We start from the raw sequence: 60,742 nt of genomic DNA, 5'->3' as shown, positions 1-60,742 counted from the left end.
GCCTCATAGCTTGAGGCCAAGTGAAACCAGCCCCCTAGTTGCTGCTGCTAAGTCACTTCAGTCGTGTCCGACTGTGTGTGACCCTGTAGATGGCAGCCCACCAGGGTCCCCCGTCCCTGGGATTCTCCAGGCAAGAACACTGGAGTGGGTTGCCATTTCCTTCTCCAACGCATGAAAGTGAAAAGTGAAAGGGAAGTCTCTCAGTCGTGTCCGACTCTTCGCGACCCCATGACTGCAGCCCACCAGGCTCCTCCGTCCATGTGATTTTCCAGGCAAGAGTACTGGAGTGGGGTGCCATCGCCTTCTCAGAGCCCCCTGGTAACTTCACACAAAACTAAATTTGCCCCTCTTCCCAATGGTGGTCCAACAATTTGAAGAAAAATCTGGTCCCACAATTCTACCAGACTAGAGTCTACTCCAGAGACCCAGGTTCAAGGCTCTGCTTTCAGTTTAAGCCAATTCCTTTATATCTTTCAAAAGTAGAAGGCTGGAACTGGGTCTAACCTCCCTCCCACCCCTCCACAACCCCAGGGCACAGACCCTTCTGCACCATCTTGTCCCTTGTCCAGACACTAGATTCTTCTCCTCTAGCTTCTTAAGGATGGCATTTGCTTTCTTGGCTGCCATATCACATGGCCAGTGCGTATTACATTTGTTGTCAACTCACCCCGGGGGCTATATCTCACTTCTGCTATCACAAGACTGTTTCCTACTTCATTAGCTGGTAAATGTCATCGAGTTTTGATTCAGGAGGGGGGTGCTAATTTCACTCTCTTCTATGGAGACCTCTTTGCCTGCTAATTCTGTCCTAAATATTTCTACATTCCTGCTTGCTACCTAACTGCCTTGCTCTGGTTCCCATGCTGTTTTCACAAGTGCCAAAGAGCTTCCTAACCTGGCCCCTTGCCTCTAGCCTTGCGCCCTCCTAGCTGGCCCCTCAAAGCTCCTCTCCTCATCCATTTTACACCAGAAGTCAGAGTTGTCCTTCAACACAAATATAATCACACCACCACACTCTAACTTCAAAGCCCATCCCAGCTTCAAATCCTTTTTTACTTCCTTTCTGCTCTCCTTTGCTTTCAGGATAAGATCCAAAACCCATGGCAAAGCATATATAAAATCCTCGGGGATCTGGCCTCAGCCTCATTTCCAGTGGTTCCACCTCCACCACAGAGCACTGTACGCTTCAGGTCAAAAACTCCCTGTTGTTTTTCAAATGATCCATGGTCGCCAACACTTCTATGCCTTTGGTACAAAGTCTAGAATAACCTGCTTCCCACCCTCCTAATCCTGACCTGCAACACTCTGATGTCTTTTTTTTAATTGAAGTTGACTTACAATATTGTGTTACTTTCTTTTCCATTATACGTTATTATAATATATTGAATATAGTTCCCTGTGCTATACAGTAAGTCCTTGTTTATTTTATATATAGGAGTATATATCTATTCATCTCGAGCTCCTAATTCATCCCTCCCTCCTTTACCCTTTGGTAACCATAAGTTTGTTTTCTATGTCTATCTTTTTCTGTCTTATAAATAATTTCATTTGTATTATTTCTTTAGATTTCACATATAAGTTATATCATATAATATTTGTCTGACTTACTTCACTTAATATAATAATCTCTAGGTCCATCCATGTTATTGCAATTGGCGTTATTTCATTCTTTTTTATGGCCAAGTAATAATATTCCATTATGTGTGTGTATGTGTATATATGTGTGTACACACCACATCTTTTTAATCCATTCATCTGTTGATGGACATTTAGGTTGCTTTCATGTTTTGGCTATTGTAAATAGCACTGCAATGAACATTGGGATTCATGTTATTTTTTTAAATTATGGTGTCTGAAGAAAAGCTATATGTTATAAAAATGAATCAGTTGGAATCACACAACAACTTCAGTATTAAAGGGGCCTTTTAAGCTAATGAAATCAAACCCCACCCTAGATGCTAGAATGACTGTGTGAACAGTTTTTCAGGTTCTTTACAAAGTTCTTAGCTCCCTGGCCTCTGAAAACAGGTTTTGTTCTTACTCCTAAAATATATGGCTTTGCCTGGCTAAGTGCTTTGAGGGGCACCCAGAATGCTTCTCTGTCCATGTTTTCCCTCTAGGCTTAGATGTGTCCTTGGGATCCTCTCTTTCAAAATGCAGATCCCTTTTGGAAGATCCAATGCTAACATTTATTAGTTATTAACCCTTAGCATAAGGTAAAGCAGCATAGCTTAATTTAAAAAATTAAGCAAACTCCAGGAGATAGTGAAGGACAGGGAGCCTGGCATGCTGCAGTCCATGGGGTCGCAAAGAGTCAGACAGGACTTAGCGACTGAACAAGAACAACCAAAATGAACAGGAGTTTTCAAAGCATTTTCATTTAGTCATATTTGATCCTCATAGTAACCTCAGTAAATATCCTGATTTCCATTTCACAGGGGAGGAAGCTAAGATTCATTTTGGTTAAATCACTCCTCAATGTATTTGAACTCCAGCTCCACTATGAACTTTCAGCAAGTAACCATGCCACTCTAGCCTCAGTTTCCCAATCAATAAATTCAAATAATTTGCTTTTCAAGGTTTCTTTCAGCTCTGTCTCTAATCCCTTATCTCTTGCTGGCTGAGATCAAGGAACTGGGGGCCTGGGCATTTTCACAGTGGCAGGAAATAATTTTGGCACTAGAGGTACGTTTTGGAAAGGACAAGCTCTGGTGGAATGCCAAAGCAGGCAGCATGAGAGCAGTGAATACTAGAAGCAAGACAATCTGAGAAAGGAAAGACAAGGGGCCCTGAACTCCAAACTCACCCACTTGCTAAGCTATAATACAACCACTGGGATTCCAATTGTGAATTCAACATTCCAACTTGTTTCCTTTCATGATTAAAGAATCTTCTCTGCAAACTTTAATTAAAGTCGGCTTTGGCAAACAATTTTATCATATTCAGACAATAATTACTGCAATAAATTACATAAAGAAATCTATTGTGTCCACTGCTTATTCCACACAGCAAAAGGGCCGATAAGAAATTGCAGCCGAAGGAAGTCATTTGGAAGGAAAACCAACAGGCAAATAGATGCATTCTAATAATTTATGCAAGTCCACTGATGACACCCTCCCCCTCCCCCACTCCATCATTCACTGACGACTAGAGGGGCACCGAGAAGCAGCCAATCTAAGGGCTATGCATTTGCTTAATCTTACCACCAAAATACAGGCTTTACGCCTAATATAAAAGGAATTTAAGATACCAGGTGAAAGTGGTGATCTTTAAACTGGCTGTGCAAGAAACTGAAAGCTAATTCTTAAGATGATACGCCTACTTCATAGTTTGTTCTTTTTGGAGTGATTAAAAACCTGTTTAATTACAGTAGAATTAGTTTGGGCTTCCAGACACCTAATCACTTTTCCAGTAAATAGCTCTGAAGTCAGAATAAATAACACTAACCTACTTCCCTGAGTGCTTACAATTAATTAATTGATTTTAAAGGGTTTCAGAAGTTTCATAAAACAGTGGCCTAGGAATTAGGAGACCTAAATTTAGTGCAGGCTCTGCCCTTAATAGCTGTGTGGCCTAGGTGGTTGACTTTACTTCTCTGGGGCTTAGCTTCTCCACCTGTAAAATAAAGGGGAATTGGGCTAGACAGTCTCCGTACTTTGGGTCTAACATTATAATAATACTCTAGGACTCACCATCATTATAGCCTTTTCTCTTAGTAGCTTAAGACCACAATAATCTACTTTTGGTTTTCCAGTTTTCCTAAAATTGGATTCCTGAAAAAATTTCCAAAATGTCTGCCGGTTTCCCAGACACAGTCACTTAGGCATACTGACCCCAACCAAACTTTCCAAGTATGAATAGAGAAAAATATAATAAAGATCCAGAAAGAAGAAAAAAATAGAATCTAGACTTTCACACTCATGAACAAGTAAATGGAAGCCATTTCTTAGTAACTGCAGACCCACACTTTTTTCTTCCCAACTATTTTCCATGCTTTTCTTTTCCACAGATTTTATTACTCTTTCTTTTCCCTAATGTAAATCTGGGGCCCTCATTACCAGCTTTAAAAACACTCACTATGACTATTTATAAGAGGACTTGAGATGTTTAAAGGGAAAATAACATTATATGGAGCGGAAGAAAAGCAGAATACAAAATTTTATGTACAATATAATCTCAACTGGGCTAGAAAATGGTCCATATGCTGAAGACTGGATGGCCATACACCAAAAGGTTAATAGGCTGGTCTTTAGCTGGCATAATCCAGGGTTAGATTTTCCCCTTCACATTAGCTTTTTTTTTTTTTTTAACCCTCAATTAGCGTGTATTGTGTTTGTTAAAGATAATATAGAATATATGTATGTGTATATATAGCATGTCTTTAGCAAAAGGAGGAAGAGTGACTCCTTTTTATAGACATCATAGAGGCATAGAGTAGTGGTTAAAATGGTGGGATTCAACCTCTCTGAGACTCCATTTCCCCCTCTATAAAATGGCAATAATACTAATAAAGGACCTACTTCATAGAGTTATTTTCCAGATTAAATAAGCTACTCCATGTAAGTGCTTAGAGCAATGCCTGGCACCATTATTTGCCATTATTTAAAATGTTAAACCTGGAGAAGGAAATGGCAACCCACTCCAGTACTATTGCCTGGAAAATCCCATGGACAGAGGAGCATGGTAGGCTACAGTCTATGGGGTCACAAAGAGTCGGACACGACTGAGCGACTTCACTTTCACTTTCAAAATGTTAAATGTGACTATGCTCCAGTAAAAAATGCTAAACATTTACTATAAATATAATGTGTGCAAGTGGTGAAAAAAAAAAAAAACGTACAGAAGACTTTAAAAAGTAAAGTGAAAAAGTAGAAATAGTTTTCCCTCTTTAACCCTCAGCCTCACTCACTGTCAACAGCTTCTTATGTAGACTTCCAGAATTTTTAAGGGCAGGCACACACAGAATCATAGCATTCATGTTATTTTCACCTTGTTTTTTAACTTTTTCAGTCACACACACACACATATGGGCAGGCACACACAGAATCATAGCATTCATGTTATTTTCACCTTGTTTTTTAACTTAATGATCTTTTTTGGAGATCTTTCCATAGCAGAACATCTAGATTTACTCCTTTTTTATTGTGGTTAAAAGACACATAGGGCTTCCCCAGTGGCTCAGAGGTAAAGAATCTACCTGCAATGCAGAGATGCAGGAGACCCAGGTTTGATCCCGGGGTCAGCAATATCCCCTGAAGGAGGGTATTGCAACCCACTCCAGTATTCTTGCCTGAAAAATTCCAATGGACAGGGCAGCCTGGTGGGCTACAATCCATAGGGTCACAAAGAGTCAGACACGACTGAAGCAACTGAGCACACAGCACACACAAAAGACACAACATAAAATGTATCATCTCAACCATTTTTAAGTGTATAGTTCAATAGTGTTAAGTAGGTCAACACTGTTTGTGAAACAGATCTCAAGAGCTTTTTCATCTTGCAAATCTGAACTTTTATATCCATTCAACAACTCTTCTTTCTCCTTCCTCCAGCCCCTGGTAACAGCCATTCTACTTTCTGTTTGTATGAATTTAGATAGCTCATAGACGTGGGATCATACAGTACTTTTTGTGACTGGCTAATTTCCCTCAGCAAAATGCCCTCAAGCTGCATCCATTGTGTAGTATGTGACAAGATTTCCTTCTTTTTTAAGGCTGAATAATATTCACTGTATGTATATGCCACATTTTGCTTATCCATTTATGTGTCAGTGGGCATGTGGGTTGCTTCCAGCTCCTGGTTATTGTGAATAGTGCTGTTATTAACGTGGATGTACAAACATCTCTTTGAGAACTCATTTTCACTTCTTTTGGATACATATCTGGCAGTGGGGTTACTGGATCACATGATAATTCTATTTTTAATTTTCTTGAGGAACCTCTATCTTATTTTCCCCAGCAGCTGAGCCACTCTGTACATTCTCAACAACACTGTACAAGGGTTCCAGTTTCTCTACATGTTCACCAATAGTTGTTATTTCCTGTTTTTTTAAAATAATAGTTCTTCTAATGTACGTAAGGTGATTTCCTCCTTATTTCTAACAGTTACATAGTGCTTTGTAATGTGGAAAAATCTCTATCAATGGACAGTTTGACCCTGGTCTTCAGGTATTTCAAATAATGCTGCAGTGAACACCCATATATCTTTATATACATGTGGAGTACTTGTAGCAAAGGAATTGCCAGGATAAAGTGTATGTGCTATTTTTTTGGGGGGGGGGTGCTGCAGATTTCAGAAGTTTCAACTGGTATCTTTCAGTGAATATATTAATGCTTTTGATTTAAAATAGTAAAAAAAAAATTTATGTGCTTTTTGGGTAACTTTTTATTATAAAATAATTTCAGACTTACCAAAAAAGTTGCAGGAACATCCATGTTCCTTTCATCCAGCTTCCTCTATTGTTAATAGTCAATTAATTTATCATTTCCTTTCAATATATATGCATATTTCTCTTTTTTCTAAACCACTTGGGAGTAAATTTTAGCCATGATGTTCCTTTAACCCTAAATATTTGAGCATGTATCTCTCAGAACAAAACAAATATTTCTCTTATATAAGTACAGTGCAACTATTAAAATCAGAAAATTAATATTGATAAAATAGTATTATCTAGCCTACAGAAAATATTCCTAGTTCTCCTATTGTACAAATAGTATTTCTGTATCAAAAAAGAACTGGCAGGAGTGGGGCAGTTCCAGGATATAATTCAGGATCAGACATTGCATTTGTCATTTCCACCTGGCCTCCAAAAGTTCCCAAGACTGTTTTTGCCTTTCATGACCATGACAGTCTTTTCATTATTTATTATTATTATTTGGAAGCAATCACAAACTTACAGAAAAGTTGGAAATACAATATAGAATGTCCTGAATTTTTCCTCCTGAACCATTTGAGTACTCTCACCAGCCTATGCCTGATCATCCCTGAATAATATTGTGTATATTTTTTTAACCAACAAAGATATTTTCCTATCTAGCTATGATACCACCACCATCATCAGGAAATTCACATTAATAGATTACTAACATCGAATCCTCAGGTCCCATTCAAGTTTCATCAGTTGTCCCCAATGGATCTATTATGGCAAAAGGATCCAGTTCAGACCTGTATGGTGCTTTTAGTTGTCATGTCTCCTCCATCTCCTTCATTGTGGAAGAGTTCCTTGGTCTTTCATTGACTTTTAAGACCTCGGCACTTCTTAAAATTTTATTTTTAATTGGAGGATAACTGCTTTACAATATTGTGTTGGCTTCTGCCATACAACAACATCAATTAGCCATAAGTATACATTTACTCCCTCCCTCTTGAACCTCGCTTCCACTCCCCCGATCCTGCCCTTCTAGGTCGTCACAGAGCACCAGGTTGAGCTGTTATACAGCAACTTCCCACTAGCTAGCTGTTTTACGTATAAGACTTAGGAATTTTTTAAAACTCTGAGCGGGTTGTTTTGAAGAATGTCCCTCAATTTGGGTTTGCCTGATGTTTGCTCATGATTAGATTCAGGTTACACATCTTTGTGAGGCCTATGACAGAAGTGACACTGTACACTTCATTCTGTCAGGTGGAACGTGATTTCAGTGCATCCTGTTACTGGTGATGTTCGTTCTGATCGCTTGACTAAAGTGATATGTGCCAGGCTTCTTCACTGTGAAATTATTCTTTGCAATTAATTTTTTGTGGAGAAGTCCTTTGAGACTGTGCAAATCTTCCATTTCTCATCAAACTTTCAATTTATTCATCTGTTAATTTATATCAGTGTAGACTTATGTCTTCCTATTTTATTCAGTGGGTTATAATCCATTACGATCATTGCTTACTTTGACGCCCAAGTTATCCTTGATCTGACCACTGCGGACCCCTTCAAGAAGGCTTTTGTGTCCCTTCGATGTGTCCTCATCATTCTTTGTGCACTTCCTTATTTTCTGGTACAAGATAGTCCAGGTTCATCTTATACTTTCATTTATCCAGTCCTGAAACCAGCCATTGTTCTGAGACGTGGTTCTCTTTCGTGGAAAATAGTATTTGGAAGCCAAATCTGGGCACTAGGTATAGATAATGCCATTGTTGTGTTGCTGCTCCCTGACTCTCTAGAAGCTTCTTTTACACACTTTTATTCACATGCTTACACACACACAATACTCACAGATTTTATATCTCTATCTCTATCTATCTGGCCATGAGTTCACTCTGCTATATTCGAACCAACACCATAAAATTCATTCTAGCTTTCTCCCTTCCCATATTTGTAACAATTTATGATAATGAGGAAACTTTCTATTATTCTGAACACATTTTCTCATTTTATCAATCACCCTTATGCAATTGGAGAAGGAAATGGCAACCCACTCCAGTGTTCTTGCCTGGAGAATCCCAGGGACGGGGGAGCCTGGTGGGCTGCCGTCTACGGGGTCGCACAGAGTTGGACACGACTGAAGTGACTTAGCGGTATGCAATTGAACTGGGAGGTTTCTTTTTCATTTTTAATAATAACTACCATTTATTGACTGCTTATCATGTGCCAAGCACTGTCATATTGCTTGACAGCCAAAATTTTATTTACTTCTCACAAGTATACCTTGTGAGACAAGCATGATATCCCCATTTTAGAGAGGAAACTGAGGCATAGAAAGGGTAATTTGCTCAAGGTACAATAGCTAATTAAAATTAAGCCTGCCTGATTCAAACAAAGATCTAGATGACCTCCTAAGCACCATGCTATGCTAAGTCGCTTCAGTGGTGTCTGACTTTTTGCGACCCTACAGATTGTAGCCCACCAGACCTCTGCCCATGGGGATTCTCCAGGAAATAATATTGGAGTGGGTTGCCTGGAATCCTCCAGGGGATCTTCCCGACCCAGGGACGGAACCTGAGTCTCTCATGTTTCCTGCATTGGCAGACAGGTTCTTTACCACTAGTGCCACCTGGGCAGCCCCCTAAACACTATACTATTCTCTTTTTTTTTTTTTTTTTTTGCCTTTTTTTTTCACTGTGGTAACAACACTTAACATGAGATCTGTCCTCTCAACATATTTTTAAGGTTACAGTAGACTATTGGTCTAACAGTCATACTATTCAGGTATGACCTACATCAAATCCCTTACAATTATACAGTGGAAGTAACAAATGGATTCATGGGAGTAGATCTGATAGAGTGGCTGAAGAACTATGGACAGAGGTTCATGACATTGTACAGGAGGCAGTGATCAAGACCATCCACAAGAAAAAGAAATGCAAAAAGGCAAAATAGTTGTCTAAGGAGGCCTTACAAATAGCTGAGAAAAGTGAAAGGCAAAGGAGAAAAGGAAAGATATACCCATCTGAATGCAGAGTTCCAAAGAATAGCAAGGAAAGATAAGAAAACCTTTCTCAGTGATCAATGCAAACAAATAGAGGAAAACAACAGAACGGGAATGACTAGGGATCTCTTAAAGAAAATTAGAGATACAAAGGAACATTTCATACAAAGATGGGCACAATAAAGGACAGAAACTATATGGACCTAACTGAAGCAGAAGACATTAAGAAGAAGTGGCAAGAATACACAGAAGAACTATACAAAAAAGATCTTAATCTCAGATAGCCATGATTGTATGATCATTCATCTAGAGCCAGACATCCTGGAGTGTGAAGTCAAGTGGGCCTTAGGAAGCATCACTACAAACAGCTAGTGGAGGTGATGAAATTCCAGTTGAGCTATTTCAAATCCTAAAAGATGATGCTGTGAAAGTGCTGCACTCAATAAACCAGAAAATTTGGAAAACTCATCAGTGGCCACAGGACTGGAAAAGGTCAGTTTCCATTCCAATCCCAAAGAAAGGCAATGCCAAAGAATGTTCACACCACCACACAATTGCATTCATCTCACATGTTCACAAAGTAATGCTCAAAATTCTCCAAGGGAGGCTTTAAAAGTATGTGAACCGAGACCTTCCAGATGTTCAAGCTGGATTTAGAAAAGGCAGAGGAACCAAAGATCATATTGCCAACATCCACTGGATCATAAAGCAAGAGAGTTCCAGAAAAACATCTACTTTTCCTTTATTGACTATGGCAAAGCCTTTGACTGTGTGGATCACAACAAACTGTGGAAAATTCTTAAAGAGATGGGAATACCAGACTACCTTACTGGCCTCCTGAGAAATCTGTATACAGGTCAAGAAGCAACAGTTAGACCGGACATGAATCAACGGACTGGTTCCAAATTGGGAAAGGAGTACGTCAAGACTGTATGTTGTCACCCTGCTTATTTAACTTATATGCAGAGTACATCATGTGACATGCCAGACTGGATGAAGTACAAGCTGGAATCAAGATTGCTGGGGGAAATATCAATAACCTCAGATATGCAGATGACACCACCCTTATGGCAGAAAGCGAAGAGGAACTAAAGAGCCTCTTGAGGAAAGTGAAAGAGGAGAGTGAAAAACCTGGCCTAAATTCAACATTCAAAAAACTAAGATCATGGCATCCAACCTCATCACTTCATAGCAAATAGATGGTAAAAGAATGGAAACAGTGAGAAACTTTATCTTGGGGGCTCCGAAAACACTGCAGATGGTGACTGCAGCCATGAAATTAAAAGATGCTTGCTCCTTGGAAGAAAGGCTATGACAGACCTAGACAGCATATTAAAAAGCAGAGACATTACTTTGCCAACAAACGCCCATCTTGTCAAAGCCATGGTTTTTCCAGTAGTCATGTATGAATGTGAGAGTTAGGCTATAAAGAAAGCTGAATGCTGAATAATTGCTGCTTTTGAACTGTGGTGTTGGAAAAGACTCTTGAGAGTCCCCTGGACTGCAAGGAGGTCCAACTAGTCAATCCTAAAGGAAATCAGTCCTGAATATTGATTGGGAGGACTGATACTGAAGCTGAAGCTCCAATACTTTGGCCATGGGAAGAGCTGACTCACTGGAAAAGATCCTGATGCTGGGAAAGATTGAAGGCAGGAGGAAAAGGGGATGACAGAGGATGAGGTGGTTGGATGGCATCACCAACCTGATGGTCATGAGTTTGAGCAAGTTATGGGAGTTGGTGACGGACAGAGAAGCCTGACATGCTGCAGTCCATGATGTCTCAAAGAGTCAGACACAACTGAATTACTGAACTGAACTGACAGTAGACTATAAGCACAAAGTTGTACAGCAGATCCCTAGAACTTACTCATCTTACATTAGTGTATGTGCCATGTGTGCTCAGTTGCTTCAGTTGCATCTGACTCTTTGTAATCCCATGGAATGTAGCCCCAGGCTTCTCTGTCCATAGATTTTCCAGGCAAGAATATCGGAGTAGGTTGCCATGCCCTCCTCCAGGGGATCTTCCCAACCCAGTCATCGAACCTGTGTCTCCCACATCTCCTGTATTGCAGAAGGATTCTTTACCCACTGAGCCACCTGGGAAGCTCACTTATCTTACATAACAAAAACTATATATTCTTTAAAAGCCCCTCCACATTCCGTACTCCCCCAAACCCCTGACTACCACCATTTTACTGTCTTTTTCCACGAAGCTACTTTAGATACTCATCTAAGTAGAAACATGTGGTATTTGTCCTTCTGTGACTGGCTTATTTCACTTACCATAATGTTCTCAGGATTTATTCATGCTGTTGCATATGGCAGGTTTCATTATATTTTAAGGCTGAATAATATTCCATTGTATATGTGTGTATATGCATATGTGTGCAACATTTTCTTTATCCCTTCCTCTATCAATCAATACTTATGCCGTTTCTATACCTTGAAAGTGAGTTAGTCATTCAGTCATGTCCGACTCCTTGTGACCCCATGGACTCTAGCAGGCCAGGTTCCTCTGTCCATGGGATTTCCCAGGTGAGAATACTGGAGTGAGTTGCCAGTTCCTTCTCCAAGGTATCTTCCCAATCCAGGGATTGAACCCAGGTCTCCTGCATTGCAGGCAGTGTCTTTACCATTTGTTCTATATCTTGGCTATTATAAATAATGCTGCAGTGAACATGGGAAAATAGACACCTCTTTGAGATGTCAATTTCAATTCTTTTGGATACAAAGCCAGAAGGGGCACTGCAGAATCATATGGCCCTTCTATTGATTTTTTTTTTTTTGAGGGAACTCCATATTGTTTTCCATAATGACTGCACATTCCCATCAAAAGAGCACAAGGATTCCAATTTCTCTACGTTCTGGCCAACACTTCTTATCTGTTGTCTTTTTGATAATAGCCATCCTAACAGAGGTGAGGTAATTTTGATTTGCAGTTCCATCATGATTAGTTGGGCTTCTCAGGTAGCTCAGCAGGGGAGTTACAGCAATGCAGGAGACCCCAGTTCCATTCCTGGGTGGAGAAGATCCCCTGGAGGAGGGCATGGCAACCCACTCCAGTATTCTTGCCTGGAGAATCCCCATGGACAGAGGAGCCTGGAGTCACAAAGAGTTGGACATGACTGAGCGATCAAGCACAGCACAGCATATGATTAGTTATGTTGAATAGTTTTTCATATATTTGTATATATTCTTTAAAAACATGAAAAGGCAGAAAACAGACTTTATTCCAAAACAGACTTTTAAAAGATGCTGTTAAAGAAAAGGACACGTTATGTTACTAATGCATATGTTTTTCACGATTTCTAAGTTTTCCTTCTCCAAGGCGAGCACTCCAGCCAAGCTTTCACGGGTTGTGTTCAAAGTCCTTGGCCCATAAAAATCTGGCCTCACTCTTCTTCCCGAGGGGGCCTCTCAAGTCTTCTGAGCCAGGCAGTAAGAAGGGCTACAAGGCAGGTGACTGCTGTGGGTCCACAGGGTCCTAGGCTGGCGCCCACTGGCATTTCCAGGAAGGACCCCCCCATGCAGGGCTGTCCGCTGTGTGCCAGCAGCACGCAGAGATGACCGAGTGAATAAGATCTCTGAAGACCAGACGTGACACCAGAAGCCATCGTGTGTCCCCTGGAAGGAGCCAAGATAAGCCGATCATCCTCGACCTGCCAGGGCCACTCAGCCCTGGGTTTGGTGGATAATGGCAGCATCTGTACAGCGTGCCTCACCCTGGGCTGGGTTGGGGTGGGGGCAGGGACCAACTCTGGCACTTCTGGTCACCCAGCTCCAGGCTGCACAGAGCATGGCCCAGGGCATGGAGGACCCTGACACTCTCAGGCCCCATTCAGAGCCCCGCGGCTGCCCTTGCTGAGCAGGCCAAATGGTCCTGAGGCCAGGGCCAGGCTCCAAAGGATCAAGGAGGAGGTTCAGATGAGGGACTTGACCAGAGTCACCATGTGATCCACACCACATGCCATGCCCACGGGCTCCCCAGGAATAGTCACCCTCCATGGGAAGTACTGGTCTTCCACCCGGGCACCCTTGGATGTTCTTGCCTCACACAAACAGCTCTCCTCTGTTGGTCAGGGCAGCAAAATGGCTGAGTCCACAGCGAATGCAGGAAACCTGGACTCCTGGGTTGAACTCCGTCAGGCCAAAGAGAGTGGGTGGAATCATTTCTGAAAGACCAGTTTCCAGGAGGTTTGGTCCCTTCCCAAGAATTCCGTAGCCCCAGACAAAAACGTGTCCTTCTCTGTTTAATACAGCACAGCCTGTCCCCCGCCCGCCCCCCCCACAGCCTGCTTCACCCACGCCACTCCTGAGAAGGGCAAGCACCAGGGGGACGTTCACCTGTCTGGAGTCAGTGACAGAGGCAAGCTACAGGTACTCAGAGTTCCCCCACCTGAAGAAGCCCCCACTGGCCAACACGACCAGGCAGCAGTCCCCATAGGTATCCACCTGGATGACGTTCACTTCAGCAAGATCTCCGCCCAGCTTGGTGGGCATGCTGGTGATGTCATAGTGACCCAGACCTGTTTGCACACCTGTGACCAGGCCACAAGAATACACTTATCCTTTATCCGTCAGGAACAGACTATGGTCCTGACCACAGGCGACCTGGACTATCTGTCCATCGAAGTCCTGCATCCTATGGACTTTGTGACTTTCACTATAATTTCGTTTTCCACCACCTTTCTTCCACACTACCTGTAAGAATTATTCCCCATGCTGAAGACTCCTTCACCATCTGTCAGGACAAGCAAGTGGGCTCTACCACAGGAGACCTGCAGCACCTGCATCTCCTGAGGTCTGTCCAGCAGCAGTGGCACAGGTGAGGGCTCCAAAACACTCTTATCCCCTCATTTTATCTTCCCGGCTCCTGTGAAATCTGAGCTGAGAATCTTTGTTGAGCCTCATACCCCAAACTTTCATTAATATCCTTGGTTTTAGAGGACAGTGAATCCATAACCACAGGCAGCAGATGAAATCTTTTGGCCCAGCTCCAGGCGGTTGGGGCACGGCCTGGATCCTGCAGCATGGGGCTGGGGTCCATAGCTGGGCAGCACGAAGGTGGGCACGCCTAGCACCCCGGAGAAGCTGAAACCCCGCACGAAGATTCGGTCAGCGTGAGTCACACGCTCGCCCACGTAGTAGAACACGGGCGCATCGGCCTTGGCTTCCGCCGCCTCGCATCGGCTCCACGAGCGCCCAGCAGCTGTCCATTGTCCGCGCGCCGGCCCCAGCCCTTTCAGCCGGCAGCCCAGCCGAGCCCCCGCTGCCAGCGCTGCCAGCGCCACTCTGTTTCACGCCTTAACAGCCTGTATATATTCCTTGAAGAAATGTCTATTTAAGTCCTTTGTCTGCTTTATACTTTGATTATTTGATTTTTTTTTTTTTTTTTTTTTTTTTGCTGTTGAGTTGTAGAAGTTTCTCATATATTTGGTATATTAACCCCTTACCAGATATATGGTTTGCAAATATTTTCTCCCATTCCATAGGTTGTCTTTTGACTCTTTAATGCAGTGAAGCTTTTTAGTTTGATGCAGTCTCATTTGTCTGTTTTTGCTTTTGTTCCTTATGCTTTCGACGTCATATCCATGAAATGACTGCCAAGACCCATGTTATGAAACTTTTCCCCTATGTCTTTTTTTTTAACTGCTGTTTCTGGTCTTACACTTAAATCTTTAATCCATTTTTAGTTGATTTTGTGTATGCTGTAACACAAGGGTCCAATTTCATTCTTTTGCATGTCTAGTTTTCCCAACACCATTTGGGTTTTTATTTTGTTGTTTTCAATGTTTTAATTTTTATTTTTTACTGCTTTGTCTTATTTTTTGATGTTTATAAGATTTTTTTTAATTTTTTTCCCTTAAGTTATTACAAAATATTAGCTATATTCCCTGTGTCCTAACACTGTTTGCCAAAGAGACCATCCTTTCCTCATTGTGTACTCTTGTTGACTATAAGTATGTTGATATATTGTTGGACTCTCAATTATGTTCCCCTGGTGTATGTCTATTTTTATGCCAGTACCATACTGTTTTAATTACTGTCACTTTGTAATGTGTTTTGAAATCAAGACATATGATGCCTCCAGCTTTTTCCTTCTTTCTCAAGATTGCTTTGGCTATTCAAGATCCCTTGTGGTTCCATATGAATTTTAGGATTGTTTTACTATTTCTGTAAAAAAGTGCCATTGGGGTGTTAGTAGGGATTGCATTGAATCTATAGATCACTTTGGATAGAATGGATATTTTTCTCTAAGATGGCCCTCAAGAATCCCTTCCCAGTGGTATTCATTCACTTGTGTATCACTTCCCCTTAAATGTGAGCTCAATCTAGTTAATCACTTCTAATGATAGAATATGGCAAAAATTATGAGATGTCACTTCTAAGATTAGGTTACAAGAAAACTCTGACTTCTCTCTAATTTTCTCTCTCCTTCTTTCTCTCTCTCTCTCTCTTCCTCTCAGGGAACCTAAATGCCTATAAAGAGGCCCATATGGCAAGGAGCTGAGGGAGGCTTCTAACCAACAAGCATGGAGGAACTGAGGCCCTCAGTCAACAGCCCATGAGGAACTAAATCCTGGTAACAATAACATGAATGTACCTGGAATCAGATTCTTCCTCAGTTGAAACTTCAAATGGGAGCTTTGTGAGCCTCTGAGTCAGAAGCACTCAGCTAGGCTGTGCCCAGATTCCTGACACACAAAACTGATATGATAAATGTTTGTTGGCAGTTCCCTGACAATCCAGTAGTTAAGACTTCATGCTTCCACTGCAGGGGGCACAGGTTTGAACCCTGGTAGGGAAACAAAGATTCCCATATCCCTCACAGCCAAAACTAAATAACTTAAAAAATTAAAATTAAAAAATAAATGTTTGTTGTTCTAAATCACTGAGTTTGGGAGTAAATTGTTATGCAGAAATAGGTAACCAGCACAGTAACCAATTTCCATTGTCACTCTCCTGACACTATGTCTGCTTCCCTTGCTTGGAGCCTCTCATTCTCCATTACCAGCTGCTCCCCTACATAGATTTCCTCTTCATCCCTCTCAGGTTCTGACTCCTCACATCAGGCTGCCCCTCCCTGACAATACCTGCATCCACTTGTTTAGACTCAGATCCACCCTCTGCAGGGACACGTCCTCATTCTGTTGGATCTCCAAGACCCCAGTCTGCACCCCACAACACTCCCCACCATGGATGTCCACCTTGCTCCATCTCACCTAATGGCTTTAGGACTGGATTTTTCAGGAAGGTTAGGCAAAAGGACAGTTGTTGTTTAGTCGCTTAGTCCTATCTGACTCTTTGTGACCCCATAGACTGCAGCATGACAGGTTTGCCCTTCTTTGGGATTGGAATGAAAACTGAGCTTTTCCAGTGTGTGCGTTTTGATTTTTAACATATATATATATTGTCAAGTTATCTTCCAAAAATCTTACATCAATTTATACTCTAGTCTCTCTCCTTCACCCTGTCCTTTCCTCATCTCATAGAATGCTCATTGGTTTTTTCTTTCTCGTACTGTTTCTAGGTCTCATCCCAATGAAATGTCAAATGGTTCAATTCTTAAAACCCTTGCTGGGTTTCTCTGAACTGGTATGTCTAAATAGAGAGCTTGTTATTGTTGCTTTGTTAAGTCCCTAAGTCATTATGACTCTTTTAGGATCCCATGGACTATAGCCCACCAGGCTCCTCTGTCCATGGGATTTCCCAGGCAAGAATACTGGAGTGGGTTGCCATTTTCTTCTCCAGGGGATCTTCCTGACCCAGGGACTGAACCTGCATCTCCTGCATTGGCAGGTGGATTCCTTAACACCAGGGAAGCACCCAAATAGAGAGTATTTTCCCCTTAAAATGCAAACCCTCTTTCATGCTTACTGACAGTGATGGGCTTCAATCTTTGGTCAGTGAGCTATGATGCAGAAAACTGTAAAGGAGGAAAGAGAAAGTACGTGTTTATGAAGAACAGCAGTATGCTATCCAACAGTTGGTGACAAGAACATACATTTAAATTGTAGATCTACAGGAACTTTTTCAAAAAGGGTACCCTTTGTTAAGTCCTGAATTAGGACATACCAAGTCAAGAAGGAGCCGTGTCTTCCTCAGCCCTTCTTTTAGCGTTTAGGTTGAAATTTGTGCACATATATACATTTCCTCTACCAGGAGCTCTGGTTATTCTGGTTTTATGACTCTGTCTCTTAAACAAATTCATTTAATTAATATGTATTATTAATATAATTATTATCAATAAATAATGATACATTGTATAATATATAGTGTTATATATATTACACATATACTTTATATATAATATAATACCTAATTATATATAATATAATACCTAATTATATATAATATAATACCTAATTATATATAATATAATACATAATTATGATATAATACATATGGTATGTGATATATATGTAAAATATTATAATATATATGTGATATATAGTATATAACCTACTATGCTATACTACATATGTAACTTAAAACATGATATATATTATATAATGACATTAAATACATAATTATTAATATATCACAAAATATAATATATAACATATGTTAAAATTATATTGTATAACATATAATATACATAATTATGTTAATATAAATAACATAAAATATAAAAGTTATAATCTATAATAATCTATATTATATATTTTAATTACATTATAGTGTAAGTGGATAAGACTCTTGAGTCCCTTGGACTGCAAGAAGATCCAACCAGTCCATCCTAAAGAAAATCAGTCCTAAATATTGTTTGGAAGGACTGATGCTGTAACTGAAGCGCCATTACTTTGGTCACCTAATGTGAAGAACTGACTCCTTGGGAAAGACCCTGATGCTGGGAAAAATTGAAGGCATGAGGAGAAGGGGAAGACAGGATGAGATGGTTGGATGGCATCACTGACTCGATGGACATGAGTTTGAGCATGCTCCGGGTGTTGGTGATGGACAGAGAAGCCTGGCGTGCTACAGTTCATGGGGTGGCAAAGAGTCAGACACGACTGAGTGATGAACTGATTGAGTGTTCATGGGATTCTCAAGGCAAGTATTCTGAAGTGGTTTTCCATTCCCTTCTCCAGTGGAGCATGTTTTGTCAGAACTCTCCACTATGACCCATCCGTCTTGGGTGGCCCTACACGGCATGGCTCAATAGTTTCACTGAGTTAGACAAAGCTGTGGTCCCTGTCCAAGAGACTCTTAAAGAGTCTTCTCCAGCACCACAGTCCGAAAGCGTGAGTTCTTCCACACTTAGCCAGGTGACACTAGTGGTAAAGAACCTGCCTGCTAAGGCAGGAGATGCCTGAGACAAGGGTTGGATCCCTGAGTCAGGAGAATTCCCTGGAGGAGGGTATGGCAATCCACTCCAGTATTCTTGCCTGGAGAATCCTATGGACAGAGGAGGCTGGTAGGCTACAGTCCATAGCATTGCAGAGTCAGACACGACTGAAGTGACTTAGTACGCATTCATGCACAGTATTCTTTATGGTCCAAACTCACATCTGTACATGACTCCTGGAAAAACCATAGCTTTTACTATATGGACCTTTGTCAACAAAGTGATGTCTCTGCTTTTTAATACACTGTCTAGGTTTGTCACAGTTTTTCTTCCAAGGATCAAGCATCTTTTAATTTCATGGCTGCAGTCACCATCTGCAGTGATTTTGGAGCCCAAGAATAAAGTTTGTCACTGTTTCCATTTTTTTCCCATCTATTTGCCATGAATTGATGGGACCAGATGTCATGATCTTCGTTTTTTGAACGTTGAGTTTTAGGCCAGATTTTTCACTCTCTTCTTTCACCTTCATCAAGAGGCTCTTTAGTTCCTCTTTCCTTTCTGCCATAAGGGTGCTGTCATCTGCATATCTGAGGTTATTGATATTTCTCCCAGCAATATTTATTCCAGCCTGGCATTTTGCATAATGTACTCTGCATATAAGTTAAATAAGCAAGGTGAGACTATACAGCCTTGATGTACTCCTTTCCCAACTTTTAACCATTGTTCCATGTCTGGTTCTAACTGTTGCTTATAATATAATATAAGTAAGTATTCATATATAATTAATTATAAACAAAATATTATATATTACATTACATCTTATATATTATATTGTATATTATCATATTGATTTCATATATTATATCATATATAATTAATTATACTATATAATAATACATGATATATTCATATATAATTATAATAATTGTATATTATATATTACATTGTATACATTAAATAATATATTGTGCTTAGTTATAATATATATTATATTTAAAGTATAACACATAATTATAAATATTATTATATAGTATATATTATATAATAAATATAATAAAGCACTTATGAAATGCTGTTAATTCATCCCATCCTTACAACAGCATTATGGGCTTGAAATTTCTGCCCCTACTTAACTCATGGGGAAGAACTGAACCTCCCACCATGTGACTTACCCAAGGACATACAGCTAGTTAGTGGCAAAACTGGGAGTGGAACTCAACTCTTCTGACTCCAGACCCTGAGATCTTTCTACACCATTGTACTAGCTCTCTGAGTTCTTCTCCTTCAAAGAAGTGTTCCTGAAGACTGAGCTCTGCTTCCAAAGTGGATCCTGAATTGGTAAGAACCTCTGCCCAGCCTGGCAGACTCAATCTGGCCTGCTTTTCAGTTGTTTGGAAGTGATCTGTCCTGGGATTTACCTGCAGCTTTTTATGGCATCACTACAATACAGTTTTTTTAATGTCTTGGGTACACTAAGATTATTACTGAAAAATACAAATTAAACAGAAAGCAAAGAGAGAAAAATCCAAAATGTTCATCAGTAACACCATGTTGGGGATTGGTTTTGCTGTTCAGTGGTGAACTTTAAGAAAATAAACCAGATGTCATTGAAATAAATTAAATGTCCTTCATAGGGGACTGGTTAAATAAACTGCATAAATAAACTGCAGTACAAAGAAGTACTATACAGATGTTAAGAAAAGAATAAGACAAATAAATATAAGGAGTGATTTCCAAGCTATATTGTTAAATTAAAACAGATAAAGAGGGAAAAAACTGTGTCAATAGTACCCTATCATTTGTGATATATTTATATATGTATAGGATAATAGAATATCTCCAGAGTGATACACAAAAATTGGAAATGATGAATGTTCCTGGGAAAGACAAATGAGTGACAAGGATGGGATGGAGACTTCCTTTTCACTATCTCTTTATACCATTTGTTTATACCATCTGAATTTTTACCATATACCTGTATTACCTGTTAAAAATATTTTTAGTTATACAGTGCTTTACATTTTTAAAATATTTTAAATATATGACTTTATTTAATATACATGCAATTCAGGTAGTAAATCTTGTGCCTTTCTCATGGAGAACTTAAAACTGGTTTCTGCTCAACCTACTTTCCAGCTTCCCCTCTCTCCAGTCCCTGCACACTCTAGACACACCTTAGAGAAGACTGATCTACACTTCCCCTCTCTCCTGCCATCAGGGCCTCCAACTCCACTCTCACTCTCTTCTAATTAATGTAACTAGGTTCTGTGTTCCATAATTACAGGGTTTGTCAGTGAAATCAATAGTTGCCTCCCTTGCGACAATGACATTTTAGCTCCCTCAGTCTCCCCAGAGCCCAGCAGCTTCTCTGTGCCAACAAAACTCCCAAGACTATTAACATGTTCCTTGGCTCTCACTCATGTTCATGCATGCAAGTAAATGAGCAGATTCTCAAATCACATGATCTCATACACCCTATCCATGATTATTGTTGTTATTTAGTCACTAAGTTGTGCCCAATTCTTTTGCAACCCCATGGACTGTAGCACTCCAAGCTCCTCTGCCCGTGGGATTTCCCAGGCAAGAACAGTGGAGTGGGTTGCCATTTCCTTCTCCAGGGGATCTTCCCAACCCAGGGATCAAACCCATGTCTCCTGCTTGGCAGGCAGATTCTTTACTGCTAAGCCACCTGGGAAGACCCTATCCATGATTATTTGGAGATAAAATTACAATCAAATATGTATTTTTAAGACTTTATCAAGGTATAGTTTCAGTTCAGTTCCATTCAGTCACTAAATCATGTCCAACTCTTTGCGACCCCATTACCGCAGCATGCCAGGGTTCCCTGTCCATCATCAACTCCCAGAGCTTGCTCAAACTCATGTCCATCAAGTCGGTGATGCCATCCAACCATCTCATTCTCTATCGTCCCCTTCTCCTCCTGCCTTCAATCTTTCCCAGCCTCAGGGTTTTTTCCAATGAGTCAGTTCTTTGTATCAGGCAGCCAAAGTATTGTTTACATATTACAAGGTATTGTTTACATAATACAAAATCCAGCATTGTATGCCTATGATTAAGTGTTTTTTAGTAAATGTGATTTACTCAATCACATTTAGTTAATGTGATTTATGTGATTTTTAGTAAATACAAATATGTATTGTTTACATATTGCAAGGTATAGTTTACATTTTACAAACCCAGCATTGTATGCCTATGGTTACATGATTTTTAGTAAATGTAAAGAGTTATATTTTTTAATAATGTTTTTCATGTATTCTTTTGATGATGACTTGAAGAACCTAACATAAGATATCCTACATCATATTAGGTTTCTGATATGACTCAATTTCTTTCTTCTTTTTTTAAAAATTTTTTATTTTTTGGCCACTTCACGTGGCCTGTGGGATCCTGGTTCCCTGCTCAAGGATCGAATCCATGTCCCCTGCATTGTAAGCATGGAGTCTTAACTACTGGACTGCCAGAGAAGTCCCTCAATTTCTTTCTTCTGACTTCAACTCCCAAATTTGTTTCCTGCTCTACTCCTTAATGAAAGAGATCTAATCCTATTGTTCCTTAAAACCAGAGCATGTCAGAGTTGGTAGGACCCTTAGAAATCAACTAGAGATGGGAAAGTTTGCCTAAAGTCATATAACAGGTAAATAGCAGAATCAGAGCTAAAATCCAGGATTCTTGCCCTTAGCCCCCATAACTTCAAACTATGGGACAGAGCCTCTTCTCTTAAGTGCTGGTAGTGTCCTGGAAATCAATACACTAACTACCATCAATCAATTTGTCCAGCTAAATCTAAAGATCTGATGATGGAGGAAGGGCTTGGGTTGAGGATGGGCCTAGAAAACAGGTAGGAAATATAAGCTCTTTCCTTCACAATTCTTCTGGGTGAATTTACCACTTCATGGGAAATAGATGGGGAAACAGTGGAAACAGTGTCAGACTTTATTTTTCTTGGGCTCCAAAACCACTACAGATGGTGACTGCAGCCATGAAATTAAAAGACGCTTGCTCCTTGGAAGGAAAGTTACGACCAACCTAGATAGCATATTCAAAAGCAGAGACATTACTTTGCTAACAAAGGTCCGTCTAGTCAAGGCTATGGTTTTTCCTGTGGTCATGTATGGATGTGAGAGTTGGACTGTGAAGAAGGCTGAGCACCAAAGAATTGGTGCTTTTGAACTGTGGTGTTGGAGAAGACTCTTGAGAGTCCCTTGGACTGCAAGGAGATCCAACCAGTCCATTCTGAAAGAGATCAGCCCTGGGATTTCTTTGGAAGGAATGATTCTAAAGCTGAAACTCCAGTACTTTGGCCACCTCATGCGAAGAGTTGACTCATTGGAAAAGACCCTGATGCTGGGAGGGATTCGGGGCAGGAGAAGGGGACGACAGAGGATGAGATGGCTGGATGGCATCACTGACTCGATGGACGTGAGTCTGAGTGAACTCCAGGAGTTGGTGATGGACAGGGAGGCCTGGCATGCTGCGATTCACGGGGTCGCAAAGAGTCAGACACGACTGAGCGACTGATCTGATCACAATTCTTCTGGGTGAATTTCTTTCTTCTAATTTAGCGTGATTAACCAAGATAGTTTCTTTTCTGTCCAGAGAAGGACCTTATAATCACTAGTCAAGAGTATCTATTATTATTATTGCATTTTCTCCAGTATACGTTAACAAGATGTGAAGGTGGTATGAAACAGTAGTAAATGAAACCAACAAAGTCACTGCTTCCTGCTTTTGTCAAAATTACGCTAAAATTAGCCTCTATTCCCCATGGATTTGAGCCAGAGAAAGCAATTTCGCTTCTCATTTTGTTTTTCTAGCAATCAGTTTGTAACAATTAAGCTATTGGTAATAAAGCAAGAAGTATACTTTATATATTTTTATGACCAAAACACATTGTTTTCTAATTTCAATGATAGTGGCAATTGTTGTCACCATAGTAGGAGGGACCTTGCCAACAACAGTTCTGAGGTACTGAATATGGCATTCTGAACTTCAGAAGAAAACTCCAAAGTGTTCAGATTGACATGGAATCACTGTCAACTGTTTTTTTCTAATTTTTATTAGAAGTCATGCTTTCCCCCCATAATTCCCATCTAAGAAAAAGCAGATTTTTATGTATAAAGATGTTCATCAGAATTTTTATGAGTGAAATCTTAGAAATAATTAGAAGTCATTAAATAAGATATGATAATTTCATAAAAGAGAATTTTATGCATCCATTAAAGTCACATTTTCAAATATTTTGTTCATTTTTTTAAATGTTTTCCCAGGTGTGTCTTAGAGATGACTATAAGATTTTTTAAATATTTACTTATTTGGCTGCACCAGGTTTTAGCTGTGGCATGTAGAATCTAGTTTGCTGACCAGGGATCAAACCTGGGCCCTCTGCACTGGGACTGCAGAGTCCCAGCCACTGGACCACCAATGAAGTTCATAAAAGAGAATGTTATGCAGCCATTAAAGTTACATTTTCAAATATTTTGTTCAGTTTTAGTTTCTTTACTGAGATATAATTTATATACCATAAAATTCACCGGTTTAAAGTGTTTATATTCAAAGCTTTTTAGTGTATTTACAAAACTGTGGAATGATCACTGTAACCTAATTTTAAAATATTTTTCATCCCCCCAAAGAGAAATTTGTACCTATTAGCAGTCACTCTCCATATCTCCAACCTATAAATTTATAAGAAAATACATGACTGCCCTGGTGGCACAGTGGATAGGAATTTGCCTGCCAATGCAAGGGACATGAGTTTGATCCCTGGTCCAGGAAAAATCCACATGCTGTGGGCAACTAAAGCCCCTGTGCCACAATTACTGAGCCTGCACTCTAGAGACCCCAAGCCACAACTAATGAGCCCCTGTGCCCCAACTACCGAAGCGGGCGCACTTAGAGCCCATGCTCCACAACAAGAGAAGCTGCTGCAATGAGAAGCCCACGCACCCCAACAAAGAGCAGCCCCTGCTCACTGCATCAAGAAAAAGCCTGCACACAACAGGGAAGACCTAGGGCAAGCCAAAATAAACAAACAGCTGTTTTTTCAAAAAGAAAAATATAAATAACTCAAAAGACGACTGGACAAAGGAAAGCAACCACAGAATAGGGGATACAAATGAATAATATACACATGAAAAGATGTTCAACTTGGTAGGTAATAAAGGAAATAAAGGAAATCAACACAAGAAACACTTTCCCCCTAATCAGATGGGCGGAAATGAAAAGACTGATAACATCTGGTACTAGTAAGGGTGTGGGGAAAGAGGTATCCTCAGACACTGCTGGCCGGAGTCTGAGTTGTTAACAACTGTTTTTGGAAAATAATCTGAATCCTTTTATTCACTATTTTTAAAGCACATATCACTGGGGTCAGCAACTCCACTTTGGAAATCTATCCTATAGTGATTAAAGGAGTATAAAGAACCAGTATGTAAGGGTGTATGTACAAGACTGGTTTCTACAAGGACTGCAAATTGCAGAGCAGTGTGTATAGTACGATCCTACCTTTGTGCTGGGCACTGCTCTTGGCATAAGCAATACATGCCTACTTTCAGGCCTCCTAGCAACCCTATGATGGCAAACAATAGTCTCACTCTCCATGGGGAAGCTGGGGCTTGGAGAAGTGAAGCAACTTGCTTTGGGTCTTATACCAAATGGCAGAGCCAGGACTCATACCTAGGTCCACCTGACCCCCAACCAAGATATCTGCCAAGAATGATAACTTCCTGGTTATCATTACCCTCCTTTATTGGGGGGTGGTGGTGGTTAATCTTCGGGGACATCAGTTTTTAAGATGCAATGTGAACTCCTGTCTCAGTGAAAAGGGTGGAAGTTTGTGATGCGAGAATTGGGTGAGAGAATAGTAAGTGGGGGATTGGATTGTGGGGAACATATAAAATTCACTAATTTATCCATCCAACAAATACTTATTAGCCTTTACTATATGACAGGGACTGTTTAAAGCATGCGGAGGGGATTCATCAATGATCAAACAGAGAAAAATCTCAGCCCTTGAAAACTTACCTTTGGTGGGGATGAGGCAGACAATTAACAAATTATACCTTCTGTAACAAAATATACTCAATATATAATTATATTATAAAATATAAATATATATAAAGATAGGGATACTATGGAAATGGTGAATAGAGCTATGGAAGAAAATAAAGCAGGGAAAAGGGGTGGGGAGATGGGGGTGTTGGAAGGGATACTGTGATTATAGAAATGGTGGCCAGAAAAGGACTCATTGAGAAGGAAATATTTAAGCAAAGAGCTGAAGGATATGAGACAAGAGCCATGCAGATACATGGTGGGGAGGCAGGGGGGAGGCAGAAGAGCATTGTAGTAGGGAGAGCAAGGGACCAGGTAGTAAAAGTCTACCTAATATGTCCAATGAGGAGAGAGGAGGCCCAGGGGCTGGGACTGAGGGATGGAGGGGGAGAGAAGTGGATAACGAGGTCAGAGAGGGATCTGGCAGCCAGACTGTACGTGCAGAAGCTTCGGGGTCATGACTTTACCTTGTCCTCAGAAGGAGATGAGGAACCATCGGAGCTATAAGAAGAAGACTGACAAGATGTGATGACCTTTTTTTTTTTTTTTTTTTTTTACTTTTAAGAGGGCCACTGTGGCAGCTGTGTTAGAAAATTTTTTAAAAACGGAGGCAAGCATGGAAAAAGGAAGACCAAATGGAAGACTAATGCAACGATCAAGGAGAAAGGTGATGGTGGTTTTGATCCAGGTGGTAGAGGGGAGATACAAGAAGTGGTTAGATTCTGAATATATGTTGTGGGTAGAGTCAACAGGGTTTGCTGATTATTTAGATGTCTGATACGAGAGGAAAAGTCTTTGCATGAGAAGCTGGTAAATTGGACTTGCTATTTACTGAGATGGACTTCCCTGGTGGCCGAGCAGTAAAGAACCTGCCTGCCAATGCAGAAGATGCAGGTTTGATCCTTGGGTCAGGAAGATCCACCGAGAAGGAAATGGCAACCCATTGGAGAGGCAACCCACTCCAGTATTCTTGCCTGGAGAATCCCATGGACAGAGGAGCCTGGTGGATTACAGTCCATGGGGTTGCAAAAGAGTCAGATACAACTTAGCAAATAAACAACAACTATTTACTGAGATGGGAAGGGACTGTGGGAGGACCAGTCTGGTGCAGGGAGTAGGGGTGGGGAGGGGGCATACAGGCCAAGGATTTGATTGACTGGTATGAACTCACAAGGACAGGCCACTTAAGAAGACTCACCAGCTTCACTCCTTAAACCCTGTTGTGAATGAAACCCAGAAAGCTTAGGACTAGCTTACATTCAGGGATACCCTGACAGTGAGGACTGGGGCCATCCTTTTCATCCTGAGGTGAAACTGAAAGTGTTAGTTGCTCATTTGTGTCCAACTCTTTGTGACCCCGTGGACTGTAGCCCACGAGGCTCCTCTGTCCATGGGATTCTCCAGGGGAGAATACTAGAGTGGGTTGTCAGGCCTTCCTCCAGGGCATCTTCTCAACCCAGGGATTGAATCCAGGTCTCCTGCATTGCAGGTGGATTCTTTACCGTCTGAGCCACCAGGGAAGCATCCTGAGGTGCATCTGACTAAAAGCAAAAGAGGAAAAACAACTAAGTAAAAAACTAAAAATTTCTTATATATCTGTACAGCGAATATAAATGGAAAGCCCAGCACCAGGCATTATGGAAGATGCCACAAGGAAAGGTGTCTGTAGATGGCAGAGAGCAATGGCCTCTCCCAAGTAGAGATGGGAAATCATGGTAGGCAGAATACTACCATATCTTAACACAGTGGCTTGCTTTCCAGACAAGATATAAAGGTTGTGAGCCTTCACCAATTTTTCCAGGGGAAAGAGAGCTCATTTCCTTTCCCTGGCAGTTGGCCCTTCTCAAATTGGGAAGAATTCTCCTTCTTCACTCAATGTCATTTTACAGCCTCCTCTGGAGACTTCCTACAATTCCCGCTCTCAGATTTTCCATTTATGTTGATGCTTGCATCACATGCAAAACCCTTTTAGAAATCCCAATGTATTATAGGGCTTCCCAGGTGGCGCTAGTGGTTAAGAACCCACCTGCCAATACAAGAGACAGGAGACCCAGGTTTGATCCCTGACTCAGGAAGACCCCTGAAGAAGGGAATGGCAACCCGCTGCAGTATTCTTGCCTGGAGGATCCCACGGACAGAGGAGCCTCTCGTGCTGCAGTGGGACGTGCTAGAGTGGGACAAGACAGTGACTGAGCACACACGCACAACATATTATATGATTTCAAAGCATTAGTACCGCCTGCCTGTTAAGCAGAGAGAGCTGAAGGACAGGAGGAAAAAAGCAGTGGGGAAAACGTGCCAAGGAATCCCCTACATAACCCTCCAGAAAATTTGCTAAATATCTGACCGGTGCTCACAGTTTCATTGGTGTGATCCTTGGCACACAGAAGAGAAAGGACTCAAGGCCTGGGAGGACACGTGGAAGCGCCGGAGCCTCTCCAGTGATCGCGGAAGGGCCACCCACTCCCCTTATGAGGAGCGGAGCAGGACCAAGGGTGGTGGGCAGCCTGCGGACCGAGGCTCCGACCGCACCCCTGAGCGTAGCCACAAGGAAAACCATTCCAGTGAAGGGACCAAGGAGTCCAGCAGCAACTCCCTCAGCAACAGCCGACACGGCGGAGGAGTGGAGCCACCACCACCACCACGAGGCTCCCGACTCTTCCCAGGGGAAGAAGACCCGAGAGAGCGAGCGCAATCATCGGACCACTGAGGCCGAGCCCAAGCCTCTGGAAGAGCAAAAACACGAGACCAAAAAGCTCAAGAATCTTTCAGAGTATGCCCAGACGCTGCAGCTGGGTTGGAACGGGCTTCTGGTGTTGAAAAACAGCTGCTTCCTGACATCTATGCACATCCTAGAGGGGGACCAGGGGGTGATCAGCAGTCTCCTCAAAGACCATACTTCCGGGAGTAAGCTGACCCAGCTGAAGATTGCCCAGCGCCTTCGCCTGGACCAGCCCAAGCTCGATGAGGTCACACGACGCATCAAGCAGGGGAGCCCCAATGGCTACGCAGTGCTCCTGGTCACCCAGGCGACCCCCAGTGGGCCTGGCTCTGAGGGGATGCCTACGGTGGAGCCTGGCCTACAGAGGCGGCTTCTCAGGAACCTGGTCTCCTACTTGAAACAGAAGCAGGCTGCAGGGGTGATCAGCCTGCCAGTGGGTGGATCCAAGGGCAGAGACAGCACAGGCATGCTCTACGCCTTCCCGCCCTGTGACTTCTCACAGCAGTACCTCCAGTCAGCGCTGAGGACATTGGGCAAGCTAGAGGAGGAGCACATGGTGATAGTTATAGTGAGAGACACAGCTTAGCCCGAGCCTGGCTTTTCCAGCCTGTTTGTCATTAAAGCAGTTATTTTAAAATCTGACCACCGCTGCCCTGCCCCTCCAGCCCATACTACACCCTTGATTTGAATTCTCTGCTGGGTTACTCCATTTCATTTGGTAGGGGACCAAAGTCCTATCTCCCCACCAAAAACTAAGTTCTTAGGTTTGGGTTTTTTGGTTTTTTTTTTTTTTTTTACCGTGATGAGAAGGGACTTCTGTCATGTCGGCTTCTAGTGTATGAAATACTGTCTGCTGTGTTCTGTATTTTTTTATTTTTTGACTAACTGTATGGAAAATTGTCAGTAAAGCCTTTGTCAGAGGATGGATTTAAAAAAAAAAAAAAAGAAGAGAAAGGACAGAAGAACCCCCACCAGGCATTATGGAAGATGCCACAAGGAAAGGTGTCTGTAGATGGCAGAGAGCAATGGGCATACAGGCCAAGGATTTGATTGACTGGTATGAACTTACAAGGACAGGCCACTTAAGAAGACTCACTAGCTTCACTCCTTAAACCCTGTTGTGAAAAAAAAAAAAAAACCCTGTTGTGAATGAAACCCAGACAGCTTAGGACTAGCTTACATTCAGGGATACCCTGACAGTGAGGACTGAGTCCATCCTTTTCATCCTGAGGTGAAACTGAGGCTCAGCAGATAGCGCCTTTGGGACATGCTGAGGAGTAGCCTCTCCAGAGTCCCTCAATTGTGCCCCTGCCACCGGCCTGTTCACGGGAGGTTCGAGGAAACAAGAAACGAGAGATTGTAAAGGTCCCTCCAGCCATAGGAGCGAGGACCTCTTACCTTAACCGGAGGTCTTCTGGAATCTGAGACTAGGCCGCGTGGGCTTTCTGCTGAGTTCGTTTTTCGCTGTCCCGGTTTCCAGCACGATGGGCCTTTCCCTGTGCTGGGTTTCTTCACCTTCTGTTTCTAGCGCCGGAGCTTCGCTGAGTTGGGCTCCTGCTGTGCTTGGCCTCTTCCGCGCGGAGGTTGTTTCAGCCAGGTTAAACCCGAGTCATGGCACCATAGATGTCACGCGAGTGTATGTTCCTCGGTTCTTAGTCTCCTCACAACAAAGATTTGGAGTGACGGACGTTAAAGCCCTCAGCGCGTCACAGCTCTCAGGTCTTTGTCAGGACAAAATACAGCCTAACATCTAGCCAATCACATCAAAGTACAGGCTAGGAGTCATCCAATCAGGGCAAAGTACAGACTAGGAGTCAACGTATCAGGGCCAAATAAGAAGTCAGCCAATCATGGAAAACTATAGGCTAACTATCAGCCACTTAGAGCAAAGTACAGGCTAGGAGTCAGCCTATCAGGGCAAACAACTTGTTAGGAGTCAGCCAATCCGAGCAAGCTATAATTTAGGAGTCAGCCAATCCAGGCAAACTACTGCTTAGTATGCAGCCAATCAGGGCAAAGTATAGGGTCGTAGTTAGCCAATCAGGGTAAACTACCTTCTAGGAGTCAGCCAATCAGGACCAAGTACAGGCTAACAGTCAGCCAATCACATCAACATACAGTCTAGGAGTTAGCCAATGATGGCAAAGTATGGGCTAGTTGTCAGCCAATCAGGACAATGTACAGGCTACGAATCTGCCAATTTGGACCAAGTACAGGCTAGGAGGCAGCCAATCACATCAACGTTCAGTCTAGGAGTTAGCCAATCTGGGCAAAGTACAGGCTGCTGCTGCTGCTAAGTCGCTTCAGTCATGTCCAACTCTGTGTGACCCCAGAGACGGCAGCCCACCAGGCTCCCCCGTCCCTGGCATTCTCCAGGCAAGAACACTGGAGTGGGTTGCCATTTCCTTCTCCAATGCATGAAAGTGAAAAGTGAATGTGAAGTCGCTCAGTCGTGTCCGACTCCTAGCGACTCCATGAACTGCAGCCTACCAGGCTCCTCTGTCCATGGGATTTTCCAGGCAAGAGTACTGGAGTGGGGTGCCATTGCCTTTGTCAGCTAATCAAGGCAGTGTAGTGCCTGCTGTTGTTGTTCAGTTGCTAAGTCCTCTCAGACCCTTTGCAACACTATAGCAGCTACTTGGGCCTGAAGATTTCCTGAGAGTTTTTACATGATAAATTCAACTGTTTATTAAATATAGGGTGATTGAAATAAACCTAAGGGTTGAAGAGGAAAATGGCCCTGCCAACACCTTGATTTTTTATTTCTAGGCTCCAAAACTGAGACCGTAAGTTTCTTTTGTTTTTAAGCAATGCAGTTTTTAGTATTATGTTTTGGCCACCCTGAGAAAGTGGTACAATGTCTATTGATCATCTTTTTTCAGTCTGTTTGAAATCTTCCTGGTTCTTGGTCTGATGAGTGATTTTTTATTAAAACCTTGACATTTGGAGTATTATGAGACTCTGGGTCCTATGTAAATGCTCTGTCTTAGCTGGCTTCCTCTGACACATTTGTTAGGGGAAGAGGAGATGCTGTCATACTCCCGCCAGGTAGTGGTAAAAGCCCAGGTTACCCCTGAGCTTCCTTTCACACCTTGGAGGGCTGCTGAGTGGGGCGTGAAGCCCCATCTCCCCACTCAGGCTCTGCTGGTACCTTGCTGGCCAAGAGGTATCAATGCTTTGTCACTGGCATCCACGTGGTTTCTAGTGACACCGTGAGGGGAGGTGGCCTCATTACTGCTGGGCAGCACTGAGGTCTTCACTCTCCCCCACACCTCCTCTGATGCCACTCTGACAGGCGGCTTGAGTGCTTCACTACAACATGGTGAGATGGAAATCTCAGCTTTCCACTTGGTCTTTGCTGATGGGGATAGGGGTGAGGCCACTTTTTTTTTTTTTTTTTTCTGTAATGCGAGTAAACTGGAGTAAAGCAGTTTTTGTCTAAGGCAGTTTTTGTCTAAACATTTTCTGTCATTCTAGTCTGTCCGTTTTCTGGTCTTTGGCTAAAGAAAGCAGGCTTTTCTTGGGGCTTTTATGTCTGCATTCATTACCAGTTCTGGGTTGCCACCTTCCTCAGGTCCAAGTCTAGGCTATCTGAGGCAAAAAGGAAACCCACAGAACTCACCACCAACTCATTCCTTGGGTCCTAAAATCCCTAGATGGGCTGTCTTCTTCTCTCCATCTTTCCAAGTCTTCATATGACTGTTTCATATAGAATGTCAAGAGTTTTTTGTTGTATTGAACCAGAGAAATAGCAAAAAGAATGTGTATCCCACCTTCTAGAAAGCAGAAGTCCTGCGCTTAAAAAAAAAAAAAAATTCAAAGAATATAGAACAAAGGTAAAAACACTTTCTCAGTCTCACTCATAATCAAGAAAAAAGGCAGTCTCAGGACCCAGGGATCTCTCTCTAAGGAAATACGACTCTTGGCTTTACTACCCTGTGGTCAACTGGGAAACTCCAAATACACACTTTAAAAAGAGTATTTTGAACTGCTTGTGTTCGTTCCTATTCATCGGGGTTTTTGTTTGTTCAAATTGAGCTCCACAGAACACGTTCCTCAAAATCACCTTGTGATGCTTATTAAAAATGCATTCAGGCCGACTGAGAGAGGAAGAGGAAAATGTGGACACAAACCAGGAGGAACACCATGTGAATCCTGAGGCAGAGACTGGAGTTATTCTGCCTTAAGCCAAGGGATGGCTGGCCACCAGCAGAAGCCAGAAGAAAGTATTTGGTAACCAGACTGATGGAATTTGAAGGAATTGGGAATTCTATGAAGAAAGTGGCTTCATCAAAGATCAAGCCCTGAGCCTTTGGAGTGGGAGCATTGACTCCAAGACGCTAGACTACCAGAGAACTAACACTAGGGAATATCAAATAGTGAGAACTCACATAAAGGAAACTGCTTGAATACAAGACCCGACATCACCCAACCACCAATAGCACCCTGTGCAGGACCCCTCATCTAAACAAAAAACAAAACAAAAATACAAATCATTAGCAGACAGGATTACCACCTTGCCCAGGATTACCAGCCTTGCCCATCAGAGGAAAAACAAACAAACAAACAGCAACAACAAAAAAAAACTCAGCACAAATCTCACCCTATACAAAGCTTATACAAACCACTGGACCAACCTTAGGAGGGCAGAAACCAAAAGGAAGAAAGAATTCAACCTTTAAGCCTGGGGAAAGGAGACCCCAAACACAGTAAGTTTAAAAAAATAAATAAATAATGAAAAGACAGAGAAATACTACACAAATGAAGGAACAAGCTAGAAACACAGAAGTCCAAATAAATGAAGAGGAAATAGGCAAACTATCTGAAACAGAATTCAGAATAGTGATAGTAAAGATGATCAAAAACCTTGAAAACAGAATGGATAAAATGCAAGAATCAATTAACAAAGACCTAGAAGAATTAAAGAATAAACATACAGAGACAAACAACACAATTACTGAAATTAAAAATACTCTAGCAGGAATCAATAGCAGAATATCTGAAGCATAAGAACGAATCCATGAGCTGGAAGATTAAATGGTGGAAATAACTTCTGAAGAGAAGAATAAAGTAAAAAGAATGAAAAGAGCTGAGGATAGTCTCAGAGACCTCTGGGACAATGTCAAATGCACCAACATTCGAATTATAGGGGTCCCAGAAGAAGAAGAGAAAAAGAAAGGGTATGAGAAACTTATTGAAGAGATTATAGTTGAAAATTTTCCCAACATGGAAAAGGAAATAGTCAATCAAGTTCAAGAGGTGCAAAGAGTCCCATACAGGGTAAACCCAAGGAGAAACGCACTAAGACACATACTAATCAAACTAACAAAGACTAAACACAAAGAAAGAATATTAAAAGCAGAAAGGGAAAAGCAACAAGTAACATACAAGGGAAACCCCATACACTTAACAGCTGATCTTTCAGCAGAAACTCTGCAGGCCAAAAGGGAATGGCAGGATATATTTAAAGTACTGAAAGGGGAAAATCTACAACCAAGATTACCGTACCCAGCAAGGATCTCATTCAAAATTGATGGAGAAATAAAAAGCTTTTCAGACAAGCAAAAGTTAAGAGAATTCAGTACCATCAAACCAGCTTTACAATAAATATTAAAGGGACTTATATAGTTAAGAAATACAAAAGAAGAAAAAGATCTACAAAATCAACCTCAAACAGTTAAGAAAATGGCAATAGGAACATATATATATATATATATATATATATATATATATATATATACACATATATATAAAAATGATTACTTTAAACGAAAACAGATTAAATGCTCCAACCAAAAGACACAGACTGACTGAATGGATACAAAAACAAGACCCATATATATGCTGTCTACAAGAAACCCACTTCAGACCTAAAGACACATATAGACTGAAAGTGAGAGGACGGAAAAATATATTCCATGAAAATGGGAAGCAAAAGAAAGCTAGAGTAACAATCTTCATATCAGACAAAATAGACCTTAAAATAAGAGTACTATAAAGGACAAGGAAGGACACTGCACAATTATCAAGGGATCAATCCAAGAGGAAGACATAGCAATTGTAAATATCTATGCACCCAACATAGGAACACCTCAATACGTAAGACAACACTAACAGACATAAACGGAGAAATTGACAGTAACACAATAATAGTAGGAGACTTTAACACCCTACTCACACCAATAGACAGATGATCAAAACAAAAAATTAATAAGGAAACACAAGTAAATGATACATTAGATGAGATTGATCTCATTGATATCTTCAGGACATTCCATCCAAATGCAGAATATATCTTCTTCTCAAGTACACGTGGAACATTCTCCGGGATAGACCACACCTTGGGTCACAAATCAAATCTCAGTAAATTTAAGAAAATTGAAATTATAACAAATATCTTCTCTAACCACAGTGCAATGAGACTAGATATCAATTACAAGAAAAAAAAAAAACTGTCAAAAAACACAAACTCATGGAGATTAAACAATATGTTTCTAAACAACCAACAGGTTACTGAAGAAATCAAAAGGGAAATAAAAAAGCCTCTGGAAACAAATGAAAATGAAAACATGACAACTGAAAACCTATGGGATGTAGCAAAAGCAGTTTTAAGAGGTAAGTTCATAGCAATACAATCCTACCTCAAGAAACAAGAAAAACATCGAATAGACAACCTAACTTTACACCTAAAACAACTAGAAAAAGAAGAACAAAAATGATCAAAATTAGTAGAAGGGAAGAAATCATAAAGATATGAGCAGAAATAAATGAAAAAGAAATGAAAGAAACAATAGTAAAGATTAATAAAACTAAAAGCTGGTTCTTTGAGAAATGAACAAAATTGACAAACCTTTAGCCAGACTCATCAAGAAAAAAAGAGAGAAGAATCAAATCAACAAAATTAGAAATGAAAAAGGAGAGGTTACAACAGACAATGCAGAAATACAAAGGATTTTAAGAGACTATTATGAACAACTGTGTGACAATAAAATGGATAACCTAGAAGAAATGGAGAGATTCTTGGAAAAGTTCAATCTTCCAAGACTGAACCAGGAAGAAATAGAAATTATGAACAACCCGATTACAAGCACTGAAATTGATGCTGTGATCAAAAATCTCCCATAAAACAAAAGCCCAGGATCAGACAGCTTCACAGGAGAATTCTATCAAACATTTAGAGAAGAGCTAATGCCTATCCTAAACTCTTTCAAAAAATTGCAGAGGAAGGAATACTTCCAAATTCATTCTATGAGTCCACCATCACCCTGATACCAAAACCAGACAAAGACAACACACAAAAAAGAAAACTACAGGCCAATATCACTGATGAACATAGATGCAAAAATCCTCAACAAAATTTTAGCAAACAGGATTCAGCAATACATCAAAAAGCTTACATACTATGATCAAGTTGGGTTTATTCCAGGGATGCAAGGATTCTTCAATATATGCAAATCAATCAATGTGATACACCATATTAACAAATTGAAGATAAAAACCACATGATCATCTCAATAGATGCATAAAAAGCCTTTGACAAAATTCAGCACCCATTTATGATTAAAACTCTTTAAAAAATGGGCATAGAACGAACCTTCCTCAACATAGTAAAGGCCATATATGATAAGCCTACAGCAAACTTTATTCTCAATGGTGAAAAACTGAAAGCATTCCCCCTAAGATCAGGAACAAGACAAGAGTGTCCACTTTCACCACTATTATTCAACATAGTTTTGAAAGTTCTGGCTACAGCAATCAGAGAAGAAAAAGAAATAAAAGGAATCCAGATAGGAAAAGAAGTAAGGCTCTCACTCTCTGCAGATGACATAATACTGTACATAGAAAACCCTAAAGATAGTATCAAAAAAATTACTAGAGCTAATCAGTGAATTTAGCAAAGTTGCAGGATACAAAATCAATACACAGAAATCACTTGCATTTCTATATACTAACAATGAAAAATCAGAGAGAGAAATTAAGGAATCAATCCCATTCACCATTGCAACAAAAAGAATAAAGTATCTAGGAATAAACTTACCTAAGAACTGTACACAAAAAAATTATGACACTAATGAAAGAAATCAAAAATAAACAGATGAAGAGATATTCCATGTTACTGGGTAGGAAGAATCAATATTGTGAAAATGCCTATACTACCAAATGCAATCTACAGATTCAATGTGATCCCTATCAAATTACCAATGGCATTTTTCACAGAACTAGAACAGAAAATTTCACAATTCATATGGAAAACAAAAGACCCCAAATAGCCAAAGCAGTCTTGAGAAAGAAGATTGGAGCTGGAGGAATCAACCTTCCTGACTTCAGATTATACTACAAAGCTACAGTCATCAGAAAAGTATGGTACTGGCACAAAAACAGAAAAATAGACCCATGTAACAAGATAGAAAACCCAGAAATAAAACCATGCACCTATGGGTACCTTACTTTTGACAAAGGAGGCAAGAATATACAATGGGGCAAAGATAGCCTCTTCAATAAATAGTGCTGGGAAAACTGGACAGCTACATGTGAAAGAATGAAATTAGAACATTTCCTAACACTATACACAAAGATAAACTCAAAATGGATTAAAGACCTACATGTAAGACCAGAAACTATAAAACTCTTAGACGAAAACATAGGCAGAACACTTGATGACATATATCAAAGCAAGATCCTCTATGACCCACCTCCTAGAGGAACGGAAATAAAAACAAAAGTAAACAAGTGGGACCTGATTAAACTTAAAAGCTTTTGCACAGCAAAGGAAACTACAAGCAAGGTGAAATGACAACCCTCAGAATAGGAGAAAATAATAGCAAACGAAACAACTGAGAAAGGATTAATTTCCAAAATATACAAGCAGATCATACAACTCAATACTAGAAAAACCAACAACCCAATCAAAAAGTGGGAAAAAGACCTAAACAGACATCTCTCCCAAGAAGACATAAAGATAGACAACAAACACATGAAAAGATGCTCAACATTGCTCACTCATTGCTCAATGCAAATCAAAACTACAATGAGATATCACTTCACACCTGTCAGAAAGTCTACAAACAAATGCTGGAGAGGGTGTGGAGAAAAAGGAACACTCTTAAACTGTTGGTGGAAATGTAAATTGATATAGCCACTATGGAAGATGGTATGGAGATTCCTTAAAAAAAAACTAGGAATAAAACCACTATATGACCCATCAATCCCACTACTAGGCATATACCCAGAGGAAAACAAAACTGAAATAGACACATGTATCCCATTGTTCATTGCAGCACTATTTACAATAGCTAGAACATGGAAGCAACCTAGATGTCCACTGACAGATGAATGGATAAAGAAGTTGTGGTACATATACACAGTGGAATATTACTCAGCCATATAAAGGAACGCTTTTCAGTCAATTCTAATGAGGTGGATGAACCTGGAACCTATTATACAGAGAGAAGTAAGTTAGAAAGAGAAAGATAAATATTGTATTCTAATGCATATATATGGAATCTAGAAAAATGGTACTGAAGAATTTATTTACAGGGCAGCAATGGAGAAACAGAGGGAATGGACTTACAGACATGGGGAGAAGGAAGGAGAGGCTGAGATGTATGGAGAGAGTAACATGGAAACTTACATTACCGTATGTAAAATAGATAGCCAACAGAAATTTGCTGTATGGCTCAGGAAAGTCAAACACGGGCTCTGTATCAACCTAGAGGGGTGGGATGGGGAGGGACATGGGAGGGAGGTTCAAAAGGGAGGGGGTATATGTATACCTATGGCTGATTCATGCTGAGGTTTGACAAAAAACAACAAAATTCTGTAAAGCAATTATCCTTCAATTAAAAAATAGATAAATTAAAAAGAAAGAAAAACAACAACAACAACAAATGCATTCAGACCTTCCAAATCAGAGCCCAGGGCTGGAGACTTAGAATCAACATTTTAACAAGCAACCCCTGCCCTCAAGAGATTCTGGTGTACCTTAACATTTGACATGGAGAAGGCAATGGCACACCGCTCCAGTACTCTTGCCTGGAAAATCCCATGGACGGAGGAGCCTGGTAGGCTGCAGTCCATGGGGTCGCTAAGAGTCTGACACGACTGAGCGACTTCCCTTTCAGTTTTCACTTTCATGCATTGGAGCAGGAAATGGCAACCCACTCCATCGTTCTTTGCCTGGAGAATGCCAGGGACAGGGGAGCCTGGTGGGCTTCCGTCTACGGGGTCACACAGAGTCGGACATGACTGAAGCGACTTAGCAGCAGCAGCATTTGAGAACCAGTGATCTAAGTCATTTCAGTTCAGTTCAGTCGCTCAGTCGTGTCCGACTCTTTGCAACCCCATGAGTCACAGCACGCCAGGCCTCCCTGTCCATCACCAACTCCCAGAATTCACTCAAACTCATGTCCATCAAGTCCGTGATTCCATCCAGCCATCTCATCCTCTGTCGTCCCCTTCTCCTCCTGCCCCCAATCCCTCCCAGCATCAGAGTCTTTTCCAATGAGTCAACTCTTCACATGAGGTGGCCAAAGTACTGGAGTTTCAGCTTTAGCATCATTCCTTCCAAAGAAATACCAGGGCTGATCTCCTTTAGAATGGACTGGTTGGATTCCTTGCAGTCCATGGGACTCTCAAGAGTCTTCTCCAACACCACAGTTCAAAAGCATCAATTCTTTGGTGCTCAGCCTTCTTCACAGTCCAACTCTCCCACTCATACATGACCACTGGAAAAACCATAGCCTTGAGTAGACGGACCTTTGTTGGTAAAGTAATGTCTCTGCTTTTCAGTATGCTATCTAGGTTGGTCATAACTTTCCTTCCAAGAAGCAAGCGTCTTTTAATTTCATGGCTGCAGTCACCATCTGCAGTGATTTTGGAGCTCCAAAAAATAAAGTCTGACACTGTTTCCACTGTTTCCCCATCTATTTCCCCATGATCTAAGTTAGTGTGTGATAAAATTACAGACCAGGTGTAGGATGAAGCTTTTATCACAGGCCTGGAGGCTATCCTTCAGGGACTATTAATCATTAATCAGGGCCCTCCAGGCAGCAGTGATCAACCAGTTACTAATCCCCCTCATTGCCTTCACAGCTGGTCATTATTATGCTGCTTCGCACAAATGTCTGGAAAGTCCTCAGCCAGTGCTTTTCTATATTTCACTTGCTGCCCAGAGGTACCATTCTGCTAAAACCACCAAAGACCATGAAACTGGGTCCATTCAGTGAAAACAAATCATCCTTTTAAAATACATCATTTTAGATTACCTCCTGGAATCAACATCAAGCTTACTGATCTGTCCATTACGCTTCCTCTCTTTTTTCCTTTTTTGAAACCTATGATCACATTTGCCTGCCTTCAGGCCTCTAGCACCTCTCCTAGTAAATAAAAGTATCCACGAGAGTGGTTTCAGTTTGGTTCAGTAGCTCATTTGTGTCCAACTCCTTGCGACCCCATGGACCACAGCACACCAAGCTTCCCTGTCCATCACCAATTCCCAGAGCTTGTTCAAACTCATGTTCACCAAGTTGATGATGCCATCCAACTAGTTCATCCTCTGTCATCCTCTTCTCCTCCTGCCTTCAATCTTTCCATCTTCAAGAGTGGTTTAGGGGTCTGATTTGCAAGCACTCCAAATACTCGGAGAGATGTAATTTGCCCTGACTGGAAAGTTGACCTTGCTTAATGCAATGAGATTCTCTTTTGATAACCATTTTACCCATCCTGGACTTCTCTTCCTTTACCAATGTTTGGTCTAGATTCTTTCTATTCAAAGTGGGGTTGGGGGAAGGGATAGCTATGGAGTTTGGGATGGACATGTACACACTGCTATATTTAAAATAGGTAACCAACAAGGGCCTACTCTCTAGCACATGGAATTTTGCTTAATGTTACGTGGCAACCTGGATGGGAGGGGAATTAGGGGGAGAATGGCTACATGTCTATGTATGGCTGAGTCCCTTCACTGATCACCTGAAACTATCACAGCATTGTTCATCAACTATACCCCAACACAACAAAAAAAGGTTAATTTAAAAAATTTAAAAAGAAATTGGTAAATATTAATAATAAAAAAAAAAACAACAAAGTGGGGTTGGAAGTCCAGTTTCATCAGCATCACCTGGGAGCTTGTCAGAAGCACAGGATCTTGGGCCCCACCCAGACCCACTGAATCAGAATCTCCATTTTAACAAAATCTTGAAGTGATGCACATGCATGTTAAAGTTTGAAAAGCCCCGGGTTAGACTTTTCAGTATGAAAAATTTTCCTTGATAGAAAAGATAGGTACAAAGTGAACATAGAGGAGCTCTGCTCTGTCTTTATCATCCATCACTGTGTCACTTTCAATTGTATCCTTTTCTTTTTTTAAATTTGTTTTATTTTTTTTGAGAGCTAAGAGCTTTTATTCATGCAGATAATATACTCACAATTTTCAAAATTATGATTCTTTTTTTATAAAAGGCATTTTCTAGATCACTGACTCAGAGTTTTATATATGTGTGTGTTAGAGACTTATGACACTGATAAATTTTCAATAAAAATAGAGAAAATATATTGTGAATATCTGAAGTGCACATTCACTAAAAAATATTGATTGATTGATTTGGCTGAGACAAGTCTTAGTCGTGGCATGTGAACACTTAGCTGTGGCATGTGGGATCTCGTTCCCTGACCAGGGATTGAACCCTGGCTTCCTGTATTGGGAGTGCGGAGTCTTAGCCACTGGACCACTAGGGAAGTCCCTGTATCATTTTCTTGACTGTCTTCCTGCCCTTAACCTTACTGTGAAATGCTCTTTATGATGATCTTGCCAGTCTTTAAAAGCCCCAGGTCTACATCCAGTGTTGAGTCTTCTGAACAATTTATACAGGTCTATACCAGCCTCCTGCACTTATCAGTGACCTTGTGGGGCTCCTTCCCAAATTTAACCTTCTAAGAACTGAAGATAAGGGACTTTTCTTCATCAAGAATCTACAAAGTGCAGTGATTCTCTGCACAGAGAAATCTGTTGCAGTCCAGGGTACAGAGCACTCAGGAGTGGCTACATACCTCTCTCTCTGCACAGACCCTGAGACAAACCTAGATTTCCAAGATTGGCCCTAATATTGGCTCCTGAAGGATCTTGTTACTTATTCCAGAAAAGCAGACTATTCCATGTTTGGCTACCAGTGAGTGATACATGCTTTCTTAGGTAAGCACAGACCTGGGAGACCACACACCGCTTTCAAGTGTCCCACCCCAGCCCATTTGTTTCTGGGAGTCACACCTTGGTTTCTTTGCTTGTTCCTATACTGTTCCAGCTTCCAATTCTCATGCCCCCTGCTTGCAAGGCTATTTAGAGCAATCTGACAGCTTGGCATCCATGATGAGATACCAATATCCATGCTACCAGGGCTTACTGTAGCTCCTCCCAGAGCTTGCAAGCCTTGGGGTGCCCAAGTGGTTCTGGATTAGATGGGTATCCTCCCCAATTCTGTGCCATTCTCTGCTCCTGGGCCTCAAAGAGGAAAGAAAGCCCTGCTTTCTTTCAGTCTCTCAAAGTCTCCCTCAGGCAAGTCCAGAAACTCACGGTTCTCATTTGCTTAAGCACTGAAGTGAAAGGTCTAGAAAAGGAATCCATGCCATTTTATCCCCTCAGAACTCCTCTTGCCTTTGTCTAGCCCTCTTCACCACCAACAACTTATCTTTTCTCATGTTTACAGAGCAAAAGGTCTTCCCTTGTGGCTCAGGTGGCAAAGAATCTGCCTGCAATGTGGCAGACCTAGGTTTGATCCCTGGATTGGGAAGATCCCCTGGAGAAGGGAAAGGCTATGCACTCCAATATTCTGGCCTGGAGAATTCTATAGACTGTATAGTCCATGGGGTCACAAAGAGTTGGACACGACTGAGAAACTTTCACTTCACTTCACAGAGCAAAAGACTCCACAAATTCATATATATATTCATATATAGATGGATATAAAGACACTGTTAGGTGTTTGGGGGAGAAAGAAGGGGTATTGTATACTTTACCAGTGACTGGCCTCCAGTCAATTCAGCCAGAAGTGCCCAAATATCACTGAATTTTTTAAGATTTTTTTTAATGTGGACCTTTTATAAAGTCTTTATTGAATTTATTCAATATTGTTTCTGTTTTATGTTTTGGTTTTTTGGCCCCGCAGCATGTGGGATCTTAGCTCCCTGATCAGGGATCAAACCTACGCCCGATGCATTGGAAGGTGAAGTCTTAACCACTGGACTGTCAAGGAAGTCCTTACATTTGTTTAATTTCCAAACATTCAGGGAATTTCCCAGTTATCTTTCCAATTACTGATTTCTACTGTAATTCTTTTTCTACTGTGGTCAGTAAACATGCTCTGTACTGTATTCATCTTTATAAATTTATTGATACTTTCATTATGGTCCAGCATGGTTTCTCATGCTGAATATCCCTCATCCACTTGAAAAGACTGTGTCTTCTGCTGTTGTTGGAGAGAGAGAGCTGTGAATGTTAATTAGGACAAGTTGTTTGATGGTATCTTAATGACCATCTACTTTTTCTATTGATGACTGAGAGAGGAGTGCTAAAGGCTTCAACTATAATTGTGGATTTGTTTATTTCTCCTTTAAATTCTACCAGGTTTTGCCTCACATATTTCACAGCTCTGTTATTAGGGCTACACACATATTCAGAATGATGACTTCTTATGGATTGAGCCTTTCATCATTATGAAATATCCTTCCCTATCTCCAGTAATACTCCTTATCTTAAAGTCTGTTTTCTCTGATGTTAATATAATCACTAGATTTCTTCAGCTTCGTGTTTGTGTAGTATATATTTTTCCTTGTCCTTTTACTTTTTTTTTTTTTTGGCAGCACCATGCAGTTTTCAGGATCTTTGGGGCTCCCTGCAGTGGAAGTGCTGTGTCCTAACCACTGGACCTCAAGGGAATTCCCTGTGTTTCTACTTTTACTCTAGTATTTAAACTATTAGACTGGGTTTCCCTTTCCTATAGGGAAGACTACCTATTTCTGTATTGCCAGGCTGACAGCATCTAGCTTTCATTTGGAGTGTTTACCACAGTCCCTGTAATTATTGATATGGTTGTTTCTAAATCTCCCATCTTGGGATTTCTTCATATTTGTCCTATTCTTTCTTTTTTCCCCCTCCTTTTCTCCCTTCCTTAACATTTCCTGAGTATTTTTAGTATCCTATTTTGGCTTTTTAGCCATATGTCTTATTTTATGTTTTAGTAGTTGATCTGAACACCACAGTAGGAATCCATAACTTATCACAGTGTACTTTGAATTAATACTGTACCAGTTCACATAAAATGTAACAGCCTTTTAACAGCACACTTCCCTTTACTCCTTTCCTTCCCATTGTAATCTTGTTTTCTACTTCTAAATAGATTACAAATTCCACAAGACGCTGTAATTCTTTTTGTTTAAAATACTCAATTGTCTTTTCAGTACATTAAGAAATGAAAAATGAGTCTTTTATGTTTACCCAGACATTAACATGTCCAGTGCTTTTCATTCCTTCACATAGCTCTGAATTTCCAGCTGGTATAATTTCCCTTAAGTCTGAAGAATTTCCTTTAATAATTCTTATGGAACAAGTCTGCTGGGGATGAATTACAATTGGTTCTCATTACTGAAAGTTCTGTAGTTATGTTCTATAGAGTCACCATGCACACTGAGTTAATGAAGCCTGAACCAGTGCCTCTAGGGCAAATACAAGGTTAGGGTTCTGCTAGCGTCTGGTCAAAACATGGTCATCAATGGATCAATAAGTAACCCTGTTTTATGTGTTTCCATTTAAAGATAACTTACTTAATATACCGACACATGTACTTTCTCTGTAAGGCACGTCAAGCCTTCTTGCACTTGGGAACACTAGTCAGCACTTCAGCACAGCCTTGAGGGTCATTTTAAATAGCAAAATCACCAATAAAAACGTGGCAGTAAACAGACCACAGAAACGACACTTTTTTTTTTTTTTAACAACATGAGAGCTGAAACAAGAAGGCATTGCTTTGCTTGACCTCAGCTGGGAATGTGCACTTTGGGAATTCAAAATTTTGCCACTCTGTGCATGTCTCTGAATGACTTCAAAAGTGCCACAAGAGCATTGATTTGGGGGGTTACAGATAAATTTCAGCCAGTAGGTGAATTTGTAAATATGGAATCCATGAATAATGAGAATTGACAGTATCTGATCTTTCTAGAATTTGTTATCATCCTTTAAAGAGTGTTGAGCTTAGTTCTAGCAGTTCTCACTCATCTGATGCCTGAAAATAATTGTTCCATATATTTTGTTTACTTACATATGTTCACAGCCAGAAGGTAAATCTGATGCCCATCACTCTGTCATGTCCAAGCCATCCCTGAATTTGGAAAGGAAGATGTAAACTCTGTATTCAGTTCTCCCAACAAGTATTGTGTGGATGTGAATGAAGAGGTGTCCAGGGGTACCTTTGCAAAATTTGGTTATTGTATAAATGACTACTTTTTAGCATCCTGTTAGGTGTTGTGAAAAATGAAGAAGAGTAAAAACTCTGCTCTTCTTCCTAAGGAGTTTTCATTTCAGAAGACAAGACGTCATACATGAAATGTCAGCATTTCTCTCACTACAGTCCTGATTGCCGGCCTTAACTCTGTTCCCCTGCAAGCCCTGCCCACAAAACTGTTACAGAGATGTCTTCAGGCTGAGGGATCAAGCAAAATCTCCACTGGATACAACAGTCTCAAGTTGCCCTATTACACGTGGGTCCTATTAATACGTTTGACATTTGGGGTGACCAACTGATTCTGCTTTAACCAGAACTTTCTCAGGAAATTCTATGTCCCAGGAACCCCATCAGTCCCAGGAAACTAGACTAATCAGCCACTGTAGCCCATGTTCCCCACAGATTTCCATTGCTTGGACATGGTTTTTCCAGTAGTCATGTATGGATGCAAGAGTTGGACTGTGAAGAAGGCTGAGCACCGAAGAATTGATGCTTTTGAACTGTGGTGTTGAAGAAGACTCTTGAGAGTCCCTTGGACTGCAAGGAGATCCAGCCAGTCCATTCTGAAGGAGATCAGCCCTGGATGTTCTTTGGAAGGAATGATGCTGAAGCTGAAACTCCAGTATTTTGGTCACCTCATGTGAAGAGTTGACTCATCGGAAAAGACTCTGATGTTGGGAGGGATTGGGGGCAGGAGGAGAAGGGGACGACAGAGGATGAGATGGCTGGATGGCATCATCGACTCTATGGATGTGAGTTTGAGTGAACTCCAGGAGATGGTGATGGACAGGGAGACCTGGTGTGCTGTGATTCATGGGGTCGCAAAGAGTTGGACACGACTGAGCGACTGAACTGAACTGAATTCAAAAAATGGTGTAATATGTGGAGTACAGAGGAATGATCTCTAGTCCTCAAATACTTTTTTTTTTAACCTGCAGTGTCACATGGCTCATAATTCCATCAGAAATAATGATGCTGGGTTGGTGGCATTCTATTGGAAATTCTTGTTAAAATGCAAATATTTCTGGAAATCATGACATTAAACAATTATCAATTATTAATATGCGATGGGAATTTAACAGATCAGCCAGTAGAGACCAGGACTATGAGAGAACAAGAAAGATTAGGTTTGACAGAAGGCTGCCAGTTTTAAGTAAGTGGTAACACCTCCCTTTTCCAAGTGTTGGGCAAGACAAGTAGTGGTTCTTTACTTGTTTGTTGTTGTTCAGTCACTAAGTTCTATCCAACTCTTTGCAACCCCACGGACTGCAGCACACCAGGCTTCCCTGTCCTTCACCATCTCCCGGAGTTTGCTCAAACTTATGTCCACAGAGTTGGTGAAGCTATCTCATCCACTGTCACCCCCTTCTACTTTTGCTTACAATCTTTCCCAGAATCAGAGTCTTTTCCAATGAGTCAGCTCTTCCCATCTGGTGGCCAAAGTACTGAGGCTTCAGCTTCAGCATCAGTCCTTCCAATGCCTATTCAGGGTTGATTTCCTTTAGGACTCACAGGTTCGATCTCCTTGCAAGGAGTCCAAGGGACTCTAAATGTCTTCACCAGCACCACAGTTCAAAAGCATCAATTCTTCAGTGCTCAGCCTTCTTTATGGTGCAACTCTCACATCCATACATGATTACTGGAAAAAACATAGCTTTGACTATAGGGACCTTTGACAGTAAAGTGATGTCTCTCATTTTTAATATGCTGTCTAGGTTACTCATAGTGTTTCTTCCAAGGAGCAAATGTCTTTTAATTTCATGGCTGCAGTCACCATCCACAGTGATTTTGGATCCCAAGAAAATAAAATCTGTCACTACTTCTCCACTTTTCCCCTTATATTTGCCATGAAGTGGTGGGACCAGATGACATAATTTTAGTTTTTCTAATGTTGAGTTTCAAGCCAGCTTTTTCACTCTCCTCTTCTACCCTCATCAAGAGGCTCTTTAGTTCCTTTTCACTTTCTTCCATTAGAGTGGTAACATCTGCATACCTGAGGTTGTTGATATTTCTCCTGGCAATTTTGATTTCAGCTTGTGATTCATCCAGCCTGGCATTTCACATGATGTACTCTGCATAGAAGTTAAATAGCAGGATGACAGTATACAGCCTTGTCATAGTCCTTTCCCAATTTTGAACCAGTCAGTTGTTTCATGTGATGTTCTAACTTTTGATTCTTGACCCACATACAGATTTCTCGGGAGACAGGTAAGGTCGTCTGGTATTCCCATCACTTTAAGAATTTTCCACAGTTTACTGTGATCCACACATTCAAAGCTTTAGTGTAGTCAATAAAGCAGAAGCAGATGTTTTTCTGGAACTCCCTTGCTTTCTCCATGGTCCAATGAATGTTGGCAATTTGATCTCTAGTTCCTCTGTCTCTTTGAACCCAGCTTGTACACCTGGAAGTTCTCCGTTCATGTACTGCTAAAGCCTAGGTTGAAGGATTTTGAGCATAACCTTGCTAGCATGTGAAATGAGCACAATTGTCTGCTATCTTGGGAAGATGGCTTGGAGAAGGAAATGGCAACCCACTCCAGTATCCTTGCCTGGAAAATCTCATGGACAGAGGCGCCTGGTGGGCTGCAGTCCATGGGGTCGCAAAGAGTCGGGCATGACTGAGTGACTAACACTTACTCACTTTGAACATTCCTTGGCATTGGCCTCCTTTGTGACTGGAATGAAAACTGATCTTTTCCAGTCTGAGGCTACTGATTTTTTCCAAATTTGCTGACGTAGTGAGTGCATCACTTTCACAGCATCATCTTTTAGGAACTGAAATAGCTCTGCTGGAATTTCATCACCTCCACTCCATTCTTTGTAGTAATGCTTCCTAAGGCCCACTTGACTAGGTGAGTGACAAGGCCATTGTGGTTATCCCGGTCATTAAGACATTTTTTTATAATTCTTCTGTGTATCCTTGCCACCTCTTCTTAATCTCTTCTGCTTCTGTTTGGCCCTTACCTTTTCTGTTTTTTATTATGCCCATCCGGCATGAAACATTTCCTTGATATTTCCAATTTTCTTAAAGAGATCTCTAGTCTTTCCCAATCTACTGTTTTCCTCTACTTCTTTCCATTGTTCATTTAATGGCTTCTTATCTCTCCTTGCTAATCTCTGGAACTCTGCATTCAGTTAGGTATAGCTTTCCCTTTCTCTCTTGCTTTTTGCTTATCTTCTTTCCTCAGCTATTTGTAAAGCCTCCTCAGTCAACGATTTTGCTTTCTTGTGTTTCTTTTTCTTTAGGATGGTTTTGGTTACTGCCTCCTACACAGTGTTAGGTATCTCTGTCCATAGATTTTTCAGGCACTCAGTCTACCAGATCTAATCCCCTGAATCTATCTTAACTGCCAATATAAGGGGCTTTGATTTGGGTCCTATCTGACTGGCCTAGTCATTTTCCCTACATTCCTCAATTAATCTACAGGCTAGGAGTCAGCCAATCAAGGCAACGTAGAGGCAAGGAGTGAGCCAAACAGGGCAAACTACAGGCTAGCAGTCAGTCAATCAAGACAAACCATAGTCTAGGAGCTCGCCAATCAAGGCATACTGCAGCCTAGGAGTCAGCCAATCATGAGAAAGTACAGGTTAGCTTTCAGCCAATCAGGGCAAGCTACAGGCTGGGGCTTCCCCGGTGGCTCAGGGGTAAAGAGTCTACATGCAAAGTAGGAGCCACAAGAGAAGGGGGTTTGATTCTTGGGTCTGGAAGAACCCCTTCCAGAGGGCATTGACAACTCACTCCAGTATTCTTAGGTGGAGAAGCCCATGGACAGAGGAGCCTGGTGGGCTACAGTCGATGGAGGTCCCAAAGAATCCAACATGACTGAGAAACTGAGCACGCACGCATGCCTGGCAGTATCCACCTAGGACCAGCCACAGATCATCCCCTCTAGATAAGACCATCAAAATAAATAAGTAAATCACAGTAACAAGAACTACCCTTTATTGAGTGGACTCTAGGTCAGAGAGTGTTGGAAGGGATTTATAGACATAACCCCATGAAATCCTCGCCACCACTCTGTAACATGGGGACCATTACTATAAATGAGGAAACAAAGCCACAGAGAGGTTAAAAATGTAGTCCAGGTCACAGAATTACAGAAGAATTCAAATTCAGGTTTTCCTGACTATGCAGGAACTTTAGATTTTTTTACCTTCAACTTTTTATTATGAAAAACTTCAGGCATATACAAAAGTGGAGTGATAATCTCAAGACCCTGCTGTGCCCCTAGCTTGAGTGACTATCAATTCAAGGCTAATCTCATTGCATCTATACCCACATTTACTTCTCCTCCTCTGGATATTAAAGCAAACAATAGACATCATTATTCCAGTATAGTTCTCTAAAATGACTCTTTTTAAAAGCATAGTCACAACATTTTATCACACCTAAATATTAACAAATATTCATCAAAGATTCAATCAGTATTCAAATATCCTTGATAGGTTCATGAATTTTTACAGATATTTTTTGTTCCTATCAACATTTAGAGAAGACCACATAGTGCAAATAGTTGGTGTATCTTTTAAGTCTCTTTTAATCTATAGGTTCCTCCACCAATTATTTTTTTCTACTGGAACTTTTTCTTGCAGATGTCGGCTGGTTTCGACTGGAGAGTTTTCCACTATCTATGGATTTTGGTGATTATATCCCAGTAGTATCTTTCAAGAAAACTGGTAGTTAGATGTAGAGATTCATTGATGATTAATTTTTTGGCAAGAGAGCTTCATAGGTGGTGCTGTGTGTTTTCATCAAAAGTATGTAATATCTGGTTATCTCTCTTCTTGTGATGGTAACAGCCATTAATGAGCATTGTCTAGATCCATTATTTCATTGTTGTTCCCGTTGTTCAGTCACCAAATCATGTCCAACACTTCACGACCCCATGGACTGCAGCATGCCAGGCTTTCCTGTCCTCACCAGCTCCCAGAGTTTGTCCATGTTCATGTCCATTGTGTTGGTAATGTCATCCAGTCGTCTCATCCTCTGATGCCCTCTTCTCCTGCCCTCAATCTTTCCCAGATCAGGGTCTTTTCCAATGAGTTGGCTGTTTGCATCAAGTGGCCAAAGTATTAGAGTTTCAGTTTCAGTCCATTGAATGAATATTCAGGGTTTATTTCCTTCCTTATTTCATTTCTGCTGCTGCTGCTTCTAAGTCGCATCAGTCGTGTCTGACTCTGTGCGACCCCATAGACGGCAGCCCACCAGGCTCTCACGTCCCTGGGATTCTCCAGGCAAGAACACTGGAGTGGGTTGCCATTGCCTTCTCCAATGCATGAAAGTGAAAAGTGAAAGTGAAGCCGCTCAGTCGTGTCCAACTCTTAGCGACCCCATGGACTTCAGCCCACCAGGCTCCTCCGTCCACGGGATTTCCCAGGCAAGAGTACTGGAGTGGGGTGCCATTCCTTATTTCATTAGGGATTGTCAAATGGCGATACTCTGTAATCCCTTTTTCACTCATTGGCTCATGTACTTCTATAAACAAAAACCTCTTGTCACCAAGTTTTAGTTACACTAAATGCTATATGTATAGAAGAGACTACAGTGACAATGTTGCTGGTATAGGTCTCCATGTGCACCTCAGGCTTGGGCTCCCTGTGATTACAATTACACCTCCAGCCTTTCTTTCCTAAGTATATCTTGCATACTAGTGTGTCTGGGTCCAGCCTTGACCACAAGAAATTGGAAGAAAGATTTTTAAATCTATGAAGTATAAATCCAGGGACTTGCCTGTCAATCTAATGGACGTCACTTTCCAGTACAGGGGATGCAGGTTTGATCCCTGGTCAAAGAGCTAAGATCCCACATACCTCATGGCCAGAAAAAAAAAACAAAACATAAAACAGAAGCAATATTGTAACAATTTAATAAAGAGTTTAAAAATGGTCCACATCAAAAATATTTTTAAAATAAAATATAAAATATAAATTCAGGAGGGTCAACCTGCATTTAAATAGAATTTCAGAAAGAAAGAAAAACAGTTGAGGGGAGGAAGTAATGTTTTAAAAAAGAAGAAAAATTCTAACTGAAAACTTCAGTTTGAAAAGACCACTAAGTTGTAAGTAGAATGAAAGACAAAAGACTTGTGTATAAGCACAGCTTGTGAAATTTTAAGATATCAAGAATAAAGGGGTGAGCCTTAAAACTTCTGGTGAGAAAAGAAGTCTACAAAGAAATGACAATCCTCATTAGCAGCACTTAAATGCTAAAACAACAACAACAAACACAAAAATATTTGTAAAGTTAGAGAAAATGACTTTGAATGTAGAATTCTATATTAGTTAAATATAAGAACAAAATAGACATTTTTAGACATGAAGTATGAAAGAAATGGCAACCCACTCTAGTATTCTTGCCTAGAGAATCCTGTGGACAGAGGAGCCTGGTGGGCTGCTGTCCATAGGGTCACACAGAGTCGGACACGACTGAAGTGACTTAGCAGCAGCAGCAGCAGACATGAAGTAAGTCAGAAGTTTTAACTCCCAGTTACCTCCTCTGAAAAAATTAATTACTTGAGGATGTACTCCAGCAATCAAAAAAACAAATCTAAGAAAGAAGACCTGGGATCTAAGGAGAAGAAATTCTAAGCCAGGAACACAATGGAAAAAATTCTAAGATGGCAACTGTGAAGAGGGGAGGCCTGGAAAGAGTCAGTAGATGTCAGAGCATTTAACAAGTTGTCCATCCAAACAGTTGGAAGAAACGAGTAATATCATGATAAAAACACAAAAACCTTTTGCCAACAACAACAACAAAAAAGACAATTAGAAACTCTAAGAAAAACACACTTCCTCCAAAAGTCATGACCCACATATAAAACAATGTAAAATGTGGCGTGACAAAGCAACTGGTGGACTGTAAGCAAAGAGAAATGATTTGAACTGGAAATTTGTGCTATTCTCCCCTTCAAGTGTTTTTTTAAAATAAGATCATATTACATATACTTCCCAGCATCCTGTCTTTTCCACTTAACAATACTTTGAAGAATCTCTCTAAATCTGTTGCTATAGACCTAATTCTTCATTGTTAATGGACAATACTCAGTGATGTAGATGCACCAGATTTCTATGCTATTAACGACTGATTGGAATTGATTCTATTTCCTTTTTTTTGCCACTGCAAACTGAGCTACTGCTAACATCCTTATACATATATCTTTGTTTATATAGTAGTGTTACTATTTCTGTTGGTACATTTCTTTTTCTTTTTTTTTTTTGGCCCCGTAGCATGTGGGATCTTAGTTTTCCAACCAGGGATCGAACCTATGCCCCTCACATTGAGAGGTGGAGTCTTAACCACTGGACCACCAGGGAAGTCCTATAGTACTTTTCACTTTAAACTTTATATACTGTTTGAATTTTTGCCATCAACAACTATTAATTTTATTTAGGACAAAGCAACTATTAATTTTATTTAGGGTTTTGAAATTACATGCATCTGAATTCAGACCCACTAAGGCTCAGATACTGCTGGTGGAAGTGTGAGGTAATGCATCCCACTTTGAAAAATTATTCAGCATAATTAACCAGACTTGAGCATGCACAGCCCTATGACCCAGCAGCTCTACCCTTTAGCACATCCAATGCAAATGCATACACACGTGCCCCGAGAGATATGGGCAACGTTGTTCTTATCACTTCTATTTGTAATAGCTCAAAACAGAACACTACAAATGTCTAACAACAGTAAAGATAAGTAAGTTGTGGTATATCCCTACACTAAAACACTGTACAGTAGCTCTTCTAAAAACTGTGGTCTGTGGGCCCCTGGGGAATCCCTAAAACCCTTATGTGGATCCTGAAGGTCAAAACCCTTTTCACAATAAGACTAAAAGGATATTTTCCTTTTTCACTACATGGACATTTGCACTGATGGTGCAAAAGCAAAGGTAGATCAAAAAAAAATTGCTGGTGCCTTAGCACCTCATGCGAAGACTTGACTCATTGGAAGAAAACTCTGATGCTGGGAGGGATTGGGGGCAAGAGGAGAAGGGACGACAGAGGATGAGATGGCTGGATGGCATCACCGACTCGATGGACGTGAGTCTGAGTGAACTCCGGGAGTTGGTGATGGACAGGGAGGCCTGGCGTGCTGCGATTCATGGGGTCGCAAAGAGTCGGACACGGCTGAGCGACTGATCTGATCTGATCTGATCTAGCACATGTTAAGGCAGCAATACCAACTGTATCACTATTCACTGCGTTCTTCACCCCCACACACTCCCAGTAAACAAAGCCCTTGATGAAACAGTATAAAAGTTAATTGTATTAAATTTCAACCATTGAGTACAGTTACAAAATTTTCCATGTGATGAAATAGGGAGCACGCATAAAGCACATCTGTTACGTATCAATGTGCAATCGTTGCCTGAAGGAAAAGTACTTGTTTTTGTGAGCTGAATTAGACACTTTTTTTCATGGAACACCATTTTTGCTTGAAAAGAAGACCCACAGACAGACTATAATTATTCAGACTGAGGCTTTTGGCAGATAGCTCCTTGAAAATGAGTGAAGTGAGTCTGTCACTTAACTGACAGTGTTTGCTACCAGTGATAACAATGGAGACAATGGAACTTTCAAATAAAAATTCCAATTTTTGCTCTAACCTCCTCATCTCCAAGATGACCAAGGAAAGAAAGAACTGTGGTAATGCCCAAAAGGGCCATGGCCACATACAACCTATTCGCTGTACCAACTGTGCCCAATGTGTGCCCAGGGATAAGGCCATTAAGAAGTTTGTCATTTGGAACATCGTAGATGCCACAGCCATCAGGGACATTTCTAAAGCGAGTGTTTTTGACACCATGTGCTTCCCAAGCTGTATGTGAAACTACATTACTGCATGAGTTGTGCCATTCAGAGTAAGTCAGTTGGGAATCCAGGAAGTCCAGAAGGACCCAACACCTCCATCACGATTTAGACCTGTGGTTGCTGCCCCATAGCTTCCACCAAAGCCCATGTAATGAGCTAAGTCCTTAAAGACTGAAGAAATATTGTTCCCTGAAAAGATAATAAAATGGAAATTACATTTTAAAAAATTCAAATTTGGGGAAACCTATCCACCACTATGGGGGCTTTCCTGGTGGCTCAGACAGTAAAGAATCTGGCTGCAATGCGGGAAACCCAGACTCCATCCCTGGGTCGGGAAGATCCCCTGGAGAAGGGAATGGTAACCCACTCCAGTAGTCTTGCTTGGGAAATGCCATGGAGAAAGGAGCCTGGCGGGCTACAGTCCACGGGGTGGCAAAAGAGCCAGACATGACAGAGCAACTAACACTTTCACTTTCTTCATCCACCACCATGAGTTTGACAGCTTCCCAAATGGTTAAAGACTTTGCTGATGGGACCTATGCTAATAGTAACAAATGTGATTTTTTTGCTGCTGTATAGTAAAATGTGTTAATATTTGGAAAGTCTGCACACCTCAGTGAAACAATATTTTCCAAATGACCAATAGAGAATGTTGTAAAATCAAGCATGGGTGAAAGATTGATTCAAAGTGCAAGATAGATTAATGGGATTTTTCTAAAGCAATTGTATCCAAGAATAACTGACACACAATAAACTGCACATATTTAAAGTATAATTTGTTAAGTCTTGACATATGTCAACACCTATGAACCCAGCACTATAATCAAGATAATGAGCATTTCTAAAACCCCAAAAGTTAGCTCATGCCTCTGTGTAATCTGTCTCTTGCACCTCTCTCTCCTTCCCACACCATCCAGAGGCAACCACTGATCTGTTTTGTTGTGTGTATTAGTCGCTCAGTCGTGTCCAACTGTTTGCAACCCCACAGACTACAGCCCGCCAGGCTCCACTGTTCATGGGATTTACAGGCAAGAATACTGGAATGGGTTGCCATTCCCTTCTCCAGGATATCTTCCCGAGCCAGGGATCAAACCCAGGTCTCCTGCATTTCAGGCAGATTCTTTATTGCCTGAGCTGCTTTGTTAATAGAGATTAGTTTACATTTTCTAGAATTTCATGTGAATAGAATCATATAGTACATACTCTTTTGGTCTAGCTTCTTGTACTTAGCATATTGTTGCATGTAGTATTCCACTGTGTGGATACATCACAATTTATCCATTCACCTATTGATGGACATTTGGGCTGTTCCTAGGTTTGGTCTACTATAAATGAATCTGCTGTGGACATTCTTGTACAAGTCTTTGTATGTACATAGACTTTGATTTCTCTTGGGTAAATAACCTAAGAGTGAATATGGTAGGTGTATGTTTAACATTTCTAGAAACTGATAAACGTTTTCCAAAGGGAGCTCCTGACCTTTAATCAACCTTTAAGCAAGGACTGTTTCTCATCTATCCAGCTCAGGGTCAACTTGACAACAGAAGGTTAATTAACCAGCCACTGACAAAGTAAATGAAAATGACCTGAAATTCTCTGAAAGGTTTGGACCAGCCTGCTCCACTCATCACAGATAAATCAGTAAATAGGTACTGCATTCCTGTGTGCAATGCCTCATAGGGAGACATTGTTGTGGATAGAGAAGCAAGTACCACTGACTGCCTGGAGCTGTACTAGAAGGTAGGGACTCATCAGTACCTAAGACCCACGGCTTATCCTAGTTCATGGTCTAGAGGGGAAGACAGACACTTGGATGATGATAACAAAAGATTGTCAAATTCTAAGACAGAGATGAGCACAAAGTGTTATGGGAGCATAAGAGAGTGGATATGAGCTGGAGTGGGGAGGTAAGGGAAGTAGTTTGGTGCCTAGGAAGATGCTTAAGAGGAGGAATGTCAGGTGGGTCCTGAGGGTCACCAGTTTACCTGGTAGTAAAGAATGGAAGAAGGATGCCACTGCAGGTAAAGGAAATAGCATGAAGAATGGACAACATGGATGCATGTGTTTGCACCTATCTAGGGAAAGAAATGGCTGGAGCATCAGAGTGACAGATTGGGCCTGAAAAGCCAACTAGGGCCATGAAAACCACACCAAGGGGTTTTCCCTTCACCCTGACAAGTATGTCTTCTGCCTCCCAAGCAAACAGATATTATCTTCTGCCAACATTCCCATCTCCACTTGCCTGGACAGAACTTTCCCATCCTCTTCACTTCCTACCCAAACTGGATCAACTTTATTCCTTACATCATGCATTTACACATTTACCAAATGTACTGGGTGCTTTGCAACATACTAATGTAGTGTCTCCTAGGCCAGCTTATTTGTATCTATTGCTAATTGACATGCAGAACTCAAAAGATGACAAATCCTTCTGCCCCATCACCATTCCTGTGGCCTCTGGGGTTTGGCCAAGACCTCTGGAACCCAGGCCCTCCCAGCAGCACACAGTGTCAGTCTTCTGATATATTTGCCCAGACTCTCATTCATACTCACTGCCACATTTCTCCCTCTTTTTTGTTCTAGAAAATACAATTATTTTCATTAAAATGTGTTATATATATTAACATGTAATGAATTTGATATTTTTAATGAATTGAATATTTTTTAATTTCTCAGTTTAATTTCCTATACAGTAAATATCTTAGATACAATTCACAGAAACACAAGTTCTTTAGGTTCCTCAATAGTTTTTATAAATGGAAACAGTTTCCAAGACCAAAAAGTTTGAGAATTGCTATACAGCTATGAAAATGAGCAACTACTGCTACTCCCAACACCATTTATAAATTTCACACACACAGACACAAAAGCATAGATACTGGGTAGACCATTTATATAAAGCTCTGAAACGAGAAAAGCTAATTAATGGTGTTGGAAATCAGGATGGGGGTTTCCCTGGTGGTTCAGTGGTTAAGAATCCACCTGCCAATGCAGGAGACAGAGGTTCTATCCCTAGTCCTGGAAGATTCCACTTGCCTCGGGGCAACTAAGCCCAGGAGCTACAACTGTTGAGGCTAGCGCTCTAGAGCCTGTGCTCTGCAGCAAGAGAAGTCACTGCAATGAGAAGCCCATGCTCCACAATTAGAGAGTAGCCCCTGCTTGCCACAACTAGAGAAAGCCCATACATACACAGCAACAAAGACATAGGGCAGCTAAAAGTAAATGAATACAATTAAAAAAAAAAAGAAATCACTACGGTGGTCACCTGGGGGAAGAAGGGGGGGCCGTGTGGTTCAGAAGAGGAGTGTGAGGGGTTCTAGGATGCTGTCCCTGTGCTGTTTACTGGCCCAAGTGCTAGTTACCCAAGTGTATTCAACTGGTGACAATTCATTGGTATATCACACATTTTCCTATACATGTGTTTGGCTTGGCTTTTTTTTTAAGTTGAAGAAGTATGCCCCATCCACCTTAGGTCTGCTATCTTGTTGTGAGTTGGAAAAGTTACTTGACCTCTCTTCACTTATTCAACCAACAATTCTCAAGAACTGCTCAGACAGGCACTGTGGTACACAGTCTCAGCCTTGTCTAGTGCAGTGCAGGAGACACAACCATTAAAAATGTAATCACAGGGATGGCAAAAAGAGAGCTACGGGGACTACAGAATGTATAACAGGAGACTTAACCTTCACAGCCAGTCTGAGATGAGGAGGGAACTGTCGGGGGGTGGGGGGTGTTGTAATTTCCTCGGTTCTGTCCTGCCGCAGCAAAAATTTGAAATGACGGATGGATCAGTGTTACAGCTCAGTTTTATTTGGCAAGTAAAGGAAAATACATCCTAGACGCATGAGGGCAGGCCAACCCAAAAGAGGCGAAGAGAAGAGAAGCCAGTGGCTCAATTTTGGCTCCTCTTTTTACGTATTTTCTCCTCCCCTGAGCCTGCCCTATGTACATTGGGATAGCCAGGAGGGCTGTTGTTTCACCTGAGGTTCTCATTTGGCTCTTCGGACCTTCCTTTGTTCTGTTTTCATGGACTTTTCCTCTTCTTCGTCTTTTAGCCACTGCCATTCTGGACTCCTTTTTCCTATTCTAACTACCTAACAGAATGCTTAGCTGAACTGTGAGAGATGAGCAGGAGTAAGTCACAAAAGGAATGGTGAAAACTGCCACTTGACTTCTCTGCTTGGCTGTTTAATAGGCATCTCATTCTCTTTTTTGCATATTTTCTTTTCTTACTTTTTAATATTGAAGTATACTTGATTTACAATGTTCTATTAATTTCAAGTATACAGCAAAGTGATTCAGGCAAGAATACTGGAGCAGGTCACCATTTCCTCCTCCAGGGGGTCTTCCTGACTCAGGAATTGAACCCATGTCTCCTGCACTGCTGCTGCTGCTGCTGCTAAGTCGCTTCAGTCGTGTCCGACTCTGTGCGACCCCATAGACGTCAGCCCACCAGGCTCCCCCATCCCTGGGATTCTCCAGGCAAGAACACTGGAGTGGGTTGCCATTTCCTTCTCCAATGCATGAAAGTGAAAAGTGAAAGTGAAATCGCTCAGTCGTGTCCAACTCTTAGCGACCCCATGGACTACAGCCTACCAGGCTCCTGTGTCCATGGGATTTTCCAGGCAAGAGTACTGGAGCAGGTCACCATTTCCTCCTCCAGGGGGTCTTCCTGACTCAGGAACTCAGGAATTGAACCCATGTCTCCTGCACTAGCAGGCAGATTCTTTACCAGTCAGCCACCTGGGAAGCCCCTGTGCTACACAGTAGGACCTTGTTGATTATCTATTTTATATATAGCAGTGTGTATCTGCTAATCCCAAACTCCTAATTTATCCCTCCCCACCTTTCACTTTAGTAATCATAAATGTGTCTTCTGTGTCTGTGGTTTTATATTTGTTCTGTATATAAATTCATGTGTATCATTCTTTGGCATCTCAATCCTAATACAGCCCTGTCTCTCTGTCTCCACCCCCTCTCCACCCCCCACTATTTGACCAGCCAGCTCCTCCCATCTTTGCCACATCAGCAAGGGCAACTTCATCCTGCTGACTTCTCAGGCCCAAAACCTTAGAATCATCCTAAATGTTTCTCTTCCTGTCACATCCCATATGCAATGCCATCATACCCCTCATATCCAGTGCCATCTTTTCTTGAAGCTGATAAAGTTTTAGTTTCAGGGACCCTCACATTCCAAGGTCCTGAACAGGTCCATAGGCATGTGTTCACATTGTCATAGATTTTTATGTGATTGGGAAAGATATTTTAACTGCACTCAGTTGAGACCACTGTCTCTTTCCACTCCAACATTCCTTCCATCACATTTTCCCCTTGTGTTGCATGATAGTTGAGTGACCATGGACATTTTGGGGATCCTGTTTACTGGAAGTTAAGATGTACACACATTTAGCTGGGCCTTGGGGAGATACATTCATGTGGTTTGCATTCACTTCCTGGGGTCATGACAGGACAGTGGAGGACCAGAAGTCATATTGTGATGGGAATCTGTCCTATGGCACTTGGCATAGGAAGTATACAAATCGTAGAAGTGACAGAAGGTTTGAAATGTACACAGCCAGAATCTAGTCTATGTAGAATTCTCCCAAATTATGGAGCTGTTTGCAGAAAGTTTGGTTCTTATTGATGTCTAAATAAAAATGAAATTTCTCGTTAAAAATATACTGGACAATGTAGCATACACAAATTCAAGTGCAGGCTACTCTTTTATTTTCTTCTGGTCCATTAAGCAAAATCGGCTTCCGTGGTAGCTCAGATGGTAAAAATTCTGCCCGCAATGCAGGAGACCTGGGTTTGATCCCTGACTCAGGAATATCCCCTGGAGAAGGAAACGGCAACCCACTCCAGTATTCTTGCCTAGAAAATTCCATGGACAGAGGAGCCTGGCAGGCTACAGTCCATAGGGTCACAAAGAGTCAGACACAACTGAGAGATTAACACTTTCAAGTAAAATCAATCAGAATACCTATGTTTGTAACGCAAACACCTGTAGCAGGACTGTAAGCAGTGTGTGTGTGTGTGATGTTTTCTTGATGAATCCCTGCATACCAAATCACATAAGTCTTAGAGTATCTGACCCACCCACTTTGTCTTGACAAAGCCTGACTGATCATTGTGATTTTTTTCTCACCTTAAATACATACTCACTTTTCTACCTAATGTTGTATTCTTAAAAAAAAAGTCCCACAAATCTTAACAGCTTCAAGTCTTATATATAGACTGCAGCCCTGCTTACATGTTATACCCAAACAGCAAGTCCAGATGGCTATACTGTCAAAATATATTCATAATCCAACCCCTTCTCACCACCTTGACTGCTGCTACTCCCCTAAGCTAAGCCGCCACCTTCGCTCACTTGCCTTACTGCAGCCGCCTGCTGACAGTCTCCCTGCTTCATCCCTATCATATTCCACCCCCTACAGTCTATTCTCCACATAGCAGACAGAAGGAGCTTTTCATGCCATATGTAACTATTCTGCTCAAAACCTTCCAACAGCTTCATATTTTAATCAGAGAAAAACCAAACTCCGTAAAGCAGCCTACCTGCCCCTTCATGATCTAGCCTCCAGCAGCTAGTTTGCAGTCATCTCCAACCACACTTCCCTGCACTTGCTCCACTCCACCCATACCATGCTCCTTGCTGTTCCCCAAAGATGTCCCACCAGGTACCCCTGCCACCCCCAACACAAGTTCTTCATTCAGACATCCACGTGGCTTTTTCTGTCACTTCCTTCAAGTCTTTAAGTATGACTGTCTCAGTGAGGCTTACTTTGATCTTGCCATGAAAATTTTCACTCACTCACCCTTCTCTGCACTCTTTATCTCTCTTACTTTGCTCTCTACTTCTTTTTTCCAATAGTGCTTATCCCTTTCTAAAACACTAGGTGGCTTACTTATTGATTTTACTTATTCTTTTTAATCTCTCGCTTCCTTCTAGAATACAACCTGCTAACAGGCACAGGAATCTTAATTTACTCATTGCTATGGT

At 41.2% G+C, this 60,742-nt stretch overlaps 3 pseudogenes; 2 read left to right on the top strand and 1 right to left on the bottom strand.

Annotated features, from left to right (window-relative positions):
• Positions 1-13,276: 13,276 nt before the first annotated feature.
• LOC113888210 lies at positions 13,277-26,209 on the bottom strand (annotated as a pseudogene).
• Positions 26,210-27,415: 1,206 nt separating this feature from the next.
• On the top strand, positions 27,416-29,362 carry LOC113888209 (annotated as a pseudogene).
• A 24,184-nt stretch (positions 29,363-53,546) lies between these two features.
• On the top strand, positions 53,547-53,888 carry LOC113887906 (annotated as a pseudogene).
• The last annotated feature ends 6,854 nt before the right edge of the window (positions 53,889-60,742 follow it).

This window comes from Bos indicus x Bos taurus, chromosome X (assembly GCF_003369695.1).
Source record: "Bos indicus x Bos taurus breed Angus x Brahman F1 hybrid chromosome X, Bos_hybrid_MaternalHap_v2.0, whole genome shotgun sequence".
In the NCBI taxonomy this organism is placed as follows: domain Eukaryota; kingdom Metazoa; phylum Chordata; class Mammalia; order Artiodactyla; family Bovidae; genus Bos; species Bos indicus x Bos taurus.
Note: the sequence above shows the minus strand (reverse complement) of the source record. Positions and strands in the feature narration are given on the sequence as shown.